This window comes from Zophobas morio, unplaced genomic scaffold, assembly GCF_036711695.1.
Source record: "Zophobas morio isolate AGI-343-1 ecotype UQ-CSIRO unplaced genomic scaffold, CSIRO_AGI_Zmor_V1 ptg000005l, whole genome shotgun sequence".
In the NCBI taxonomy this organism is placed as follows: Eukaryota; Metazoa; Arthropoda; class Insecta; order Coleoptera; family Tenebrionidae; genus Zophobas; species Zophobas morio.
Window position 1 is genome coordinate 2940434 of NW_026972110.1, and position 72089 is coordinate 3012522.

Genomic DNA, 72089 nt, shown 5'->3' on the forward strand with positions numbered 1-72089 from the left:
TTCCGTAGACAAAATTGCCTCCACATATTTAAATCAATGTAATTTGTTTTTAAAAACCTTTCTGCTGGATGCGTCCACGATTTCTTCTGATAGTTTTTTCCAGTATTAATAAATTCGACACGTTTTTACCTCTAAACTTTTTCTAAAATCTCCTTGTTACGAATCCTGGTACTTATTTATCTAGAAATTGATTGTTTGTTTCAGAAAACGAAAACTGGCAACTCATCTGACCAAAACAATGAAGAAATATAACTTATTTCGTTATTAAAGTGCAAGTACGTATTCATAAAAGACTTGTAAACTCGTAGACTTCTCCCCAAAGTAGGTACTACATACCTATATTCAAATACTCTTAGTTCATACATACGTTATAAAGTAAATTGAAATCTGATAAAATGACAAAGCCTGTTTTTTTAACGATACCTGATAATCAAAACTGAACATGTTAACGAACTAGGACGAGAAGTTTTGTTGTTCTGATGTCAAGATAAAGATCAAGAGGAGAAAACTGTACCGGTTTTGACTTTGATCAGAATATGTAGGAAAGTCATCGAATCTATCAGCTGCTGCCATATAAAAATTATTATATTTATTATGAATTAGTCATAATGGAGGTGCATGTTAATTTTAAATGATTTAGAAATATATTATATCGACTTTAACGAATTTATGATTATACGTGTACACATGCCATGAACATTTTAGTTCGTTTGTAAATAACGTTATTTTGTGCCATGTTTATAGGTATTATTGGATAAGTAGGTTAATTCTTTCTTTTTCCACGTTTATACAGAGATATGAAACTTGTCTTAGGTAAATGCATTTTATTAATTCCAACCCATAACATGCAGTGAATGTGCGATGCCACTCACATCGATGCATATACATCGTCTTGTTGTAAACTGCTTTGAACTTATTTCGGTAACGGTGTGTGATGGAATCGTGAAGATTTCACCAACAATTTTCCTTTTTTAGATGCAGACCTAAATTTTAAACATTCGAAACATAGGATATGAGAAAGTATATTTTTCTTAAAATAAATCGGATACGAATAACTGCTAACTGCTCTGACGCGATAAATAAATGATGTAAGCTAAGCATCGAATAGAATACCCACATAATCGCAAGTGTGCGAGCTGTATGTCCAGCAGCGCTTATAGTTTTATTTTCGTGTAGGAAAGTACCGCTTTTTCATGGTGTTTGTTGCAACATTCATCTTATGAAAGTTGCACGGCATGTACACGCTACTTTTCCGAAAAAACAAGTTGGTTTTTTTTCATTGTGCTGTAGTTTTTGTAGCACTTTCAAAAGTCTGTTCATGCGATTTATACTTAGTATCGTTTACAGTTACGCAGTTTTCAAAAATTTCACGAACTTTAAAGTTTTTTATTTTTACCATAGTACGTGGGCGTAGATAGGTCTACCTAAAAATGAAAATAAAGCATTTAATTTTTCTTTTCATATCATTATCGAGTCGAAATAAAATAAGTAAAATTTTCAAGTATTCGATATTGTTTTAAACCGCAAAATAGGTGGTAGATTATAGTACAGTGGTACTGCTGCACACGGAGTCCAAAAGTTGATATAAAAGTTAATTTTAATATACTTCAAAATCACTTTCAAATATTTAGATTTACTTATTTATTTATTTTTTTTGTACATATTTGGAGTATGTATTTAACTTTTACTTTGCAAGTGATGGTCAAGTACTATATGTACTAGTCATTTTGACGAATGTTTAATTTTTTTTCATAGCATTTCACCGGTTGTAGAACCCGAATATGCAGTGTCTGCATATGCGTCTACTGATGATCTATTACTTTATTAAACAGGTAAAACTAGTGAATCCACAGAACTAGTAACTTTTTTCTATTTTTAATTGTCCAGTCCCTTCATGTGAAATGTGTAGCATAAGTTTTTTACCTATAACTTAATAATTCACTCCCCTTCTGTGTCTTCTACATTTGAGCCTAAGTAGTTTTAAACCAATTTTTTTACATTAATAAAACATTATTATAAGACACTAGACTGTATCTATTTAGATATATGTATATTTTTATGTGCAAATTTTAAAATCACATTGACATGTGGCGGTATTCGTACACTGGTATCGTGAATTGTTTGAAATCCAATATCTTCTAATCTTAACTACATGTAAATAAATTCACGAGTAGCACCTAATAACCAAACCACTCTTGTGCTATCTTTTACAGTACTCGTTTTAATGTATCAAGAAATCAAAGAAAATTAAGAAAATTTTCCTGGGAGTTGCTGCTGTTACAACTGCTTGTTTGCCTTTCTATTTTATAAGGCTCAAATGAAATAATGGGAGATCCTATTTATTTGCGGTTGTTTTCTCCATAAATATGATTAAAGTTTGTTAACTATGCATGTCCATTAAGGATGAAATAGGAATATTTCTACTTTTGTATTTTAATTGATTCTGACGTATGTTATTCATATTTTGGTTCATACTTGATGTAACAATAATACTCCTTATGGCGTATTACTGCATTATTTAAAAGCTGCTTTAATTAAGAAAATATTTCACGTGTTCTAAAATCGGTGTATATCCATTAAACAGCATTAAAATAATTAATTTATTGCCAATATTTACCTAACATTTAGAGGTCTACCTAGCAGTGTTCCATTAATATAAAATTTGAAACTCGTAAAATGATTACTTTTCCTAATTTACTTAGTTATATCGCTTTAGCCCCAATACAAAAAAAAAAAAAAACAAGCAAATATTTTCAGCAATGAATCATAAAATACTGCGCTATCGTTTCAGTGGTCTTAAATTAATACAATTTTAAGGGAGTTATTTGCAACAACGCTTTCTTTTGAAAAATTGGTTTATTTTATTCAAAACTTTTACAAAATATCCAAATTAACGGTACATTAATGATAAAAAATTTACTGCTATTTGTTAACGAAGTTCTACAGATATTGTGTTGTATTTTATACGTTTTTGGTTAATATTGTTGGTACTATATTCATTGTTACTATAGTCAGGTAAAACCACAACTGCGTGAATATAATTTAACCATCACAATGAGTGAGAGTTTTTCGTATTAAAATTTGCAGTATCTAAAAATAATTACGCTCAGAACTTAAAAAAAATTAGGTCATTGGTACAAGCTAAACAGTTGTTGTGCAAACATTCGTGTTATACTAATTTTTTTTTAGAAAATGAAGAGATTGGTTTATTGTGCGTCCCGGTTCGACTTGGCAGCGTACAAAACTGGTAAGCAATGCATTTTAAATGGGAGAATTCGGGCGGTGTTGTCAATTATCCAAAAACTTACAATTTCTGAAGAAGTTGATACATGAATCTAACACAAATAATCATAAAGTTTTTGTCATTCCTCTTCTGTGCATAATAGTTCGTATTAAAATTTGATTTTACATATTAAAATTTCATAGTAAATTCAATTATTATTTCCTGAATTTTCATAGTTTTAAAATTGCGTTTTTTGTCATGTCATTTTTCAAAAACTATTCAAAATTTTGTCTTAGTTTTTTAATTGTAATTTAACCAAACACTACTAATTCTATCAGTGTAACTCTCATTATACTAGTTTTTTAATTTCTATAAAAAAATTAAGATGCGAGTTTTTTTTATTATTGAAGATTTTAAAGTCGGTCGGTGGCAAAATGATAGAGTGTGGTTTCAAATAATTTGTGTAATGAAGAAGTATTTGATAACTGTCTTTGTCTTCGAGTTAAAAATTTTTAAACTCGATCAATGACTCGGATGCGGCACATTAACTGACACATGTACATTTACGCATTATTTGCGGAACGACTTGATTTCAAACATACCTAACTGAAAGAAAAGATGTTTGATTGATTACCTTCATTTTTTTTAATAATTTCTACTTCTAAAATAATTCCACTACCGCTTCATCGCAGATCAAATGAAAAATTCTCAGCAATAAAAAATCTCTTCTACTGAAAATTTCGAAACACGCTTCGTATAAGTAACAAATAAAGCTTTTTGTTTAATTTGAAGACATGAACGCAATTACATTACAGTTCCGTTGTTAGAATCAGTGCTAAGTATTTATGGAGATTACTTAAATTTTAAAACTGAATATTCAAGACAAAATCGACATACCTACAACGAAATTGTGGCACTTAAATAAAAATCACATTTTAACGACACTCAAGAGTCGGAATTTGAATTTGGAAAATCTCTTATCATTCCGCACCCATTAGTGTTAAAATGCGATTTTTATTATTTTTAATTTCGTTTTTAGTCGATTTTTTTTCTGAATTTTCATATTTCTAAATTTTTCTGCTATTTATTGCATATATTCAAGTTTTGCCTTAGTTTTTTAACGGTACTGTTATTAGCAATGTAACTGTGATTGTATTCGTGTCTTTACATTTGTTTAAAAAAATCTTTCGCTACTTATACGGAACGCATTTCGAAAATATAATTAAACCAGGTTTTTTCATTACTGAAAATATTGAAATTGATAAGTGGCAAAGTAATAGTTATTACACTGAAATTATTTTTGAATAATGAACATAATCGATAACAAGTTTTTTTCTAATTAAGTATGTTTGAAAGCAACTCGTACATTACTTCAGTTAATGTGCCGCATCCGAGACATCGCTCGAGTTTAAAAATTATTACTTCAAATACAAAGCTCGCTGTCAAATATTTCTTTATTACAAAAATTATTTTAGACCAAAATATACAACTTTGCCGCTGATTGAGTTTAAAATTTTCAATAATAAAAAAAACTCGAATGTTGAAAATTTCAGTAGGTACACCTTTTGTGCAAGCAACAAAGAAAGATTTTTTTTTGGTAGAAATTTAAAAACACTAGTACAGTAAAAATGTCTTTGCTAAAGTCAGTACTGTTTGGTTATATTATAGTTAAAAAAATTGTGTATAGTTTTTGAAATATGATGTGATAAACAATCAAAATCTGCAATTTTAAAATTACCTATAAAAATCTAGAAATAATTCGGTTTACTGTGAAATTTTAGTAAGTATATTAAAATCAAATTTTAACACGAATAAAAACGGAATAACAAAAACTTTATTATAATGTGTGTAAGATTTTTTATCAACTCTTTCAGAAATTGATAGGTTTTTGGATAACTGACAACACCGCCCCGAATTCTCCCATATAAAATGCATTGCTTACGGGTTTTTTACGCTATCAAGTCAAATCGGAACGGACTTCAGATACGAATATTTTAATAATGTAAATGGAGTATATCACCACCGCCACTTATTATGTCATAATTTTCTCGTTACAGAACTTCAGTTAATCACGGTATTATTTGCTGCAGCCAGTGCACTCTGAAATATGACTTTTATGTCAACAACATGATGATTATATTATGAATGTAACCTATCCCACCAATTTATACGAATTGGGAATAACATGTGAATCACGCAGACATATTCAACATGATTTTTAAGCCATCTGTTATAAGAGACTGATATAAAAGTACACGAAAACTTTGTACCGAACGTGCGCTTTTGACCCAACGAAAAGTTTTACGACCAATGGACTTCGTAAGATCAGGCTAAAATATCCCGTAAACAGTGCAAATAAATTACAGAAGATCGATTTTTTATTTACTGTCTCATCTTTCAATGCGTACAATTTTTTTAAGGCTCCTTTTGATGTCTTGTATAAATCAATCTTTAAACTAAGTATAATAATAAACAACAGGTTGAAGGTTGTGAGTAAATTATTTTTATTTTATGAGAAATTTCCTCTTTTAATATACGTTCATGAACTATTACACGGTATTTCAAAACTGTTAAGGAGCAGTACTGCACGGAAATATTTTTCAGTTTTCATTAGACGTTCGTGTTGTAACGCACCATTGGAATCTCCTGAATTCTCACGCAATGCGTGTGATACTATGAATGAACGTGAACACTCTTTCGTAACCACAGATTTATAGCCGCTGATTGGTCACTTAAGAACTCATCAACATCCCTGTATGTTTACGCTACGGAAAAAGTGAAACAAAGAGAGGAAACCGTCTTAGACCACCACTAAGCTGGCCGTAACCAAAGTCAGTCTCATCGTGACCTGTGTTCGCATGGGATAGGAGGCCCGGTCTTGCATGTTTTATTCCTGCTGCCTTCTTTTTAAGATGTGTTTCATTAATAATTTGACAAAATGATTAAATTTTTGCGCTTATTGGAACAAAATTTCAGTGAGTGGTGACCTTCAACAAAGCATGTTTTAGGGGTTTTTCATTATTTCCAGAATCATATTTACTGTGGTAAGTCTTATCATAATATATTTACACTAGTAGTTCTTCTTTTTTTTTTCTACTATGTAAACTAATTTTTATCATTTTTTTCTGTTGCGTACTTGAGCAGAGACTTTTACTCAGTGAATTGATTCAATTTCGACGATGTGGTGTAGGAATGTCTGAGAGCATAGCCTAAATAGTGAAATTCCGGTTAATAAAAAATTAGCGAAAGTTTCAAACGATTTAACTGTTCCAAAATGTTTATGGAGTGTGTCCGTCCGCAGTCGAGATTTTGTTGTTTCGTTGGATTTGATTGATGTTTTGTTTGAAAATGACGACAATTACTTCGTAAGTGCATCCTGAATGATTGATGGCAGAGCCATCAGTACTGACAATATAGCTTTAACCTTTTAACCTTAGGTAAGTTAGGCAAAACGGAATATGCGTCCAAATGTTCATGCACGGGTTGTCGCGGTCTAGAAACTAGAAGCGGCGAACGCCCACTGCTCCCGCGGCTATTGTGTCCGAAATCAACAATTGCTATTGTTCTAGTATTAAAGTCGTAATAAAACGGTTAACACACATTCTTTGTGAATTATGGTGACTTGCTATACGATACGGCATTACACGTGCGTGAGTTGGAATCGTAATTATCGTTTATAAAGAAAAATTCCTGCATACATGACGATGACCGCTATAAAAGAGAAAGAAGAGTATTTTTACAAAACCAGGCGTTTCTCTATTGCGCTGAGTGATGTAAAAATCTTTTTTTTTTAACAACAAGATCAATTTCACTAATAATAACGTAAAACAAGTCACGTTTAACTCAGTTTTATGCATTGAAAACACTGAATGTGACTGTTTATTCCTTGTTAACGATTCATCAAATGTGCGCACCTACATTACAACGCACGATTTTTTTATCCTACTTAATTTCCACTGGGATGTGTATAGATCTGGTAATTTTACTTTGCAATCAGAAACATGCATTAATACATTCGGATAAATATCTTGAAGAGTCTATTAACACTTAATATCTGCATCGTGACAGCAATAAAGTAGTAATTGTATGTTTGTGTTGTGTTCTACACCCTCACAGTTATTACGTGCAGCAGTTACGGACTAATGTGGCTATGAGTGATGCAAATAAACTAATGACAATTATCTTTTTATTTATGTATATTATCGTTTTAATACAATACCTACATATCAAGTACAAATATTTTATGTTGGATGTATTAAACTAGCTTCTATCCAAAATAAAGAGAAACTCAAATTATCTAACCATTTTTAATATTTACGAAACCAACTCAAGGAAATACTATTAATGGCATAACTGTCGTAAGGAAAAACTGATTCGTTGAGAACAGCAAAGACAATGGTATTTTTGTTGTCGTTGGCGCTTCTAGAAATGTTTTTATATGTTGGCTTAATTTTGCATTCAGATCTTGAAAACGCGCGATCGTTACACTTATATTTTTTTCTAATAGGTATGTACTTACATCTAGTTATTAGTTACCGTCATTTCCACGATTATATTTGTCTCGGGCTAAAATCTGCTGATCTCACCACTTTATGATTAAAAAGCTTCTGTAATATTGACATGTTTTAATACAATTCGCAAAATCTTAGATTAAAAGTTAGTTCTTATTAGATTTTTATAGTGCAATAAACTATAGGTTTTTTGTCATTTTCAATAAAGTAATAACAATATTAACAATAATAATACTGTTATTTTATCAGTAATCTCATCACTGCATACCATCACTTGGACTTAATAGAGGCAACGATAGAAATCTTGTCGGCTGTTTCCGGAATATGACGTTTAAATAAGGTTTACACCTCAGTTTTGCTAGAACTGCGTCATCCGCGAATGGAAAATGTTTATCAAAACAAGGGAGCAAATCTTATTTAAATATTGCCAAAACAATTGTAATCCGGCAGAATCCTTAATCCATTACAAAGTTAAAAGTTCCAAACATATACCTAAAGTTCGCGCTATCTCAGTTTATCGACTTCATCTGGTGTTTCTTGAGAGCGTATTGTTAAAATTATGTTTTCATGTATGGCATTTTCGTTATTGTACGATATAGATACGTTAAGAACTAGAGGTCGGCCCAAAATAGTTAGTTAATAATTCACGTAAAAAGCAAAATTATGATCGTTTACCTGATAGTTTACTTCACGTGTTTTAAGTGATTTTGTTTCAATTTTTAACTGTTGCTTATTTTGTAAACAGTGCTCAAAAGTCTTCTTTTACTTTCATAACCAAGCAGTACATGACAAATTCTTCCCAATGCGATAAATTATTCTTAAGTACGTTGATTTTCATAACAATTTTTGTAGCTTAAATACAAAAAAAAACAATATACTAGTTTCTTCAATATAACAATTTCAGGTTTAAAATCTCCAACTTATTTATGCACAATTTGTGACATGAGTTGGAAATGTTGAATAAGATATCACAAAAATGTTTAAATCTTCCATGTTAAGTGCTAATTACGTTATAGTTTTAGCGTATAAGAATAATGTATTAATGTCAATTATTCGAACAGTGTACGAGCAAGTCGTTGTCAAAAAATATAGATTCTGAAATTTTATACTAAAATATAAAGATACATTTCAAGATTCGTTAATGATGTGCCCCAAAAAATGAGGACGTTTTGAATTTAACGTAGGTATATCTCTCAAACAAAAAAAAGTAACAATTCTGTATAAATATAGGTACACCTAGTTAATTTTTAAAAGAATTTGTAATGTAGTACCCATATTCATCTGAACCTCTGATATAAAACTATAAAATTTTTAACAGTTAAAAGAGCATATCACGCTACACATTTCAAGTGTTAATTTTTTAATAATATATTTTTATGTTACCATTAATATTATGTTTACCGGAATTTTAAAATACAGTTAAATTTTGAAAGCAATCGATTTGGTAGTTTCGGGAAGTATATATGTTTATACTACGTCGCCAATATACCTGCTTACCCAACCTTTGAAATGCCAAAAAATATATAATTAGTAATTTGTAAAAGAAAAAACCAAAAAATTTGTTGCCAAAATATAATCTGCGTAAAAATAACTTCATCTCTTCAAGTATTTAGTTAAATTTAATGTTGTTTAGCTCGTTTTCTGTTGCCTTTGTACAAACTGTTTTTTCTACAAGAAAACAATTTTTTAATGACAAAGTTTGTTTACTAAGATACATTTTTAATTATCACCTAAAGAGTATATTCGAATAGTTAATACTCTTCACAAACGTTATTCCAAATAAAAAATCCAAAATAAAAAATCTCTTTAAACAGTGCTATATTTAAAAAGGAAATTTTTTCATAGGAAGATTAGTTGTTCAGAAACTTTTGTGTCCTTCATCCGCGGAAACTTTTTGGTTCTTTCGAATTATTCAGTTCAGTTATCTTTGTGTGATAAATAGTACTAATTACAGAAATAACTATTTACCCATAGACTAACTAAAATTTCGGTAAATATAGGATTACAGAAAATAGTTAAACCAAACAGAGCATAGTCTCTTTTCAATTCAGCTCCTCTGTTAGTTGCAAATCATTTTTGCATTTCATATAGTGACGCATAAGTTACTCGTAGATGTAATTAATTTTTTTTTGAAACACTTATTTAATTGATTTGCACGCACCTATCATGGTGCATGATTGATCATCTTGTCAACGAGTGTTTCAGAATTAAAAAAACAATATATACATTTGAAGTAATATGAACAACTAAGATAGATGAATCTACCGCTTAATAAATTAGGTGTAGCTTTATTCAAATTACATAGAATTTATATTTTCATTAATGGTGCGTTGGGAAAAAAAAATATTGACACAGATCGATGAAGTAATTCTTCTGCACAGTTTTACAAGTGGAATATTTCCGACATCCAATACCAGGAAATATTCTGTATCATGAAAAAACGTTTGATCTCGTAGCGTAATTGTAGATCAAATATTGATTAACGTTAATTTTAAATCACTTAGGTCTACCGTTTAAATTGGTCACTTAATAAATACACAAAGGTGTAAGTAATAGATATGTATACTAAACATGTAGGTATACAATAAACGTTTGTTCTAGAAATCAATTTTAGTTTTAGTAGTTTAAATGCAGACACTGTTAATAGCTCGCTATTCAATCCATAACGAACACAGCATGTAGTAATTTGCCTTACTACACAGGCCTACACTCATTTGGTTCTCTTTAACAAGAGAACAGCAAATTAACTTGTTAATTAATAATTTAATTGAATGGGCGCTTCTAACCAAGATTCTATTACTATGTGCACATGTAAAATACACAAACTATAAATAATTTTATTAACGTTATTTTGTAAATTACTTCATCAGGCATAAGTTATATGTAAGTATTATTTAAATCACAAATTTTACCGATCATAGGTGTATGAATTAAAACCGCGTTATAAGGGCAGTTATGGTAAAATATGTTTGCTAAATTTCTTTCAAGTTCGTTTAAAATATTCATGTCAATATAGAATGGAAATTTTTTAAATTATACCTAACCATATGTTACTATTAATAATTACAAAATGCTATCCATCCTTAGTCCAGTATAACGGACTGTCCGTGAAATTTAAAATTTATGGTTCTTCAAACGTGTTTTCTCTTCCGATAAGTTTATTGCACAATAGGATATTTATAACTATTTTAGCAGTTTCTTAAATATAATTTATTATTATCTTGGATAATGATATTTATTGAAGACATGACTGCATTTCATTTAAGATTATCGCGGTTACACATCGCCGACGTAGCTTGTGTAAAATTAAAACAGTTACAATTAATTCTAGAAACTTTTTGAAGATTAAGTTAATGATAACCACTGTCATCCGTGCTCGTTCCTTGCTCCAAGATTTCGTTTTTTTTTTCTTTGTATGAATAAAATAATAATAACAATAAAACAGATCATATATTAAATCAAGAATTGCATAATTGGGGTAATTAAATATTAAGAATAATTCAGCCGGTTTGAGATGTATACCTAATAGCCCCGTAAATTAGAAAGTGGTAACTACTGACATAATATTGCATCTGCAACTATATAACAGACGAAAAAAGCACATATTTTTTAATTTTATGTACTATGGTCCCAAAACGACTATCGTAATACCTAGTTTCATTTTCTAGAAAAAAAAAAACGGATTTTCAATAAATTTCACGTTTGCAGTATTACATGGTCCATGTTAGATCATGACATTTATCTAAATTTATTCATCCTGATTTGCCAAAGAAACCATAATACTCACGGATTGTTGTGTATCAAATGAACAAACATGCGAACTTCCATGTTCCAGTTGATACTTTTGGGATGACAACACTTTTTTAAAAAAGATGAATATCTTAGCTAGCATTTTATCATTTTCAATATTCACTTCAATAGTTTTGATGATTGTTTAATACAAATTGCCAGGAAACAGCTTACATACGTTTTTCGTATATAAAACCTCAAGAAGATATGATGAAAATAAATATTCCTTAAAAGTCATCATGATGTTAGCCTGTTAGAATGTTTTCGCTACTAAATATCTATACAGTTAGGTAGAATTAAATACTATTTTATCATTTTTAGTATTATGTTATTTTAGAGTTATTTCTTTAACCATATTTTTTGCAGCACGGAAATATATATGCCAGAAAAATTATGTGTTAATTAAATTGATCATAATTTGGCATGAAAGATAAGATAATCTATACAGATCCGAAAATTTTATAACAATAATAATAAGGGTAGTTAATTTACCCACAAATAATTTTTTTCACGGTTCTTTTTTCTTTGTTTAAAGTTGTTTAGGCAGAAGTCCCCTCGCCACTAAAGCACAATCACTCAAACAAGGTCGGTTTCTTAGATGAATTATACTTACACTATAATTCTGCAAATTTTATTTTTTGTTATGACAACTTCGGTAAATTACAATAAAAATACTACTCCATTTATTTACACGTCAATAAGCATAATATGCTTATGTTTCGTTTATCAAATTTTGATAGAGATAAATGTATCATTTTACCGTACAATAAACAGTAAAACTGTTTACAAAATTTCAAGAAATTAAAATAGGCCGCTGTTGATTTAATTAACAAAATGATTTGCTTCATTTATTAATTTTTCTAAACATCATGAAATGAATGATGAACTGAAATAATTCTAAAAAATATTGATAAATGTACACTCACCACCTTCAGTGAGATTACCTTTGTAAAATTTTGAAATGCCATAGTCAAATTTTTGGAACATATGAACAAATAAATTTTAATTAGCAGTTTACCTTGTATCTATTTGATAAACTTAAAGGATGTATTGAAACACTCGGATTCAGTAGTTTCTAAAACAAATTATAAAATTTTATTTTACCATTCAGAATTTATTTCTAAAACCTAAATGTGTAAAGATCAAAATAATAAGTACTTGGCTAATAAATAGATATAATGCCATATTATTTTGAACCTTTATGACATCATCATATTTTTGGACTGAATATCAAAATTGTACCATCTAGGCGACATTTTTCAAATATGTCTAAAATTTCACATCAATCTATGCAGAGAATTCGGTGATTTCAAAGACTTCTTCTATGATAAAATCGTCAGACAAGAGACGACAGACAGATGGAAACGGGACCTGCTTTTTCATACTCTAGAAGCTATGGAATATTATTCGTCAGTTACAATCCATCCCTACTTTAGACTCGATAAGTAAAAATTAATGGTGAAATTAGTTCAATACCTTTTTATCAAAGCCTAAAGATGATAAAACGTTAATCAAAACTTATTTACACATCCCTTCTAAAAATTGCTGACCTTAGGTCTCGCCCTAATTGGGAAAACAACGTCCCTTACTGCTTTCTTTATTTAAAATACACACATTATTAAGAACTTCACTGTTTCATTCGTGCTCACTGACTGAGAGGGATGTAACAAAGTAGAGTTATAAAAATAAAACCTCGATGGTCAGTTGGTTGCGTTCTATATTAAAAATACTACTAGAATGCTGACCACGTGCTAACGGGATGTCATAAAAGTAATAACTGAAGAAAATAAAAGTTAATGAAAATTTTAAAACATTGTCTACATTATTAAATATTTTTCTTCTTCTATTTGCACTTCCGTAAACATTGTTTTTCCACGGTAAAAAGGAAATTAGTCTGGGAAAAGTAGTTGACTTTAACGTAATGAACCGATGAAACTTCGGGAATATATTATTTTATTCACTTTTCGTTGAAACAAGCCACTAAGAAAATTTTAATTCAGTGCTATGCTTCCTCTTTCAATTTATACACACAAAAAAAAATATATGTACTTGTAAAAATAACTGTATGTAGACAATTACGTTAGAAGATCTGATGCTTCAATGTATCGCAGTTTTCAGAGCTCTAAAAGAGAAAACAGGTTCGGAATGCGTGACTCCTCTGAATTTATCAATTAGAGGAAACATATTAGACAACAGACAATATGATGACAGTAAAAGCAAACAGAAAAGGTAATTCTTCCTGGAAAATTAATGATACCCTTAACGGATTTCTGTGGAGAAACATTGTCGTGCTCTCGACTAGTCTTGTTACGAAGGCATGGTCAATTGCTGTCACTTAATTGAATCCAACGACACTAACGACTTCAGCTAACGACGATATTTACAGAAAATCGTATTTCAGAAGACAAAGGAAGTTCTAAATTTGCAAAATGCATTACTCTATATGCAACTGTAGAAATTTTGTACTTATCACACAAGAATAACTATTTTAAGGATGGTATTTTATATATTACGTGATTAGTGTTAGATCAGGATGAAAAATCAAACACAACACTGAAGTAACGTTTAAACAATACGTGATGTTTCATTTCAAATGGTTTGTTTAAATTAATTCAAAACTGCTGCTCATATCACAAAACAGTAAAATAAAATTATAGTAGGTTGCATCACAATTTCCCATTTTCTTATAATTTTTAGTTAATGCTGAAAAATATTTATTTCGATTCGAAACTTTCAGTTTGTATTCTAATCCAAATTTTTTCAATCAATGACATTTTCTTATTGATCTGAATTTCGTCTAGCTCTTTGACGAATTTTCCATGCAGTTGTTTTTGTTTCCGCACACTTATTATGTTGTCTAGTTTGTGGGGTGTGGGGATTTCTTCGGTATTGGATATATTTAAGGGTGTGTGGTTCAAGTCTGCCCTTGCTATGACATGAAAGAGTTCGTTTCTTTCTGCGCGTCTCATGGAATATTTCTTCAATTCTGAAACTCGCCTCTTGTATATTATTGTTATTAATATTATTATGTTTCGTAGTATTTAAATTATAAAGTAGTATTGACGGCATTAGTTTTTAATTTATGTATTATTTTAAAATGATTTTCTTCTTTATCAATGTACATCATAAAATTGAATTATGTATACTCCTATTAGTTTTTGCGTTACCAGCTTGTATTTTAGTAATAAGAGAAAAAAGAACAGTTATTTTCTAGTTTCAATCACAAGTTATCTTTAAATTTAAAAGTGAAATATTTATCATACCTTGTTACAGGTAACGTAAGTAGTTCTTTTAAAACCGGCATTTCAATTAAAGATTTAAATATCAGATTATCTCATGATTGAAAATGACGTAAAATGTGCTGTAAGCTTGATCGTCTTATGAATAATTCTTGCATAAAAAGCCAGGTCTGTTTAAGATAAATTCCAATCGTAGATTTTACTGTCAATTTTGAAATTCATTATTCCAGAAGAAGCTTTGTTAAATTAAAACCTGAAAGCCATACTCTGTATTGTAATCAGTTAGTTAGTTACAAAAAAATGACAAGCGTTATTCACCGATAATATCTCAATAGTTCGCATTGGTTCGAGTTCAGCAAGTAGCTTAGTCATCATTGGCTTCTCAACATTGGCACCTCACCTGAGCCTTACTTGCAAGAACTGATTATTAGATATAGATTATTATAAGTACAACCAATATCTGTTTAAAAGTACCCATCATAATAATGAACTTTTTTTTTGTTTATATGAAGACTGTAGTATGTGTAGATAATACTAATAATACAGTTTCCACCAGTCAACTCTATAAAAACAAAAATGTAATTATAGTTTACAAAACTAAAAGTCAGCGTAGTAACATTATTCAGCTTGATTTTAATTTCAGAAGCTTTTTTATTACTGATGAGAGTTTAATTGTCTTTATTTAGAACGGAAAGTTGGTCACATGTCATCTAATTTTTGTCTACATCATCTTGATAGCAATATTAACTCCATGTGAAATAATACTGATCAAAACATTACCGGTACTTAAATGGTATGAAACTTAGTAGCTAAAATTTATTGACAAAAAAAGAATTCTAGCAAGTTTGTTATATTTTCTAATCAGAACTGTTTCACTTAGAGCGATTGCTAAAATTGCTGATCTGGTAAGTTAATTATTTTTTGACAAAGCATGTGCTTCACTGACTCATTTAGATAATAAACCAAATGTTGTCATATATTTTGAGAACAGTCAACTACTGTCTGAATATTGTATTACACATATAGGACTTAATTTCAAATTTTAACTTAAGAAAACTAAATAGTATATTAAGTATTAAGCACGGTAAGGGTCGTTTACTGGCCGAAGACAAAAGTTTGGAAACGGAGCGAAGCGACGACTCCAGTTTGTCTTAAACTAGTAAACCCCTTAAAGTGCGTGATGCGTTTGCACTGTTTTGTGTACGACCCACGTTTTTTTATCTAATTTGTGATGTTGAAAGCCTGTTTTTAGTTTTCAAAATTTATTGTTAGTTTAACCCACGTAGAAACCACATAATCTTGAATACACGATTCCTTACCGTTGGTTGTTTTCAACGGTACATAAGTCACTTACCATCGTGTTAGCCGGAACAACCAGTAATTAATAACACTTATGAACTACCGCTGAAACATACCCAGTAATTGATAAAAAATGTAATGGTCGTACATAAAATAATACAACAAAACTTTGTTCATTTATCAAACACATTCATACTTATTTAATTTTCTTGAACGAATTGAAACGTCACATCTGTTTACTCAAATAAAACATAATTTTTGTGACTACTGTATGAATTAAATTTTATAGGTTTGCTTTGATTATTATTTTCGTCCACATTGGTGGTTGTTCTGATGGAAATAACCTTTTTTTGCATAGAGAAGATGACAGAAGTTGTTTTATATTAGTTCAGAAACAAACCGTTTTTACTAGGTATGAGCAAGATAATACAATCATTCGTAGATCATATTTATCATCTGATCAATTGCTGCTATTAAATATACTGGATGAGTCACAAAGCGCGTAGTGCTCGATATCTCACTAATTTTATTAGAGACTAGCGCAACCCGGCAGACGTTGTCCTGCTTGTGTATATATTTACTTTGTATATACATATGTGGATATAAATGTATGGTCTGGAGCGCATAATTGTGTCGTATGCTTAGATCATATAATAAATAGATACCACCATGCCGTGTTCTTTCCCTAGGACAGCCTGTGACGACATCCTCCTGTCACACATCTCTCTCGTGCATGGAGGGATTACAATGAAGCTATCCTTGCCTGATCACTATTTGAATTTTGCGCGCCTAAATTTTAGGAAGTATGTCTGAACTAACTTCGGAAGAAAGATGTTGACAGCTTGATTTTATAAATAATTCACAGTAGATAACGAAAGGAATAGTAAATTATTGGGCAGCAATTGTGATCCTTTATGACTACATCACTTAAAATAGGATCTTTGTTCTAAATTCTAAGATTGTTTTTTGTACAACAACTCGAAAGAGAGGTTAGAAGAAACATCTGTCAAAAGCGATTTGTTGCGCTGGTGCGGTACAAGGATGGAAGTGAAATAGACATATACAGATGAAATGCATATAACAAAGATGAAGATGTGGTGATCACACAAGGATAGCATTATACTACTCCCCTTGACGTAGAAAACGACAACAGATAGCTTCATGTCTAGTCACAGCTTTCAGTTTGAGTATTGGTATCTATGTATTATATGATCTAAGGTCGTATGCAAGTCGTTGATCGTTTGTTAAGAGCCTTTTCTGAGTTTCAACATAAACTTGTAGCGCATCGACGTCGTATTGTTTTTCTTGCAATACGTCTCTATCGATAACATCGTTTCTGTCACGTTCCGGTGAAAACAGCCCAAGCTGATTGAGGATTTTGTTGTTAATCGACATACACACATCCTCAAGTGATATCACTAGAGAGCGGATTTCTGTCGGGCTAGACAAGGCCAAACTCGGTACGGCTCGTACGGGATGGGAATTCATTGCAATTACCGACTGCACTTCGTTTATTTGAGATTAGAATAACGCTGCTTCGTGGCACTCTGCTGTTAATTCCAGTTCTCATTTACTTAGCCGTTTGATTAATAAATCGTTAATTGTATTTATGGAATCAAGTGACAATTAAATTCAGTGATTACTATCACCCGCTACTGAGTCCCGGCGATGCAGCGCGTCCCCACCTATAATCGTGACGTAGCCCGACAGAAATCCGCTGTCTAGATATCACTGCTTCATTGAAAATGTCTTCCGAATACTGTACATCCAAGCCGGGATTATTTCTGCGTGCTCGGAGAAGTATGTCTTCACTCATACTCTCTTTGTGTTTTTCCCATAAACCTTTCGGATCAGAAGGTGCGCAGGTTGTCAAAATTATGGCAAACAGAGTTCGTATTTGATGGGCATGACATGTCTCAGATGCTTCCGCTAATGTGTTGTCCCAATGTTGATCATTTTCAAGCAAACCAAGTTTAAAACATGCTTCTCTGTATGTCTCACACTCTTGACCATCGATTGTTTTGATTGCTTGAAACGATGTTGGTCCTTTGACCACGTGAAGCAGCATTCGCAAATAGTAGCATTCACCATTATTTAGATGAACAGTATATACTCTTCCCAGTGCACCAGTAGAAAATATGCCAGCTATAGAAGAATGCCTGGCGCCTCGTTTTCTTCTGCAAAATTTCTTCGTCGATTGATTCCAAGTGTAGTACTGCGGGACTTCGTGATACATTAATATTTTTGCGAATTCGTCAGTTGCACACAATTGGAAAAAAGCGGTCAACGTTGTATTTGGTGGATCTGCAACTCGTTGGGGTGCGTTGTCTACCGTGAAGTAGACTCGTTGACCGTTTTCCAAGTGAACACTGAGATGCATGACAGCAGGAAAGCGTTCATGAATGTCGAAACCAAGAATTCTCCATACAGCTTCATTACTGCTAATATAACGTCCCATTTGAAATTGCTCGATTTCATTGACGGGCGCATTGGGATTCGCAATTCCGAAAATTGCCATATCGCTGCCTTTATTCACATATTTACATATGTATTTTATTGACTTAACTGAATTACAGGACTCCACGTTGATATGTGCATTGAATGATTTCGAAAGGATAGGAGAGTAGGGCATAATCCATCGATTATCAACTTCGAAATCAACGTTATTGATTTTGATAGTTGTGGTGTATCCTCCATCATCTGGTTTTTGTCGTCTGTACAACGGATAACCGTCGCCACCAGTTTGTGTTTCTTGCAGCAGCTGGCGTGGATACTTTTTGGCGCATTTTCCGTCTTTCATGAATGGCGAGTGTGGGTTGTGTCCCCCACATGGTCCGTGAATCATATTTTTTTTTCACAATTTCAAATAATTCTGGATCTTCTTCTGCGTTGGGCAGCTCAGCAGTAATGATATCGTCAATTTGAGTTGGAACAATTTTTTCAATCAACCAAATTAAGATATGAGCATGTGGTAGACCTCTTTTCTGCCATTCGATGGAATACATCCAACAGCGAGTTTCTCCATATATATGGTTCTTAGTGATGAGATCCATAAAACGTATCAATTTTTGTTTGAAAACTCTCGCTGTGAGGTCATGCCGATCAGATGGTTGTTGGCCAGGCAAAAGTAAATATTTGATTTCACACCAAGATGGATTGCATGTGAATGTAATGAAAAGATCTGGACGTCCATATCTGCGAACATATGTCAGAGAATCCTGAGCATATTCTTGCATATGTCTTGGACTTCCAGTATACGAAGCTGGAAGTATAATCGTTTGTCCAATGTTACCAATTGTTCCATCATTCGCGATTGCATCTCGCAAATGAATATAATCTTCGACTCGAAGCTTCGATTGATTGTAACGAATGTAATTGAGTCGTTCGCTTTCGACTTTGGCGTACATATCAACGATGAATTGTTGAAAAACATGACGACACTTTAAGATATGGTTGGATTGTTCGACTCGAATCATGATGCGATATCCATAAAAATCCATACAACTGACTTTTTTGGTTGTCGCAGCACCTGTGACGGGATGAGTTTGATACAATTCGAGATGATAACCGTCTTCTCCTCGCGGAAATAGAATTGGATATTGAAGTGCGTCGTAAGATCGATGTGTTTCAGCAATACGTTGCTTGGTTTGATTTCGCCTGCTGATAACAATATTTCGCCGAGTAATTTCTGTACCGACAATTACAGCTGCTACTTCAGGGGCTATTGGAGCATTGAAGCGTCTTTCATGCTCATTCGATGGGGTTTTGTCTGCTCTAGTAATGAGTTTGAAGTCATCGTTCTTACATTCTCCAATGCGGATTTGAAATTTCGGACCAAACAGTTGTGCTCGTGGAATAATGCTCGTAATTCAGCAATAATCTTTCGATGTTGCTACACTAAATGCGCATCGTCGATCAATCTCCTTCTCCACATTGTCCATGAAATAAATTTGCAAAAATTGCGGATCTTCTTTGGATACTGAAAGGAGTGTACCAATCTGATGATACACTTGTCCTTGCACTTTAAATGTGGGCATAAAATTATTATATCTCACAATATTCGTCGCTCCAAACGATGTCATCTGAAAGCATGAGTTGTATTTCCGAATATGCTGTAGAAAGTGTTTGGACTCCCGAGTAACTCCAGCAACGTAAGTGAGCAGTGGTTCTGGTGGTTCAGTCAGTGGTGGCAAACTGATTTTGCCGTTGGAGCAACACATGCCAGGCGCTTCTTTTTGAAACTTCAAAGCGCGACAGTGTAGACACAATTTAGTCATCGGACCAATGACAACATCGCGATGCATTTTGTAATCATATCGTAATTGAACGCTGCTTTCTTGAGATCGATTCTTGTTCTTGATCGAGTCTGCCGTGAGCGTTCTGCTTCACGTCGTGTGTCTCGCTCTTCTGGTGTTGCAGAAGCTCTTGACGCAGACGCTCTTGCTCGAAGATCTTAAACACGTACGTCATGCTGTTGTGATGTTTCGGCAGCTCTTGACGTAGAAGCTCGCACTCGCAAGTTTTCAACTCGTGCATCTCGCTCTTCAGATGTTTCGGTAGTGTGTTTTTTTTTGTTTCTCTGACTACCTTAAAAAATTGTTTATTTTAATAAAAGGAATAACTAAAGTTCCTTTGTTTTCCAAAAAATGTGTTCAATTTGTTTGGATAATTCTAACATTTAATTTTTTTAGTAACTCAGTACAAAAATAAAGAATAACACAATTTAGGGCCAGTTTAAACAATATTTTAACTAAGATTAAGTTGATCGCGCATTTAACAAGGCCATTAGCGACGTCTGATTGGCGTAGAGTCGGTCACATGGTACTTTAACGCGGGGTTAAAAATTAAATCGCAATTAAATATTTAATTGAGGTTCTGTAAACCGGGTTTAATTGTTTTATATACTATTTTAATTTTAATAAAAAAAGCCGACCGATCGGCTGTTTAGCCGACCAGTCGCCGACTGCAGCCGACGATGAAAATCGGCCGAATAGTCGGCTTATCCGACCGGTCGGCCACTAGTCGGTACATCCCTAATAAGTACTGAAGGCTACAATGTAGGAAATGATGGTATTTAATTTAAAATGAAAATTTCCGTGACAGAACACTATTAGTGGACCTCTTACCTCTATTTTTGTTTGTGTGACCAAAATCACCAACATGAAGTATCAAAAATTACTACTAGTATAACTCAACTAATAACTACTGAAAAAAAAGTGAAATAAAGAAATGTATCTGTATCTGCGCCATTAATTTTGTATCTAGATACAGATACGAGATACCCAAAAATGTATCTAGATACTTTTTTTAGATACAAGTATCTAGATACTGCCCAACACTGGTTCCGTTTATATTAATATAAAAGATTATTATACAACCTTGATTTTTTTGCAAAAATCTGGATGCCTAGGGAAAAAACTCACGGCGGATTCATAAAGTACAAAGTACAGAAACACGTTATTTTATAAAATGTCTACGCGATATTTCTAACATATAATGTAGTATAAAAAATTTGACAACAATCGATTCTGACGTTATAAATAATAATAAATATCGACATAGTCGACAGACGTAAAAGGGAGATCTATTTTTTTCATCTTCTACGGACCATGAAACGTCGAGAAAACATGAAAGTAGCCATTCGCCGGATGGATCCTGTTACAATATTTCCTTAACTTACAGTCGGGAAGTAAAATCTCTTAACAAAGCCTTCCCAATCATTTTATTTAACTGACGAAAAAAAATACAATTTCGACACCTCTAATACTGAAAAATAGGAGAACTTTCAAATAACATTTTGCTGATGTACCAAAGTAAATAATACCGACACAAGTGTATACAGCTACATGATACAACAATATTAAAAACGATAAAAAAGGTTGTTAATGACATTAATATAAAAATATTGAAGTACCTATACAAGAATTTTATCATTCTCGTTAATTCCATTTAATTAAACAGCATTTCATGTCAAATTTTATTAAAATTCAGAAAATGAAAAAAAAATCGGTTTGAAACAAAATTCTGAAAATCATCAAACAATTTTTGAATTTAAACAAAGTAAAATGGCAAAAATGTTACAAAAAAGTGTTGAATAACTGAAGTAAAAAAATACATAATATGTATATTTATTAATTTTTAAATTAAATTAAATATCAAATTTTCTGTATTATAACTGTCGTCAAAACAGTAATTACTTAATGTTGATTCACGAAACTGGCTTCCAAACCGCTGCATATTAGTTTTTATTCAGGTTACTGCTTTTTTGTAGAAAAGAATATAACTGTAGATGCCAATTGGCACGTGAGCCTAATTTAATTATCTCTTAGATATACGCGTCATATTTTCATTAATCTTGTTATCCAGACTGACATTATACAAGTTGCTTTGCAGTCCTACAATCCTAGATAGTGATAATTATATATTTGAGTTTTTTATTTGTGTGTGCTGGCATTCATGCGTGCACTGAATGCTGAAAAACTTTAATTTGCGGACGCGTTTTATTAAACGAACTACGTGAAAAGTCGCTAAAAAGAAATTATTAGTTTTAGCCTATATATTAAAAACTTTGGGGGATAATACATAAATAGTTCAAGTACCTAAATTGAGGGTGTTTTGTGTTTTAATCGATTGATTAAATTACTTAGAATTGATTAGAAATTGTGCAATGAAGAATTTACAAGGCAAATTATATTCACCGGAAGTGAACACCACTTATATTTTTCATTTTTTAAGTAGTTTTTAAATAATTTAATTAGTTAGTAAGAGCAGGACATTCTGTAGATTATAACTAGAGAGCGGAAAATATGCAGCAAAATTTTGAGAAATATGATCATATGATATGCACCAAATTTATGCAAATATGCAGTAACTTTCATAATATATGCAGAGATATGCAGTTGCATATGCTCCAAAAATTAAAAAAAAGCTTAACAAGCGAACTAAATTTATTTATAAATTACAAAAACAGGTTTCCCGAACTTACGTTTTATTACAAAAAAATACATAAATCAGATTGCAAAGTGTTTAATTGCATCTCACTAACACATAAATCACGTTTTTAAAGATAATATTCTTATCCTAAAAAATAAATATAAACTGAGCAAATTAAAAAATAGTAGTAATCCACTATTTAGTTACTAATTTGGTAACAATTTATTTTTAAATATTTTTCGAAATATTCTAACAAAAAAATTTTTCGATGATTCTAAAGTATATGTATTTGTAAATAGGAAAACTGCGTACTACGTCCACAGATGTAAAAATACTTACCGGTTTAGAGCAGGCGCACACACAGTTCGTTCTTGAAGAATAAGTTCAAGAAAAGGTTTAATCCATAAATTAATTTGAGTTATCTTCGACATATTGATACACCTGTATCCCTTTAAATGCTTTCAATACAAACTCACGATGAAAAATAATAGTATAACGTTCCTTCCACCACCACTAAACATACCATTAATACACTTAACTAATGAACAAAAATATTGGGAACGAACGGTATTTCGACAAGTAATTAGGGCACGAATTTACCTGGAAGCATGGCTTAACACCCAGTGGTGTCTCCAAACAACCATAAAACTCAAACCTTTCCTAGTCATTTGAAGCTCAGGACAATATTTGCATGATTCATAAAATTTCGTCTTTCTAGATAAATGCCGATAGAATGACAAACATTTTTTTTTTTTTCAATTTAGCACAAAAATTGATAAAAATGCAAAATATGCACCCGTTACGTGAAATATGTAGCAGAAGACAAATATATGCAAATATGCAATTTTTTTATAGCTGTATTCATTTTTAATTAGCATGATTCGTTCACATGTTAAATATCAAGACTTATATGCAAAAAATAACGGATATGCAAATTTCATAAAATCCGCTCTCTAATTATAACAGTTTTGTTACATTATTTTTACGTATTTGGAAACAAAAAATGCATACGGTAATCACACAAATTTCATTTTCTTCAATTATATTAACCTATATACCTAGTTATATTAAACGAAGTAAATTGTAAATTATCGGAAAAATTTCGGAATATTGTAACTGATATCACTAGTCGAAAAAAATACTGAAAAATTTACACAGACCACTTATTTTTTGGCAGTTGACATTCATATTGATGTAAATCGCAAACAAAACTTAGTAACAAATAAATGTCAATTGTGTAGGAATTTTCAGGAGATTAATATATATTTATAATATAATAAGCTATAATATTTCAGAGACGTGGGCTTTGCCATAATTCATTGTGGCTAAAATAACAAAGCTAAAGCTTTAAAATTTTGGCAAATTATGTACGGTATTGCAGTTGTGAATCCAGTTTGCCACTGCATTTTGTCTGCGACTTTCAGAATTAAAACTGAATTATTAGATGTAACATCTGCCAGTGGTTTCTTGTGCAAAACTTCTCTTTTTATTATTGATGATCTGGTTATTTCTCTGAAACAAGCAGGAACATTTCCTGGCAATGCTTTTTAGTCATTAGCTGTGACAAAGTAAGCGATTTTTATGGTAGTTAAGTCACTTATTGTTCACTTGATTTAAACATTAAGAAACAAACATATCATTTTTTATAATATACATAAAGTCGCCTCACAATGAAAAAACAACCGAGGGAACAGAATACCATTAATTTCACCTATCTTAGGTTGCCAGCCTCGTAATTGCCATCAGAGTTGACATTTGAATTTTAAAACTCCACGGACAAGAATTATTCATCAACAGTTTGGGTTAATGTAACTTAAGATTGAGCAGTGAGTGAGCTTGTACGTAATCTTTTCTTTTGCGTTCTTGAAAACAATCTTATCAAAGCTAAGCTCAACGTGATTTGATACGTAAGAATAACAAGTGATAGAATAGTTACTAAAATAAATTACTAAAATCCACCTTTACAATTCAAAATCCATAGTTACATTGTGGACATTTACAAAGGTTAACTGCTAAGTCATTGTGTGTCGGCTATAAGATTATGTATCGTTATTCGTCAATAAAATGTTTATTGCGCTCATAAACACCAAACTAGATACAGAGTTCATAATTGCAAGATGTGAAATAAAATTTTATAGAAGGTGGTAACAAGCAAAAATATTTTATTGAAGAAACGTTGTAACGCGACTTTCAGTGGCAGTACACATAGTACATACCAAGGAGACTTGGTAAATCCAAAACACAAAAATGCTTATGCGACGGAAGTACGGACTATATGGTTCACATAGGTACTTGTAATTTTCTTGCTACCTATGTCAATTTTAAAATTCTAAATAACTTGGTATTATTGCTATTACTTAGTTACAAAGTTATCTAACAAAAATATAAACAATACGTCTTTCCTACATTATCCAACCTTTACTTCCATTTTTTTATGTTAGTGTCGAAAACATCAAATGTTACACGTTACAGAATTTGTGGAAAAACTAATATTGCTATTTCTAGATAAAACTCTGGATAATTTTATCTACAATTTATCTTAAAAGTTACAAATGTTGCTGAACAAAATTTCATATACCAAACGTTTGAAACTAAACGAATCTAAACAAAATACATTTGAATTGAATATGTTAAAAAAAAAATAATCAAAAAATCAAGTTCAGTTGAACCAAGCTACAGATACTTATATTAGAAGCGGTGACTAATGTTAAGACACGAGTAATTATCATTACATGCACGTTATTATGATAACAATGTTATTTGAGCAGTGGGTAGAAGAAAATGTTAATTGTAAAAAACTACAAAAATATGTGTAGACCAGTAATATTTCTTATTTATTAATACTGATCCGATAATAATTCTACTGGTGATCAACGCTTTCACGTTGAACAACTTTAACTATATCCGTTTATAGAAAATCGTATCATTTACTTTAAATTAGTTATCGTAATCAAATAACCTGGCTAATGGGGCAATCACTTAATAAATCTTAATGGGAACGAAAAGAGCTTTAAAGTACTCCGTAAGAATAGGACATGCCTCCTACTAGGTTCTTTAAAATTGATTTTAAACAAGCTGAATTGCTCGTAAACACGACTGATAAGTCATGCGGAACATTTAAGCTTGTACTAATAGTTGTTTCAGGCTTCGAGTATCACATCGGCAGGTCAAGGAGGTCGCAAATTATGATATCATAAATGACAAAATATCTTGCTAGTATTAATTAACAGAACAGAATTATGTAACATTTAAATACACTTACATATCCGAATAAGGCTAGGTACACGGTAAGACTGTTTACACGTAAGGCACATATTCCATCTACCTACAAGGAACGGCAGAATATACCAAAATCAAAATTTTCCTTTTTATTTTTAGCTTAATTTGAATAATCATTATTTAAGTTTGGGCTTCCTCGCCTTACAAACTGCTTCCTGTATAACATGTGTCAATAGACCGCAAAATGTGAAAATGCATAGAATTAAAATTTTGAAATTTTTTTTTTGAGAAATAGATTGACAGTCTTAAGCGGCAAAATATCTGTTACCAGTTTTTAGATTTAAGTCCTTTAAGAACAAAACTTGGCATTTAGTTATATAGAATCAAATAACGAAACGACGTCTACATTGTATATTTACTAATAATATTAAGTTGTTAAAGTAAGTTAAACAAAAAGCGTCTATCTAAAATAAATCTCAGAAAAATCTTCCATTTATCAGCATTGAAGTTTACTACGTCGAAATAATAACAACTTTTAAAATTTACTAAATTAGCTAAATTTCATTTTTTCCAGTACAAATGCAATACATACAAAAATATATTAAAATTTTAATATTTTTTTAACACAACCGAGTGATATTTCTGAGAAAAGATTACAGTTTGCAAGATTACAATATTAAACTGTGGACAAATTATCACCGTGTCTAGGGTTTGCAGTAATAAAGTTCCCTCTCCACTAAATTAGCAAGATAATGTGATTCTGCATCGTCACTTAATAAGAACTGGAAATCCGAACACTTTCTTTTTAGTATCATTAACAAAAAATAAATTACTTCACTAATCATAATTTAATAACATCTTGCTATTAAAGATTTGACTACTTTCGTTGATGATTTAAATTTTCCAGAATAAATAATTAGGAAGTAACCGAATCATCGCGATGGTCGATCTTGGCTGACCTGCATTATAAAAGTGTTTTTTGACGTACTGAGCTGTCAATAAATGGAAGTGCTATTGGTGGCTTTCGAACTATCCCACCATCGTTATCTCGATGTTCCGAATTCAATTCCACATATACTTTCAATTTATCATTTACCTGATCCTTGAGTGAATATTATTTTTAAGCTTCAACCACAGTTTAGATACGGTTTTCAAACCACTGACTGATAAAGAAACATTAAAAGACTTGAATTAAGAAAAGCAAACTGAATTAATAAGCTCATCTTTTTTTGTTTTCTTGTTTGAACCCACCGTTGTTAAACAATCGGTGAAGAGAAATAACACAGGTTCAAAAGGTGAAGATCATTGACAATATAATATCCAGATAATAAGCAAACTCAACCAGTGGCAAAAACACCGCACGAGCTATCATCTATCGTTACCAGATGTACCTATTATGCGTCGAACGTTGCTAACTAATACCTACTTGCAGTTATTACCTACGGAAATTTACAACACGAGAACAAACTAATATACACAATAAATAAAACTTTGTATCAAATTACTTATATGGCGTCTTCAAATATCTTATTAGTTAAATCAAACACGATTTATTTAACTTTTCCAAATTTTAGGAACGCAGTATCATTGGCACTAGTAAGTATTACACTCTACGTGTACCTACGTGTCCGTATGAAAACTGGTGATATAGTTCATCTCTAGTTAATAATAATAATAACACAAGCCTGCGAAGAAAAACCTGTCTTAAAATAATAGATGAATCTGATAGATTTTCGGATGTTAATAAGTATCGTAAAAATAGATAAAAATTCCATCATGCGCAGTTAAAAAACATAAGACAAAAAATACAATAGTAGGTCTGAAATTGAATAATATATTTTGTTAATATATAAAAAATCCATATATAAAAAAAAGTCTAATTTTCCTTTAATATTGTGCATTTGTTAAATTTTAGTTTTTCGTATTTTTTTCCAAATAAACATTATTCTTATTCATAATTAACTAATTACGAATACAACAAACATGCAAAACAGTTGTTAAAGCTTAAACTGGCTTTTAAGGTTTAAATTTTGCGGGCCTGTGTAATTTACTCCGGTTTTTGTTATGTTATAACATACACATGGGCGTTATGACAACAAATAAAATTTGCACAATCAAATTGCTGTTTTAAAATACAAAATTGTATCTTAATCTTACATTAAATAACTGACTTAAAAAATTTCCGCATTTGTATCAAACAAACTTCTTGTGTTTTAACTGTTTGTCTGTCTGAAATGTAAATGTGAAGTATGAATGGAAAATTTTCGTTCTTTTACCCGCTTTCTACCGTTATGATGCTTCTACAATGTTTTGAGATAAAAACTATTTAGGTCGATTTATGAACTATGCATAGACATTAATACAATTCTTAATCCAAATAATTCTTGACTAAAGTTAAGAAACAAAAAAGGTAAGTACATAACAGCTTAATGCAATCTTGTTTTTAACATTGTACAGAAAAAAGTAGGAAACGTGTTGTTACAATATTTTCGTACTTATTATTACCTACACACTCTATAATAACCTACTTACAAAGTGAAATGAATTGGTTGCGGCTTGTGCATCATTTTACTTCATTTCTTGCACAAGGATCGTTTTTTCAAACGTAGTGACATTGACACTGACTCTCATTATTCATTAATAAACTCGTTACGATCAATCTTAACACATGAAACGAAAACACAGTTAATTTTAATGAACGAACAGATTTCTCCGTCATAAGAAATTTTTATATTACGAGTGCTTCCGGAGCGTAAGCTAAGGAAATATAATCGAGTAGATCGGGCGATTGGCTACTTTTATATTACTTACTCCCGTTTCCGTCTGTCTGTCTGTCTGTCTGTGTCTCTGTGTGTGTCTGCCGTCTGTCCAGACTTTTATTAGACAGACAGTCTCCGAAACTCCCGCACCGATTGGTGTCAAATTTTATATGTATGTTAGGGATATCGTGTAGATGGTAACACGCTAACCAAAATTTGCCTCATTCCTACCACCAATGTGATGACATCTCCTCAAAATTATGCATACTTTGATGCCGATGCTGTAACTTTGATGTCGGCGCCGATACGATACGTGGTAATGGTTGAATTCTTTCTAAGTATAAACATAAACAGTCGAAGTTAAACAAGTACTAGAAATTAAGAGTACATTGTTTTCCGTTGGTTATCTGTTTTAAATATATTTCATATTGTCCACATCCATACATCATTGGAGTATTAAACAGTTTCTTGACAAAGAAATAATAAAAATCTAAAATCGTTGTTGAGCACCATGGTTTGAATCCCACAGCAGGCGAATTAACTTTTTTTCTTTGCATGTTCTGCGCCCAGACCAGAGAGATACATTCTACAGACTTCTAGTTTGTTGATTTAAGGTGCTTACATATGTGTTTTTTAATCAACTGAATACATCTTATTAGAGATGCTATTTGCACATCCCGTTCAGCATTTCAGATATGACGTAAATTCCGCGAGTTAATAAATCTTTACACTTTACCAATAATTAGTTGTCAGATATTAATATTAAATATGTATATTGTATATCCAACAATTATAATCGGAGACAGCCCGTTATTCATGCGTAGCATATAAGCAGGTACAATTAAAATAGTTTATGAAACGCTGGAACAACATCATTTATTCATGCTGATCGGAAATAAAAGATTATTTTTTTCTTTTACAGAAACATGGAGGCAGTAATTCGCGAGGGAACACTTCGTTTGTTAACTTCTGAATCATCCTGCGACGTTATATTAAGCTGCAATGGTCATCGCTTAATGGCCCATAAGCTGGTACTTTCTATCGCTAGTCCTATATTACGTGTAAGTATCATTATGATATAGATAACAATTCTTTTATTTGTAACACTGTATCGGTTACCCTGAAATTAATTGACAAAGGGTATGGCAAAAATGAAAAAAATATGGTACACGGGATCTTTTCCTACATGGAAAGTATATTAAAGACTGTGAGTATTCCACCTATTTTGGGAAGTGTAAATTCAGAATTGTGCTAAATGTGTCATTTAGGCATAAAAGTTACAAAAACATCATTTACAGTCATTGTTAAATGCGGTAAGTGGATTAGTTAGACCTAAGTGGAAAATGAATAAAACTCAGTTTGAACTGAGAAAGTACAGAGGAAATTAGAAAGTTCAATTTAAAATAACAGTGTTTTAAAAAAGTATTGTTTATAAAGCTTTTATTTGAAATAATTATGGTAATTTAAATAGTACACTTTAAATACATGTATTTGTACATATATCTCATTTATATGCGTACTCTTAACTCATCGAATGTTAAAAAAGCACAAAAGTTCTATTGTTGCATAAACAACTTTAAAAAATATTTGTTTTCAATTTTCGTTCAAATTACGAAGACTTTAAGTTTGTAAAAAAGAGGGTTAACAGTTTTTTAAGATAAATACATATTTTGAATTTATTTTAAATAACTACATTTAGTAATTGTGGTTATAACCTATAGAGGCTCGTAGGTATACAGGGTTTTTATAAACGATTCTCAGAGCGTAGTTAGCCATAGATTTCAAATATCCTGTCGCTGAAATTATGCATTGTGGCAGTTCTCACTGGTCATTAATGTCATTTGTAACCTGTCATTTAAAGTCATCATTTTTATTGTTCTAACGTTTTTCAAGTGTGAATTACAGTAATTCTCGTTGGTCCAAGCTCAAAACAACAGAAAACATTTTCAACACTATTGGTGCTTGCGTACGAAAATTTTGTCTTTGTGCAAGGAAACGAAGATCGTGAAAATGGCTATTCTGTTGAACAGGACACTTTTTTTGTTATGTTTTTTATTATCCCAATAGGACAACGGAGAGTACGTGTATACTGTAACCCCTTGTAAGCAAGAATATCTAGCTAAATACCCTGATTTGCAAATTCGAGAAACATCGTTAGGGAAGGGAAATCTCCTAGAAGATTTTCAGTATCTGAGGAAGTTGAACATTTGAGACGAGTAGAGCAGAATCCTCAAACATCTTTGACAAGATTGTCTCGCCAGTCAAGATTTTCTGTTCCAACATGAAATTGAACATTGGATCCAAAGTGTTGACGAAAGGATGTTAAAGAACATATTTGAAATTAAAAAGACAGTGAACATGTGCCTTGAACAAAATGGTGAACATTTTCAACATTTAATGTGACGTTCAACGACAATACATTCGTTTCTTTTTAATGTAATAAATTAGTTTCATTGAAGATATGAAGCATTTAAGCAACCAGTTATACAGATGCGTGTGGTATTTATCGTGAGTCCTTGGACATTTAGTAAAGTCCATATAAAGTGATAGGCGGCACGCTTCCATGACTTACTTCGACCCTATAAACATTTATTGAAACCCTGTATTAAGAAAGGGGGCATAATTAAAATGAATCACCAGTGATACTTCTTCTAACAAGATTTTTTTTTTCACACAAATGCATTTTGTTTTTTTATGTCAATAGGGTTTAAATTTAACTTTTAAATAAGACAAACGAGAAACAACAAAATATTTTTTTATCGCAACCACGTAACGGAACCAGTTACAATTTTCGTACAACTCGTAAAGTGAAGTATTTATTGGTTGTACAATCTTTATGGCAATTTATATGCTATTTGTAATTTTGTGTCCGTTACAAACCGACTGAAACAATGCTGTGCACAAAAACAGTACATACTGCAAAATTAGTTATTTACAGACCAAACTCTGCACTGCATGCTGTAGGCATAGGCACTGCAGCACTTCATAAGCTTTGTTGTAGAGCAATTGGCAAGTGAGCACAACCACGGTACAATTTTTAATTTATATCAATTTAGACATAGTAATTTTTTATTTTAAACTTATTTTCGATTATATCCGTAAAAATGTAATAGATCAGAGAAAAAGAATTACGTCCAAAATTTTTAAATCGGCAAGTGCATCATTGTTAGAATCAGTTTGTTTATGAGTACTACCGTTAAAAAAACTATGGCAGAATTTTAAATACATTTTAAAATATGTTGTGATAAATATACAGAAAAATAAAATTTTAAAAATATGAATATTGAAGATAAAATCGACATACTGCGAAATTGTAATAAATAAAATTCATATTTTAACGATAAAACAAAATTATTTTAGACCATAATCTACAACTTTGCCGCTGGTTGACTTTAAAATCTTCAATAATAAAAATATGTTGAAAATTTCAATACACCTTTTGTGGAAGTAACAAAGAAAGATTTTTTTTTTAGAAATTTAAAAATACTAGAACAGTAAAAGTTACATTGTTAGAATCAGTAGTGTTTGGTTACATTATCCTTAAAAAACTAAGACAAAATTTTGAATAGTTTTTGAAATATGATAAAAACCAAAAAAAGCAATTTTAAAATTATGAAAATTCAAGAAATAATTCGATTTACAATGAAATTTTAATATATAAAAATCAAATTTTAACACGAATAAAAACGGAATAAAGGGTACAGTGGTCGAGATTAAAGCTACAGGAGAATATGGTTTGGAACGACATACCTACTGTTTTCAGATCAGTCGAGATTTTGTCTAAATGACGATAGTCGTCGTCAGGGGGTATATCGCAATGCAGGACATCACACATTACCACAATTTACCTAGCCAGTCACCCCTTCCGGCGTTAGTGGTATTATGGTTTGGGGAGGAACTTCTTTTAGGTGTGGCAGCGACTACCATGTTGTTCACGGAAACCTAACAAATGAAAGATATGTTCAAGACCACCGTGTTCAAGACATTACTCTGAATGACATTTTAAATCTAGCTGATACTATTGGCGAGACACTTTGATTTTTCTTGATGACAACGCTAAGCCACATCGTGGTCGCATTCTTCACGATACAATTAAAGAGGAAATAATATCAGTTAGCCCTTCCTGTAATGTTGCGTGATCTAAATCTAGTGTTTGGGATATGCTCTGTGACGAATGGACGATCAACACCATCAACCAGCAAACACGTTCCACACTAGCATATTGATAATTCCATTCCAAGCATACCGCGTATATGCAACCAGTTAACACCATCATAGATATATAACGTTTCAATTCTTCAAATTTTTGTTATTATATTTGCTTCTACTGACTATTGTTATTTTTAATTATTCCAGTTTCAAATTATTCAAATATTACCATCAGAATCTCCACAAATCTTTTCTTGTCAAGAAAAAATGTTTTCCCTTTTCCCTAAATAAAATCATTTAAATTATATGGTTTCAGGGTTAGACACATAATATACAACCACTTTTAGATGTCGTTTTTAATCATTTCCAAAGAGCGAATTCGTACCCACAATTTTTTAAAATGTCTACTTTTTCTTCAAAATCATTGTTAATATTTCATATTTGCAAATTTATTTTAACGTAGGTTTAGGTAAGAAAAAAATCTACGATTTCTCATACCCATATTTGCACCAATTAAATGATAAGTCTCTGGTTTTCAACATTACACTAAACTACTTACAAAAGGAATCACTCTAACTTCATCCCATTTTATTATAAAGAAAATGTATTCGAAATAGTTTCTTTTCTTCACAAATGGATATTTAATTGTCGCTGTAAATACTGTTGAAAACTGCTCAAAAAATTTTGAAAAACGTTGATTGTATGGAATTTCAAAAAAGTTACAACTATAAGTGAACAGTGCAATATTGGGATACTGTGTAAAAGTAGATACACCAAGGTATATTATATTGTTTTGCACTAACTCTCACTTAAATTCTCCGATATTTTATAAACAATACTAATTAACTGTTTCAGTAAGCAATGTAGCAAAAAAAATTACTGCAAAAAATGCTGAATAAATTGACAGAAATCTGAAAATACATTGGTTTATATACCGGAAGAAATAGAGACAAACCATATAAAATAAATTTTTGCTATTTTTGTGTGATTACTACTGATTTCTAAATCAATTTCCGTTTTGATCATGAAATAACGAGCGTTCAAATAAAAATGACGTCAAGCTAGCTTTGGATATCTGAACGTAGGGCTTAGTAAATATTAGGTTATGTTAAAAGTCATTAAAACAATGCTATTACACAGTGCAGTTTTAGTGCGAATGGAACATTTATTTTTCTATAGAAGATGTTGGAAATAACAAATAACCACCGGTTTGCTTGTGACAATTTCGACACCTTCCGTTAACAGAATTGAAAACAGTTTGTAACATAACGGGATTGTTATTGATTTCGTTGACTTTCTCTATAATTCGTGCTTGAAGGTGATCGACATCATTTATTGGAACATGAAAAATTGAATTTTTGATGAAAGGCCATAGAAAGAAGTCGCAATGATATCACCGGATCTTGGAGGGAATTCGTGCTCAGCCCCAAGGCTAATTAGACGATCTTGAAATATGGGTTGTACCACATTCATTGTTTCAGCCGCTATATGGACTCTAGCTCCACCCAGCTGAAAATATCCAAAATCCCAGTGAACGTCCCATGAAAAAAAATCGAACCAATAATTCTCCTCCTACTAACAGCACACCACACACCCACTTTCTGGGGATGGAGAGGGACTTCAACATAAAAATCTTGTGGTTCTTAAGCACACCACATTCGCATATTCTGCCTAATAAAGTACCCGCTGAAGTAAAACCAAGCCTCATCGCTGAAGAAGGTTTTATTGAACATCATCATCAAAATTAGTCAACAACCACTCACAAAACTCCACTCGACGTGGATAATCAAGTTCAAGAAGTTTTTGGACGGCAGTTATGCAATAAGGAAATAAATATAAATCTTTTTTAGGATAGTGTGGCTTATTCCAATCGACACTCCTGTCTGCTGAGCCAGAACACGTAAGTTCTGGGAGAATTATTCATTATTTGTTGCGCATTTTGAACTAACTCATGTACTACGCTTTTTTTGTCCGACCACTTCCTTCTTTTCGCGTCAAGCTGCCGGTTTTTCGAAACAGTTTCAAAGAACGATCTGGCGAACATGTAACGGTGTTGTGATCAAGAACGCCGGGAAACTCATTTTGAAATTCGTCCTAGCAATCGGCTAAAAGGTACTGCCATTGACCTTCAGTTTTTTGAGAAAATAAAATTCTATCATGAAAATCCTCTATTCGGAAGTAAAAACCATTGTGTGTTAATTGCAATGATACTAATGAAATAAGTTATTGTCAGTTAAAATAATGTAATAAAACTACGCCACACGTTCACACTTCCAAAGCTAACTTGACGTCGTTTTTATTTGAACGCTCGTTATGGTTCTATATTTTATCGTTTTCGAAACCTAAAAGGACAAAAACTATGAGTAAACGAAAACAAAGAGCCTTCCTTTAAAGGAACTGCTAAAAGTAACAATAATTTTGTCTTGTATTTAGTGTGTAAAATTATATCTGTTGTGATAGCAGTACCTCGATCAGTATACTGCTATACTACTCTCAATACTTACTAATGGTCTAAAAAAGCCAAGCAAAAATTTTAAAAATATTTATTTGTACGACCCTGCACACACGTGTACCGTCTCTAGGCAGAAGAATATATGTTTACCGAAACACGTATTCTACAAACAAATATTTTAAACCCTTAACAAGTTTTTTTTTTCTAATAAAGTTAAAATGGAGTTAACCAAGAAATGCTACTGAAACATGTGAAACTACTAATGAAAATATCACCTCATCAATATAAACTTTTTAAAGTTTTGTGAAAAACATGCCGTGTTTAAACTTTCCAAAAGTTTTAACCATATTAAAAAATTAATTAATTAACTAATTTATGAGTATATTTTACAACTTACAACAAATAATAATGGTTTGAACGTAAATTTCTGTATTCGTAACTGCTGAAGGCTTAGATTAGAGCATTGTTAACCTCGGGGAATTTGTGTAATTAAGTAATTAATTACCGTATATAATTCAATTACGAATTATTGAAACGTCATCTCATAAAAAAAACGAATTCCACATTTTTTAAAACGACCGCAAAATAATTTAAAGTGCAGAAGCTAAACGAATACAGCACAGTCGATGACATCTTACAACAATCGCAAATAAAACATTAATCAACATATGCTGCCGCCAGTCGTGTATTTGACAAGAACCCAACAATAGTTTGGTTGAAATGTGATAAGATTAATGATGATTTGATTTAACAAGAGGTACCTTTTGGTTGTAGAGTTATCTGACGCAGCATTTATGTATTTAAGCACCTAGAGAATTTAAATTTATAAAATAACACTAGGACACCAATTAAATCTCTTTTTTTGCAACATCATTGTTGGATTCACGCATATTAGATTCTTATTCTGTCTTGGGTTCTTAACAAACTGCCATTACCTCATTGGAATCTCTCTAGTCGCGACTGAAGCATCAAATTAGGCATCACTAACAGGCTATTTTCTACGGTTGTATGCTTTGTGCTTTTATAATCAAAATATAATCAAAAGTAAAATATGGTTACTGTGTTAATCATTATTGTAGGTATACAATCGCGACCAAAAACTCTAGAGATATTAATATTTATTTAGTACTATTTTTTCTCGAAATTGTGACGCAAAAACGAGCACTAGATTTAAATCTGTGTTTCGAATTTTGAGCTATGTATTTATCTAGAGGTAAAACTTAACGAAAAGGAAACAACTGAAACTTACAACTTTGCAATAGCAGTGCTGTACCAAAAAGACTTAAAAATGCAAATTTTTGCTCAGTTTCTCTAATAGAACTTTTAGGAAAATTTAAACTCATCATAATGTTTTATTTCTGTTTCTTTATTTTTTATGATTATTGTAAAATTTTAGTTATACTTTAAGGTTTTTTGTGTAGATGGTCTAACGCTAACTGTAATTTGAAAGTTCATCCTCACCAAAAATTTGGTAATTGGATGACGCCATAAAAAATTTTGGGAAGTAACTTCCGGCTGAATTTTATATTGTTATATGCACCTTTATTACGTATCAGATTATTGTAAAAAATACAATTTGTAAAACGTACCGCAAAAACAACAACATTTTCTAATTCAGCTACACAACAAACTCATTTGATATTTTGGTAACAGATCAGAACTAATTTAATGCTTACAAACATTGTTTACGGTTATTTTACATGTTCTTCGTAAACACTATCATTTTTCATCTGCGATAAGTTGGCGTTGCAATCAACTAACGCTGCGATTAATAAGTTGTTTGCGATCAATTAACGCGTAACCAGTTGTTTACGATGAACTGTCAGAACAAGCGTGAAATCTCTTATATAAAATACGTTACATTGCCCAATATTGACTGGCCTGTAATATAAACTAAAAGATACAAATAAACCATATCTCCTCGTCACGTCCTTTTGTAAATTGAATGTAAAATGATGTTTACTATTTTTGTCAATTTTTGCTTTAGTGAAACTAAAACCGTTTCTTAAGAAGCAGGAAAAAAATTCTGTTATTAAAGAAAGGAAGAGAAATTGGTGTTTATTTCATATTAATACAAGAAGAGACTGCATGATATTCACCTTCTCAGGAAATTCATCGGGTTTAAATTTTATAGCACCATCAGCATAACATTGTTGAAGATATTGTCTGAAATTTAGTACGGCACCCTTCACCAAACTTGCATTAATGACCTACCTAATTTAATTAATAATGAGAGGCTACTATTTGCAAATGATTTTAAATTAATTAATTCGATCTTATGTTGTGAAAGTTTACAGAAAGATGTGTTCTTTAGTTAAATGGTGTTTATTAAAATAATGAACAACAGCGTGATCAACAAGTGCTGTTTGAGTTGGCAATAGACACAACCAATTCTGAGAGTTTTCTTGCGCTGGCGCTGCTATTGCCAAACCTGATTCAAATACTTGGCGCTATGGTACCTTTAAGCCCTCAAGAAAGGTTGGTTAAGACATTTTAGTAATAACGTAAAAAAGATTATTCTATGGTTTAACATAATAGTGAGTTAGACTTATAACTCACTAGTGAGTTAAAATTTATAACCCATTAGTGACTTATACACCACTTTAATTATTAGAAATCACCATAGTTATATCGCTTTTATATTTATGTGTTGGATAAATAAATTGTTTTTTACTCTTTATACTTTATGCTTTTACCTGCATCTTTTCGCTTGTGGATTATATTCAGTGAGAGGGTTTGTAAGTAGATTTGAGGATAAGATTTTTCAGAAATTTATCTGTGCCGAATTTCGCATAGCAAATTACTGCAATTCTTTGATTTTGAATAAATATAGGTACCTGTACATACTCAAATCGGACTAACATAGTAATTATGTATGACTTAACGAATCTGTTGAAACATAATGCACATTTTATTTCAAAATTACGCAAATTAAAAAAATATATACATATTTACACTATATACAATTTTACTTCGTACAGATAACTCAATTTTGTTTTCTAAATTCAACTTTAGTTCTTTATCTATACTCGTAGGATATCAATTATTATTACTTTTCTTCTGGGTTTATTAAATAGATAACACTGTTGTAGGTTATCATCTAAATTAAAAATGCTTGTTTCAAGAATGAACTCATGGCTGAAGTACTCTTTTTATTACGATTCAAACAAAACTAACACACTAGCAAAGTCACCGATCACTATCACATAATTATAACAGAAGATCGAATGAATTTGATATTTATTTTAATCTTTTAAAAATGTCTTAAAAAATGGTACTAGTGTGTTCGGTCTGTAGTAGTAGAGATTTTAATTTAGTTATAATTTAGTAGTCACATACAGAAAATAAATTATTTGTACTTTCATACTTTATTTTGTTTAGCAATTTTCTACTAAGGACCTTATTTCTACTGTACTAATTTTGATGTATATGTTAGCTGTAAGTAACGATTTAATGAATTTAGAGATATTACGCTGAATTCTTCTGTCATACATAATCATATTTGAACTAGAAGTGTCAATAATTACACATAAGTACTAAAAATTTCAGTAATAAAATTCGTTAAACAGAAACTACTTAATAATAACAAGAAATGTATTTAGCTACTTGCGTAAGCAATGCTAATTAAACAAAAGGTATGAAGAGTTGTGAAGAAATAGATGTAACATTCAGTTTTCTAATTCAGGAAATTTATAGTTTTTTAATATTTCATCTAGGCTGTAAAATTAAGTTATCTTGCATGTACTGTATTGTTTTAATTGTATTTTAAAGTATTCCTTGTTTACATTATTCCAAAAATCGGATAACTTTCGTCTTTCTGTGTTTTAATTGTTAATTGTTGAACCAAATTTACCGGAGTTTGACTTTTCGTTCCCAAATGTTCACTATTCCTACGTGTTATGAATATAAGTAAATCACGTTTGTTACTTATACATATAAATTATAGATAATTAAAAAGATAGTTGCTTATAATATTGCCACCCAAAAAAATGTTCACTCTCAACTATTATACATTTTTCTTTTCTAGGAATTACTTCTGCAAGATTCAACTGAACCCACGGTTCTCATTTTTCCCGACATTAATAGCAGCACTATGTCCCTAATCCTGGATTATATTTACACAGGAAGTGTCGTAATTTATTCAAACACCATCAGCGAGTTTATCAGCGTTGCTACTCTTTTAAAACTCCCTCTGGACATAGAATTCTTAAAAAACTGGGCCTCGGAAGAACACAAGTTATTTGAGAAAAAAGAAGAAAAAATGTGTAATAGTTCTAACACTTACAGCAAAGGAAACCAAAGGAAATTGCCCAATTTAGTACCTATTTCCGATTTTGTACCAACAAAGTTTAAAATGCATCGGAACTTAATAAGTTGTGTGATACCTAGTCCATGGTCGCCACGAGAAAAGCCTGTTCTTTCCGATCCGAGGACTTACTACTCAGCAATAACTGAACACATGGTAAATATTAGGATTATATCTTTATACTAATATTAGCTTAAATAATTTTGATCTAAAGAGAGAATATAATCGCTTTCATATAACGCCTTTCAGTACACACAAGTGTAGTACATAGGTACATATTTATAAAATTAGCCATCTACGCCATGAAGTGCAAATATTTATAGTCAATATTGATTATAAGCTTTACTGACTGAAAATCTATTAGAAAGCAATTGTTTAACGGTCTAAAAAAATAGGACGTTTTTCTTTGCATTAACTTGAATGTGGGGGTGGATTTTTTAAACTATTTTTATACAGAGCGAGCCACACCGATCGTGTGGTTGCCATAATTAATAGTACTTGAATTAAAACTAAATTAAACAAGAGAATACCGCTTCCTTTTCAGGGGTACACAAAAATCTACAAAAAGAAAACTACAAGTTATTGGCATCAATTTGAATTTGATTGCACTGCTAAATGGAAAGGCTAGGGAACTCAATAAAAGACTACAGTATTGACCTCTTGTGGTCTCAACAGTAAGCAAATTTCAAGGTTATCTAAGATTTGGCAGTATTTATTACCTTTTAAGTTATAAGTTTAAAGGCAACAAATTAACATTATTAAGATGTATAAGGGGCCGTTAATAACGTTAGGTTGCATTTTTGTCTCAAATATTACGCATGTCTTCACTAAACCAACCCAGTAGGAGGAAACATCTACTTCCCGGGTATTAAGAGCGCCTGAATTACGCCTGCCACCACTGGCCACCATCTTAAATATATATCTCACTAATGTTATATCGATGAAGGGAGTATTTCCGTAGAGAAGAGTTGTATTAATACAACGTTTTTGTATGAGATGTCAGCATAAACCAGCGTACGGCGGGGCTCTTGTAAGGGAAATCACTGTTTCCGGCCACTGACAGTGGTTTTTAATAAGTAACAAATCTATCAAGTCATTACTGGTGTCTTATATATCCCACTACGGTTTATGTGCAATTAATATGCTAATTAAGTTTATTTTAATAGCCCCTCTAAATTCTCTAAAATACAAGAAATACAGTGTGAATAATGTTACACTTTAAATTTTAAAGTCAGTTTATTTAATTTTAGCGGCAAAAATATTAACTAATATCAAAAAGTTAAAAAAGAAATCTTTTCGCAATGCACTCTAACACACATGCGGTATTTTTAGTATACAACAGAAAAACAACCAATTTACAGATTGTTTAATAATAGTAACTCATACCTAAATTTACATTTATAAATTTAGGAATACGTACCTATTTACGGAGAAGCATAATATTTAATATAAACGATATTTTAATTATTTAAGTTTAATGGACCGCTTTGTATGTCGGGGAATTTTTTTGTTGATAAAATCAGAGAGGTTTAATGTACCTGACTGTCAGATTCGACGACTTAATCAATCTCTACCTTTCATTCAGAGATGAGTTTCGATTCTCCAGCTTCAGTTCATTTATTGTGAAATACTTACCGACTGTAACCTGTTCTATTACTAATGGCTGCTTAAATAAACGGGCTAATAAGTAGCATAGCATTTCTAAAAAGTCATAATAAGTAAAAAAGATGGTGGGATAATTAAGTACAAGTCTCTAACCGAAATTATCGTCCATCGAAAACCGGATCTTAGATCCGTCAATCTTCACTACCTGTCCTAAAGATAATATATACGACTTTACAAAAACATAATCCAAATAATAATAAGCTGAATCACCCTGTATAAAAATAACTATTTTAAGTATTAAACACATCAAAAAACTTACCAACTTTTTGAATCTGATGGTGCATCTTTTATCTGTTTAGTGAACGAACACTAACTTCTAAATTAATTGCAATTCACTATATAATTTTCGATAACAGTGCAGTAAATAGGACTTTATAAGCACTGTTCAAAACCAAACAAAAAACTCACTACACAATCATGATTTTTTTTAGGATATCATGTATTAAACAATATAAATAATTAGATGCTGTTGTTGCTACAAGTTTTTTAATGGATTTGTATTCAATAAATATTATAACATTATAAGTATAATAACGTTCGGGTTAATTACAAAATATATATATTTTATGGTTAAAACGACGTATTTACTCATTAGTCATTACTGCAGCTATGGTATAATAGGTATAAATACAAACACCAAAAACAGTTTATAACAGTCACTGAGAATCTAGGATACAAAGGTTATCGCTGTGAAAATTCCTGTCCTGTCGCAGAACTAGCAACCAAATTTTTACAATAAATTCCTCATGAAAATATGAAACGAAAATTCTTTGACCAAAATTGCATACTTACTATACGCATTGAGATATAATCTATTACATTTAAAACAATCACACGGCCCTTTTTACTTGTTTTCTCAGGTTTACTGTTAAAACTATAAATGTTGTTACAGACAATGTACATAACATTTGCAATGATTATTTGGTTGACTTTTGGTGAGTGTGACCTGCGACGTAGCGCCATTACAGTCAAAGAATACGTACGTCGCTTTCCATTAATGCCAAATTGACTTTTTGAAATTATAGGAAACAAATCCAGGAAGCTTGATGAAATATATTTTGTACATTTTAGACAAATTGATTCGACAAAATTTTGAGATGACGTCATCAATCAAGTATATTTTGATTAAAAATTTACCATGCTTACGATACCATTAAAACGTCCGCAAGATTTCAAAACATTCGGGTTTGCAGATTCAAAATGCAACTGGAATATGCAGTTATACAATTTTGGTTTTTCTTTTTTTTAAATCTGGTTGTTTCGGATTTATAAACTACGTGTATGACTATGTTACTTTATACAATTTAAAACCCATTTATTACATCCAGTTTTGAAGTGACGTCATTACATTGCCACATTGTTGGTGAGGAGGATAAGAGATAAGACAAGCTTTGATTACCGTTTTACCATGTACATGATATCATAATACACATTAAAATTTGACGACAATCGGTCCGGTAGTTTCGGTGATTATCTGTCTAACAAAAATCGACACAGATTACGAACAGACAGACAGTCAAACAGACAAACGGATGCGGAAGACCTATTTTTTCGTATTCTAGGAGGATATATTGAGAAAATATGAAAGTAGCCAGTCGCCCAATGGACTCGATTATAATATTCCTTAGTATGCTTAGGAAGTAGAAATGGAAAAATAATAATACTTTATGCATAGATGGAAGGAAGTTTTTTTATATTTTAACGCAGCACATCCTTATATCAAATAATTTAAAAACATATAGACAGATAAATTACTAAGTTACAAAAAAAAGTTTTCTCCGCAAGAATATTTTCACGTTCGATCGGATAACACGTGAAAATAGGAACCGGTGTCTGTTGCCCACGCACGTGTAAGTATAGCGAAGCATAGCAATTCTCTACAATTGTCAGTAGTTAAGTACGTCCACTTCACTGCGGCATGCAAACTATACTAAAACTAGCGAAACAAATTTTTGCTTCGACTAACTGGAAGTACACATACATCATGGAAGTTTAGTTTAGGTATACCTAATAGTTACCACAAGCACGTGAACATAATAGTAGTGATGACAAACAGTTAATAGGTATGTCCCACCTATGAGTTGCAATACCGTTTTTTTAGTATTTAAATAAATAGTTATTTATGCAATTAGTGAGTAAAGTGTATCTTTTTTTTTACGAGAAGGAAAATTTTCCCCACGAGCCGAAGGCGAGTGCGCAAATCCGCCGAGTAAAAAAAAGCCACTTTACTCACGAGTCGCATACAAAATTTTTTTCGTGTTCGTAACAAAACTCATCACCAACTTCAAAAACTTTTTATTTTGGAACATAAATGTAGCCGTATTTGCCGTCTTGACAATTTTTTCAGGGGTGCACGAGAAGTGTTCATCGCTGTCCGATTCCATTGTCCGAGCACACAAATTATCACAACACACCGAGAAAATTAATACAAATCGCTTGTGTTTATGAATTATTAATTATTATCATAGCAACGGTAAGCTTCTATGTTTTATTCCGTTAAAAAATCACACGCTACGGCACTTTTTTTCACTCAAATGCGTGAAAAAATGAAACGCTATCACACTTTTTTTCACGCTTCTAGTGCGATGAAATAAACATATCCTTTATAAACAAAAATTAATAAAAAATGTTACGCTTTTTTAACGAACGTTAAAAAATAACAATTATCTACCTGCTTCGTAACAAATAAGTTACAGCTTTTGAAGCTTTTTAAATTAATGCTAGTGATTGCTGGGTCATGTTGCGGACACGAGCAAAATTAATAATTGAACTATTAAAAACTGTCTGATAATAAAAAGCAATTCAGAGGTTTTAAAATTAAAAATAACCGGCTGCATTAATTATAGACAACTAACGATATGGTACGCCTTTTAGCTACTAATGGACTATAATGGTGATGGACAACTATGAACCACTTCACAATTTTCATTTTTATTATATTGTGTTTAGAATATTAGCTATTAATTCTGAAGTATTCACTTCAATAACAAATTGACTATAATTAAAAAAGCGAGACACACTTGTTTCGTGTTTAAAATATCTAGGTCGTTAACTAAAAATGAATTAGGTATATGAAGTAGATTTCCAGTCAAATGTACATAATACACAGGAAAATCAATTATGCCCGATTGTGTGTCAAACAATAAAATATTTGGATTGTATAAGTAATAAACTTTCGTATAAAATATTTATATTCACGCATTACCGTTATTATTAATACAGAGCGCACACGGAAAGCCACATCCGGGTATTTATACATTTCTACTTCGGTGTATGACTTAACTGAGACTTTATTTGATATTATATCGTTATCTGTGCATATATATAGGGTGTTATGGAAATTGAATGCAAAAAATGTAACCAATAATAGAACCCATTATTATTAGCGTAAACCTTTCTGTACAACATTTTGTTCGAAACTCTATTCAAGTATTAAAATTGAAAATACATGGACTATGAAAATCGCTACCCACCTAGATGTAATTAATACCTACCTTCTTGGATAGAACAAAAACCATCCTGGCTTTACAAAAACGCCCCCTTGTATCAGGTAATGTGAACGCCGCTCATGTTCATGAACAAAAAATTGGTCGAGGTTTATATCGACAGCACTTCCCTCGCGCCCGAATTATAACTCCTACAAATCCCGCTTCTTTGAAACATTATAAAATTAGATTTTACTATGTTTATTTTGTGATAACCTCTGTAAAGTAACAATCAGCGGCATAAATAATGGATGTAGATCAAATAATCTCCGAAACTACTGGACCGATTGTTGTCAAATTCCATGTGCATATTCTTATACATATACTTCAAAAAAAAAAACAAGAAAAATGTAATACAAATTGTTAAAAGTAATAAAATTGTAACATGAAAATGTTACAGTGTTGAACAGGGGTGAATATTTGGGTTTGGATCGCATTTAAATTTGGGAGTTATCGGGCGCTAATGTTTCGGCGTAGCGAATAGTGGTTGAAAATCAAGTCAGCTAGTTCTTCTCGCCGTGACCATCGACAAGAGCGGAGCATACCAACGACCCTCGGTACCTTCTGGTGAATTTCCCGTGGAGGTTGTGTAACTCCTCATCTATTTCGATAAATGTGCAGAGCACGTACCGAGACGTTACCGTAGTTACCGAATTAAGGATCCAAAAAGGGGACTTTTTTATTTTTTTTCCATACTTATTCCCGTTCCTGTATCACCCAAGTGGATGTATATCGCAAGAAATTTATCGTACCGTTGTCCATAAAAGAAATTTTCACTTATTAGTATCGCCAGCATGAAGAATCGCGTTGCTAGCAGAGTTTTTTTGATTGGTCGTGTACGTCTACTTTTCTTTAACATTCTAGTGGAATTCGGAGCTTTTTATTATCGATAAGTACCGCTTGAAATTACTGTTATTTATCGAATATCTAAATTTTACCTCGAACCGTCGAATGTAAACCAAAGAATATAGCTATATTCGAGTGGGTGATCGCATTTGTATATTTGGTGGAAAGAAAATTCCAATTGGTATCTGAGATTGCTTATCGTCAGATTCTGATATGTTCCAAAGTTTTTTTGTAAGCTGGTCGTTATTTTTGCCACGATAATTAAAATATTAGCGTTTGATTTTGATTCTGTTTAGTTGGCATTTAGCATATCCTGTATAGATTTTGAAATTGAATTATATTTAGTTTTGTTTTTAATAAAAGTGTCATCATCAGGCACATAAAACTCCAGTAGTGAGTTTGCGTGGTCTCAGCCCCACCAACCCTCTTATCACTTTTACGACTGAGTGGCGCCCTAATTTTCTGATAGATAGTTGAGCTTTGACAAGATAGTGTTGAGTAAGTCGAAATTGAAACTACCACAAAGTAAATGAGCACAATAGTAAGAACCCGCTTGCCGCATACTAAGCACCGGTGCAGGCGACAACCCTAAGTTGTTAATAATAAGCCTCCCCGTAAGGTTACAAAATAACTTCAACAAGTTCGAAATTTTAACCTTGTTCGTCTATGCACGCAACTGCTCTTTCTAACATCTGAAGGGTCACAGAAACCTTACCTATCGATATTCTGCCCATTAGAATTGCCCTATTTGGTGGTGAGTTGTGGTAGTATTTTTCATATGCCTCCATAAAAATAAATCCAGGGGAGTTAAATTTAGAGACTTGGCTGTCTTCCTGGACCCATCCGTCTTTCAGGATAATTTCCCTCGATCCAACCTCTGACCAAGCAAGCAAAATATATTTATTGGCGCATCGTTTAATTGTAACCACATATTCTGGTGGACCTCAAACAGCAGATTATCGAACACATTTTGCACTTGATTCTGAAACAAGTTCAAAATTGCATTATAGTTTAGCCGGTTTGGTAGCTCAGTAGATTCAATTAAATATTGATCTATTATGCCACACTATCCATTAACTGAAAATTGTTATTATCTTCGGATCGCAAGGGGATTTTCAGTCGCCCAATTTCTGGAATTGAAAATGCTGTTCCGGGTTTACTCGTCCGTCCACAGTACATTTTCGTAAAGTACTGTTCCTGCTCAATTCTGCCCAGCAACCATTGGTAGGTATCTACTTTTCTTTAATTATTTCGTATGTGGTAGTTAGATGAATTCCAACTATTTGGGCAGTGCCTATAACTAATGCTTACCTGAGGAGATTCTTCCATGAAGTCAATAAATTCCTAAATTTCCGCCGTTCTTGTGCTTCTCGGCCTACCTCGATCTTCAAACGCATTTTTTTGTTCAAGGTATCCCGTTTCCTTTAACCTCTAGTCTAATCTCTGAAAGACATTTTTGTTCAGATGCACAACAATTTACATAAGTGTCAAGATATTCACTTACCGCCTTTCGGAAGTAGCGATTACGTCTACCCAGCACCAAGTAAATGTCGCAGTATTCTACAAACGAACACGTTTTTTTTAAATACTTATTATATATTTATCGGGATAGAGAACTAACAAAATTGTCTTGATGTTAAAAATCTTTGTTGTCAAATTCAACGCACAGAATAAAAGTCTGATACGTTAATTGTAACTAAAATACCTACCTTACTAAGGGATTATTAATCCAACTGTTGAGTAAAGAAATCTTGCCGTCGTTTGATTCTCGTGAAGTCTTAATTTTTTTGTTGTTATTGCATTATAACTAGTTAATACATTGCGACACTATACGCATTTTTTTGCAGAATTCTGTTTTATTTTGAATCGAATCCTTCGACAACAGCCAAGAATTTCCATCCTCCATGGCGTGTTAGTTCCAAAACATCCAATCCAGCATTTAACGTTTATTCTTTAAATTACGGATACGGAAAATTGTGGACTACAGAAAAAGATAAAGTTATTATTTAAGCCTATTCTCACGTTGGCAACAGATTGATGGACAATAGCAATATTTATCTTCTGCCGCCAAAAAACTGTATTTTTAGAAAGCGACATTTTTTTGTCATAACCCTCTAGCTGTAAATCATTTATTAACACCCTGTATATGTCATAACCACAAAATTAGTTAAATAAAACTTGAATAAAAATTGTACTTTTAAAATTATATCACTCAATTACTCCAATAAGTGTGAAAACAATTAAATCAGTCTTAATTAAAAATATTAATATTATTACGTATTAGTTATTCTCAAAAATTTATGTGTCTCTTTTGTTTTATACATTATTTTTTTAGCTCGACAATGTTACAAAGTATAACATACGTGATAAACTTTGCACTAACCGAGCACATAACATCTTATTATATTGCTTATTATAGTGGATGTCTTTTTTATACCTGTTAACTAATGCCATAAATTTTCTTCTTACTTTCTCGCTATAGGTCATGACTTTGCGTGATAGTGTAGGAGGAAACAGGCACACAAAATTTATGTTCGCTGTCAAAATACGCGGATGCTAAAATTTCTAAAACTTAAAATGTCCTTTAAAGGAATAGCACTATCAAACGTGGGAGAAAACAACGAAAATTCTTGTGCCAATTGGCCTACTACTTTAGCTATGATTTTCTCGTATAGATATTTTTATTTAAATATCTTGTCTGCGCTTTAATAGAAGTTGTCTACATTAAAGTATTCCTTTTTTGACAAAACAATAATATGTACTTTTTCAAAATGTATGTTACTACCTACATACTAGAATATCGATCTAGTTAGCACCATTTAATTGTTGTTAACCAAACTATTTGAATATTTTATTATGGCCTAATTCTCACTGGTTTAGTTAAATTATTCGTGTTAGTCTCGAAGACAATTCTATATTGAACGTGTGAGCTAATTAAGATGACAACTTTCAAAAATAGTAACCTGTGACACAGACGGGCGAAATTTTGACATTTAAGTCGCTACCCTAAAAAATATAGATCTTTAGTTTTCAACATATCCTCTAAATTATTGAGGTAAATGTGTAAACAAACGGTTCCATCTAAATTCTCTTTTTATTATTTTTTGTCTAATTTTCGGGTAAATTAAAGAATGGAAGCATTGTTGCAAAAAATATACTGTTTAATTTCTTCAAACGGTAAAATATCATGACTCAATGACGGTTTTACGCTGCTACAAATGTAATGGTTTCCATCACGGTAAAAATAGTTGCAAAAATGACATTAGCTGTCCCTTGTGTAGCGATAAACACTCTGTGAAACAGTGCAAAGCTAACGAAAGTGATCGTAAATATCGTAATTGTGTAGGACTTCGTAAATATCGTAATTGTGTAGGACTTCGTAAAAATCAAAAGTGGGATATTAAATCAATCACGCTGCGTGGAATGTACATAAGTGATTTGCGTACAAATATGCTGTGGTTAAAGTCAAAAGCGATCTTTTTGGCATTCTAATAAGTTTAACATCTGGTAAAATTGTTCAATACTCAAAATCAGTACACTGATCCTGCTGGTAAAACAGTTTCATGGCAATTAAATACAAGCACTTCAATTGATGCTTTATCCATTGATTTAAATTCTCATTCCGATGATTCAAATTTTTATTACCAAAATGTTCTTAGCATTAGAGGGAACCGATCTACATTTTATCTAAATGTCTTGGACAAGTTTTATGATGTAGTTCTTCTTAACGAAACATGGCTCCGAATTATAAAATATTTTGCTCTGATAGAAAATTTGACATCTTAAAGGGAAGGAAGCGTGTTAGTCGTCATCAATTTATCCATACGGGCTGTTCGCTTAAATCTTCACCATGTTAATTCTAAATTTAATTCTGATTTACATACCTCCTTCTTTGAGCACTGAATAATATGGTACTTTATTTGAGACATTCTGTGAATTTAATTTTCTGCCGTTAAATCATTTTTAGATTTTTTAGATTATCTCTTCTTCTTTCAATGCAATAATGTGTACAATTATTTAAACCGAACCCTCCATCTTGTTATTGCCAATAAAGAAATTGATATTTCTAGAGCAATGGATGTTTTGCATTTACCTCTCCAAAAATGTTGACCTCTCATTTTAACTTTCGTAAAACCAACTTTCCAAGTTTATGTAATGAGTTTTTACACACCAACTGGGATTTTTTGTTGCAATATAATGACATTAATATTGCATGTGAAGCATTTTATAATCGCATTTTGTTCCCAAATATCAAATTGATCAAAAAGAAATTTTTAGCTTGGAAAAAAGCTAAAAAATCATATTTACCCAATGATCAAGAAGAATTCATAAGATTAAGGAGTATTCTTGAACGTGAAATAGAATTTTAGTATAAACAATTTGTGACCACAGCCGAGTCAAATATTGCATATGATCCAAAACAGTTCTGGAATTTTATTAAATTGAAAAAAACAGCACAGCTATACGTGCTAACATCACATCTAGGAAGGAACACATTTCTGGCGGGGAGAATATTATAAATTCTTTTGCAAACTATTTTTTGTCATCAAATATCTGAGAATAATTATCGTGTGGGACACATTCTTATTGATGAAGTATTTAAAAAACTACAAACGTTTAAACCTAAATATACAGCTGGTCCCAATTCAGTTCCCGCATTTTTAATCAAAGACTGCGCGGGTGTATTTTCTGAACATTTAGCTTTTCTTATTAATTTGGTCATTGATAATAAAACATTTTCTGACTGCTGCAAGATGTCCAAAATTATCTCATTGTTTAAGAAAGACGATCCCTCAAACGGAAAATTGTCGTCCTATTTCCATTTTAAACAATTTTGCCAAAGTATTTGAAATGGTGATATTTCCTGTCCTATCCTATATTATCAAGTTAAAAATCAAATACTTAGTAGCTAATCAACATGGTTTTGTTCAAGGCCCTTCAACTGTGACAAATTTAATGAATATCACACAATATATTTCCGGTAATATTGACAAATATTATCAAACTGAGGTCATATATCTAGATTTTTCTAAAGCTTTTGACCAGCTAGATCACAGTCTACTGCTGCAGAAACTTAGTGTGTTTGGTTTTTCAGACAATTTGTGTTCCATTGTTGAAAACTAGCTAGTAAATAGAGTTAACTTTGTGCAATATAACAGTTTCCGGTCGTTTCAATTTTCAGGCACTTCTGGTGTGCCTCAAGGTTCCGTTCTTGGACCACTATTGTTTAATATTTTTATTAATGACATCGTTAAAGGCTTGGAGTCTCCAACGTTGCTATATGCTGATGATGTAAAAATATTTAGATGTATTAATAATAATATCAGTGATTGTTGCAGCAATCTGCACCAAACAAGATATGCGATTGGTGTATTAATGTGCTATGTGCTCCCTTTAAATTTCAATAAGTGTTACATAGGGTATAACAAAGATGGAATCAATGCATCTCCAAATTTAGTAACGTGATTTAAGCAGAATAAACCATAGGCAACGTATTAAAAGCAATGCCTCTTCTTCGAGAGCACCTGTATTCTCGTCGCCACTTTAGCAATTAAAAATATCTAAGCATAAGATCTCACGGCGTATTTTCCAATAACAATTTATTTATTTATTTTTTTAATTAACTGATTTTGGAATAAATAGATGAATAAATTTTGGTAAACTTGTTTGAAATAAATTACAAACCTTAGTAATCCCAAATTTTTCCAGGACACTCATACGATTCAAATATCTTTTATTAACCCACCTTACATGATCACCATAGTTTAAAACGACAAAAACATTATTTTATTTTGTGCAAAGATTGAAAGAACAAATGTTGCTTGGCGTGTTGCCACATTTGAAATAATTTAGAAATAATAATAAATCAACGTAGTAAGTCGGTGCAGCCAAAGATTATGTGCCGAATAAAATCTTCATCCCACAAGAAGCAGCTAGATCTAATTTATCTCTTAATTAATAAGTTTAATAAGACAATAACACACACATGCACTATAGAATTATTTTTGTTTCAGAGTGTTTACAACGAAAATGCCAACGAGGAAAGCGACCCCAATAATAATTCTCATCAAAAAAACATTACTCCAAAAAATTTGTCATCTAAAACAAACTCAGTTGCTGAACTTACATTAGAATCAAATTTACCTACCTCATTAAATAAATTAATTTGTGAAAAACGAACCCTACCTCAAAGTTTACACAGTTTAAGTTTAAAAAATGAGCAGCCTCTAAAAGCTGAAGATAGAAAGCGTACAAAAAAAACATGGTTAAGAAAAAAAGAAGTAACGCATGAAGAGAAAATTTTACATGATGAAAACAAACAACATAAAAATTTCAAATGTGAAGAGTGTGGAAAGACATTTAGTCAACTCCGGAATTACAAATACCACAGGTAAGTGTAAGTTTGGTGGCACCATAAATTTTTATTAGTTTTTAACGAGTAAGTGACAATGAATTACGGTATAATAATTCTTGATGTTGTAATAGTGTATCTGCAAAAAAGTTTGAATGAAGACAATAAAGTACGATATGATGTTAAAATAAAATATTTGTATGACATTAAAAATGAGTAGCTATACCGTGTAGGTTTAATTTTTAATCGATATTTATACGTTGTACTGTCATATGTTTATACATCTTAGACATTACGTTTCATATAAGTACTTAATTATTATTAGTCTTAGTTAAAAAAAACTGGAACTCTTTATTGGACAGATTCATCTCTACGGAAAAGCTTAAAGTTAAACTTCCGTAACAAACATTGGATAAAACTAAATTGTTATTTAGGTCTCAAAAATAAATTAACAAAAATACAGTTTCAAATCCAAAGTGACATGTTTTAGAAGACCTTATATTATATTACTAGCTGACCCCGTGAACTTCGTTTCACCTACAATTTAATTTTGAATCTGCAAAATCGAATGCTTTGAAATCTTGCAGATATTTTAAACATATGATAAGCATAATAAATTTTTATTCAAAATATATTTACTTATCCCCTCCAAAAAATTTATGACGTCAGCCCAAAATTTTGCCAAATGAATCCTATCTAAAATGTCCAAAATAGGATGAGACTATACTTGTGATTTATCATTCCATTCATATTTTTTAGTTTTGCTTATAGGGGGTGTCTCAAAAAAATTAATCACTGAGTCAATTTATTTTATTGATTGAATCAAGAATTGCAAAACTGAATTTTGAAATATTGCAGAGGTTTTGAAGTTACTGTTTGACATGGTAGGTTTTCAATCAAAATATATCTGTTTATCAAGCCCAAAAACTTGAAGACGTCATCTCAAGATTTTGCCGAATAGATCCTATCTAAAATGTGGAAAATATCATCAGTATATTTTCGTAATTTATCATTGCATTCATATTTTTTAGATTTGCTTTTACAGTGACTCAAAAAAATATATGGATCAGTCAATTTATTTTAGTGAATAACTCAAGAGTTGCAAAAATGAATACTTTGAGATCTTGCAGACGTTTTAAAGTTATTGTAAGCACGGTAAATTGTTAAGAATATTTATTTATTGCCCCCAAAAAATTGATGGAATGGCTCACTCGATTTTCGCAGATAATTTTGGGAATACAATACAGTTATTTTTAGTATTACACTGCACCAATCCAAGGTGGTATACGTGTTGATCGTAAATGTTGATTAGGTCATCACAAAATTGTGTGAAGAAAATACTCAACTCGAAAATGCTGAATATGTTTCATTATACTTTTGGTGCGAAGGAAGTTCTGTCAAAACAACGTTCGATCAATTTTTTGACAATGGTTGATATAAATAAAACTCAATAGATGCTCATACTCGAAATACGAAGTATCTTCTCGAATATCAAATCAAAATATTTCTAGTTTTTCTAGATGATATTAATACTTCAGTAGGTAACAGTTGATGCTCAAATAGCATCTCGATACAACAAAAAAGGACAACAGTGACAGTGTTCAACCATCAAGGCAAAAATCGAGTCACCAAAATATAAGTTAGTATGGGGTAGACACCTTGAGATGGGAATCTCTATGGCTAGTGTTAAAAAAAACGCACTACACAATTTATGCATAAATAAAAGTTAATTGCCTGAAAAGTTTTTGATATTCCACGTTCATGAAAGTCGCCATGTTTAGTTAAAATTCACTCTTACAACGATCCTACTCGTTTTCTAAGCTGCTTTACAGACAGCTCAGTTATTTGCCACGCCGATCCTCATTTTTAGATTAAATGCTCACAAAACGCGTAGATGTTCAATTTGTCTCCGGGGAGATACAATGTTTCCAAGTAGGTACTCAGTACATAGAGTAGATGTTCAGGTATATCAGAGTAATAATGAAGTAGGTACTTCGTACTTCGAATATTAGTTTCTACTCAGTTTTATTCATTTATTCATGTTGATTATGAGCACAACGCTGATCAACTTCCATATCCGAATTACCCATGAAATAAATCATTGCGGTTTGCACCTGAGGTAGTTTGTTGCACATTTGATTGACTTCGTGGACCTATGTGAGGCTGTCGTCTTCTCGGCTTTTTAATGAACTTCATAAAACGACACAGAATTATTTTCACAGTCAATCAAATCTGTAAATTTTGTCTTGAGAATTTTAAAATATTGAAAACTTCAAATTAAATCCTCGAATAACGGTAAAGTTTGAGGTTTTGTCGAAACCAACAAAATGAATATTATAGGTAAATAGAATGGCAGATCAAAATTAATAAGAAACTTTCGCAATGTGTAATTAAATTCACTTTAACCAAGACTTTTCTTAAAGTAAACGACGTTTTTTTTAGGAAAAACAAAGAACGATTTGAAATGCAATATACTTTTCACAATTGCACGGAAGAATTAGTTTTGTATGACACGTCAGTTAGACGACAGGTCCGTCAGAAACGCCAACTATTAAATTAATTCGAAGTGGCGATTCCCATACAAAATTTTTAGATTTTTTTTATTTTTTAACTGTTCTTTTAAGTTTTCCTTATTTTTTTTATTTATAAACCATCCCTGTAATATAAAAAAATTCTTCAAATCCGTCAAGCCGTTTTTGAGTCTTAGCGAGACTAACAGGAACAGCAATTGATTTTTATTATATAGACGATTAAAAAATGGGGGTTGGTGGTAGAAAGGTGAAAATTTAGGGTTATGTGTATTTTTTGATGCCAATTCTTAAAAAAATAAAAATAAAAAATTTTGTCCAAAAAATAGACAAAAATTTTTTAGGGTGGGCCACCCTTATCACCTAGGGGTTTAAAAAACAGTTTACAACCTATTCTCAGACCTACCGAATATACGTAAAAAATTTCATACAAATCGGTCAACCCATTTCGGAGAAGTTCGGTTACAAACACTGTGACGCGAGAATATTACACATAATGCATTATTATTTTAGAACAAATTTCATTACCATAAAAAAGGTTATACTGAGTCGACCTTAAAAGATAGATATATGCTGTCGCGGACTTTTCTTTAGAACTTTTAGAGGGGAACAATTTCGTCATACATGATTTTTACGTAACTTTAACCGTTTAAGCAGCGTACGCAACGGAAGCTCTCAAAGGAGGAATAATTTTCCCGTTTTTCCGAATTTTTCATTGCTACTTCGCTCCTAATGATCGTAGCGTGATGTTATATAGCCTATATGTAGATATGATACATTGACTATCCAACACAAAAAGATTTTTTGAATTTGAACCAGTAGTTTCTGAGATAAACGTGTTCAAATAAACAAAAGCTTCAGCTTTATTATATAAGTATAGATTAGACATTAATAAAGCGTTTAATTTAACTGTGGTCTTGGTATTTTCCATTTTATTAAGATGTGCGGGGCAAGTTTATAACAATGATTTAACTTCCCGAGCATGAACTAGGGTTGAAGTATTTCAACTCGCTAATTTCACGACCAATAATAATCTCTGAGAACACTGGACTAATTGTTAAATTTGGAGTGGATTTTAGGAGTATCGTGTAGAAACATAGTAGAACTCTAACGAAATGTCTTCTAATAATCCCAAAATTTAGCAACATAAATTCTGTTTTATACTTGTGCTCTACTAATCTGCCCTTACTTTAAAAGTTAAAGAATTATTTAGTTGTCTAAGTAACGGTTCCCCTGATAACGTCATCAAATTTTTGCAAGGAATAAATATAGACATGCATATAAGATAACCTTAAAGCATGTCCAAAATTTCAGCACAGTTGGTAATTTTGGAAATAAATTGCAACATTTTGTTGTACGATTTTTAAGAGAGACATAAAATTGTTGTACAAACTTACTTATTTTAGAATTCAAAGTCTAAACTTAAAACAAGTTGTTAGTAAATGAAGTCCTTTAAGTACTCGTATTTTTATATTCTGTACCATTGCATATTTAATTTTAACACAATCGATTTGGCCTTCCCTACAGACCACAAGCAAATATTCCTGAGACTCCTTGTTATTCGTGTTTTACTTTGTAAATAAACCTTATCGCACAAAAATTGATGAAATAATTTTAACTCTGTTTCGAATTTTCGTCACTATTTTTTTTTTCGTTCTATACCTCCGATATTTTAAATACATTTTTTTTAGGTCAGTACATGAAGGAACTAAGGAGTTTGCTGCCAAATGTCCAGAGTGTGGCAAAAATTTTAATGATAGAGGTTATTTAAGTAGTCACATGAAAATCCATCGGGACAGAAAAGAATACGCTTGCCCACATTGTCCTAAAAGGTTTAACCAAAGGGTGGCATACAACATGCACCTTCGAATCCACACAGGTAAATAAAAACAAATAATTAATAGATATATTAAAGAATGTACCGGTGAAAATATTTTTGTTATTCATATCTTGTGCTTACGTTTTCAAGGATAATCAAATCTTACATGAAGAATTAAGTAAGTATTGTATCAAGAAATTTACTGTGCATTTTCATAATGAAAGTCAGTAAAAATCCAGAAAGGAAGTAAAATTACACAATTATTTTTCTTCTCATGTGCCCATTTCGTTAGATTTTAATTAACTCAATCAACATGATTTTTTTAATTAATGTCATTCTTTTGAATAAAAAATCTGAACAGTATTCTTGAAACGTTAAGATTACATAAATTTTAGCACGGCATTATTACAAATTTTTGTAGAAGTTTATATACATAGTATTTATGATTTCCAAAAAGTTATTATGCCATTAATCAATAGTAATAATGATCGCATTTGAATAAGTATGAACACGCGAACGTGTTATTATTTTGCTGATAATTTATCTGTTTTTTTTTTAGGAATAAAACCTCATGAGTGCCCTACATGTGGTAAAAGTTTTTCCAGAAAAATGCTCTTAAAGCAACATCAACGTGTTCACACTGGAGAAAGACCTTATTCGTGTCCAGAATGCGGAAAAACCTTTGCAGACCGCTCGAATATGAGCTTACATGCAAGACTTCATACAGGTGTGTAAACGATTATAAATTGTTATGAGTATTTTCCTTGTACAGACTGGTGATAAACGAATGGACATTAATGCGAGAAAATAGGTGCCTACAATAATTTACACTTATAACATTGTATCATGTGATAAGTATATTATTGTATATTATTGCAAAAACTTTACTACTGTAATTTTCATCTGGGCAACGTAAAACTACTTTTTCTGATATTTAAGTAATCGTAGGCAAGTGTACGAAAAAAAGATCGTAAATTACCTAAAAAAAAAAAAAAATAGCGCACGCAATTATTTGCTTTTATTCCACACTTGCTGTTATTTTCAATTTTACTATAGTGATTTTAAATAAGGAAGGAAATTGTTAACAAATTATTGTAAACAAAAGCCACTTTGCCAAAGGCGTAGACGGTATAAAGGATAATACAAATGGAATTAGCCATTATTTATTCTTGTTTTCAAAATACACATTAATTTTGACATTAATTTTAAAAATTCTACATATTGTTTTCAGTGTAAGCAGTGACTTACGTACTTCTGTGGGCATGTGCGCTGCACACTGCACTGTTATGTTAGCGTAAACAAAATTACTGTTACTACTAATAATATTACTAACATTTTGAAATAGCTATATGTTCTCTGGTTTCATGACATAAATTTCAAATAATATAATTACAATAAAATGTGCAACACCACTAGAACAAAATTCATGATAAAGTTACTCACGTACTTGAGCTTCGCTTTCTTCTCCTTCCAGATCTATCTTAATCGAACTTTTGGCTATTTGTGAAACTAAAATGTGTTTTAAAATCTAGATATGTTATGACACATGATAAAATTCGAGGAGTAGTAACGTAGTGAGTCAAATAATGATATCTTTTTGAGTAACACTTTTGGGACTGGTAACCACTGTAATCAGTAATTGCTTAATCAGTCACTGAAAATTCACCCTCTGAGAAATCTGTAGATACGAGTACATGCTCTTCTATTATATGATAAGATTAATAACCAAAATATCGTATACGAATATCAAAAATGGTATTCGTGGATTAATTTTTACATCATATTTACTAAAATAGTTAATATAAAATAAAACTTAAAATGAATTCGAAAATAATGACCATACTTTTCCCAGGATACGACGAATTTATCTTACTGTACCTTTTATTTCTTTTTCCAGGGGTAATGTCATATTTTTCATTTCACTCTTATATTTATCTACTATCACACTTTTCACAACTGCTACGAAATAGTTTCTGGAGTATTAATGCTTTTTGCAAAAAAAAGATTATAAATTTTTTACTCTCCTTATTTATATTATTATATTTTAATCGTTAATCAGTATGATAAGTAGTAAGAAGTATTTTATTTTTAAATTTAAAGTTGGTAGTCAATGTTCTTTTACCTGTTGTTTTATTTTTAGGTATCAAACCATACTCCTGTGCATTGTGTACGAAAAGCTTCACAAAAAAACATCACTTGAAGACACATATGAATTTCCACACTGGACTAAAACCATACACTTGTGAAAAGTGTGGACTAGCATTTTCACAAAGCAGTAATATGAGAACTCATTATAAAAAATGTGTGCTTAAAGACGACAGTCTGTGTTCTGTTCCAGAAAATATTGATGTCGATAGTAACTAATATTTCGTAGTGCAAGGCCAAAAACTATTGTCTGTTAGGAAAATGGTATTAAAAGTATTTACGTGCAGAAAATTTTGAACAATTTGCATATTTTTGTTCTTTTCTGCAGCACCTAGATATTGGATATAATTTACCTGTTAATATACAAATGTTACACTGTGATAATTAGTACAATGGTGTAATTTCTATACACAAGTACATACTGTTTTTTAAATAGTGTTTAAAATTTATTTATTTATTGTTTTATTTATTTCTTAATAATAATTATTATTATAAATGTACTTTTTCCATTATTTATGCCTGTCTTGTTTATTAATTTTTTCAGAACGACTACGAAATGTCCGCTCATAACTTAAGTTTGTAGTAAAAAACAAATTTTTAGAGCATAGTATTAATAAATCAATTATTATACTGTTACGAAATAAACACAACGCCAACTCAGTATGGGTTTTCTAGTATGAACGGTGGTGACTCATCATTACTAACGGCGGCGCTCGGCTAAAGAAAAGCCTGGAAGCGGAAGTCGGTATGGACACTCCAGAAGAACCTCTATCGCCAAATATCTCTAACGGTGGCTGTTTAAATAGAGACCACCGCCGGAAACGGCCAGTGGAGTCCAGTCAATAAGAGAATATAATATAATATATATTCAAATCCATTCCAGTCGAGTAGGAATTATTCTGTACATAATCGCTGCATAATTAGTCGTGTAAATTAGTATTACTGAGAAATAAATTGTGTTTTACCCACGCTGTTCACATTAATTAAGAGAGGCAATACGTAAGAATGGAGAAAATGAAGACGAAATAAACTACAGGTTAAAAAAAGGGGATGTGCATGTGGGAGTGACTAGTAATGAAGATGCTAACATCTAAAACAGTTTCTAAAAAAGCAAAATTGAGGGTTTACAAAAAGATAACACGACCGAATGTCACGTTCGCATGGGAGACTTTGACTGTTACAAGAAAGATGGAAGAGGAACTGGGTATATAGGAAAGAAAAATGCAAAGAAGAATATTCGAAAGAAAAAACGTACAAAGAATGTGCGAAAGAAGGAACAACCAAGAAGTTATGAACAGTATAGGGAGCCTAAATTATCCAGTGTATCAAAAGCTTAAGGAGTTAGATGGAAGGAAACAAACAAAAACAAAGAGATGGTAAGTAGTAGCGGACACTAGTAAAAAAAAATTGCTCCAAATCTTAATCAACAAAATACACCCAACTTTGAAAAGAATAGCTACCTACGCAGTACGTTCAGAGCAAAAACTGTAACCACAACAACCCTGGTCAGCGAGGAACTTAAGTAGTTTTATAGGCGTTCGAGCGCCAGGGCGTTGTACCGCCATCCTTCATATTTATTTCACAGAAAGTGGTGCTGCTAGGTGGTAGATGTGAGGTACGAAACAAGGAAACAACGGTTCACTCTTTAGTCGATACCAAAAGTAATCAGCATCCTACCCATTTAATGCCACCATTAAACTCCAAACTTCTTACGATAGCCTAGCCCAGTAATATCGTTACACAAGAAAATACACTGCGGGAGCTTTGGGGATTACAACGTTCTAAATACATTTGCGATTTCCGACAGATACCCCATATCAACCATACAGGATTTCAGTCAAAACCTGTATGGTAAAAAACATATGCACATCTCGGTTTAGTGAAGACGTACCACACGAGATCATTCAAAAACAGAAGTAATGACACTATTAACTTCTTTAAATTTATTAGAATACCATTTGGGCTGAGATATGCCACCCCAACTTTTCAAAGGTTCTTAACCAAACGCTGTAAGAACTCAATTTTGTAAGGTATTGCTGCATGGAATAGATCTTGTGGCATTTGCTAATAACGCAGAACATCTACGCCCAATAGAGGTGGTTTTCCAAACATTAAGCCAGCATGGTATCATCATCAAAGCAATAAAACATTTTTCAGTACCAAAAACTCATAAATAAAAAAGCTGCCTTGATAACACTTGCCAGTAACGCAGTTGAACCCAATATTTGCAAAGGTGATTCCAACAGATTAACAGTTCGTAGATATCTGTTACTTTTTTTTACAAAGGCTGAGTTTGGCTGGAAGAAAATATTTAGCTAATGATTGGTAGCGAATTGATGGCTATTACAAACCTATACTCAGTTTTCAACACTTTTTTTTAAGGAAAATTATTCACTATCCACACAGACCAGAAGTTCTTACGTTCAGATACTTTTTCCTAAGAAGAGATGATCAGACAGTAAGGGGGTCGTTTGCTGACCTGCAGGGGCTTCATGGGGTTAGCGAGAGCGGATGGGCAGCAGTCGGGTTGTAAAGAGGCCGAGATAAAAAAGTGAGTTGTAACATGTTTCCCACAGGAAGAATGTAAGTAGATAGATACATGCATCTGTCTGCGAATTCGGATCTTGGGTATTCAAATTTTATAGCACGAATTGGACTTTGAACCACGCTCTACCAACCCCCAAACACCCCATTCGTGATAATATTGTACAAAATTTAGCATACGTCAATACCACTCAATACAAGCAGTACAAATGTTAATACAGACAAGTCAGAAAGAAAAATTTACAGAAGTTGTACAAAATACAAATACAAACAGGTGAAATAGAAAAATTTACACAAGTTGTAGAAAATTGTAATTAAAATAATCCACTAGATTTCAAAAACAATTTTCACTTAAAAATGTTTTCAAACGCTTAGAAAAAATTATTTTTATCAAGTTCCTAAAGCTATCAAGCACTATAGTTATTATAGTATTTTATACCAAAACAGCGCGTACTACTCTGGACTCTAGTCAACTAAACCTTATTTGTGCAAAGATTATGTTTGTTTCTGGTATAATGCTGATGATAATCGCTATGGTATCTAAATTTGTCCATATTATTTTTAACGTATACTAAGTAGTAGTAAACAAATAAGCTGTAGAAAGTCAATATTCCCAGGTAACAGAATGCGTCTCTGCAATCGTCATTATATTTAAGATTCGTATCGCACGCCTTTGTAATTTAAATATTCGATGTCGAATAGAAGAATGCCTCCATACAATTACACCATAAGTTGTCGCACACGGAAAAACGGCATAATAAGTGGTCAGAATAGTGTTAGGAAGTAAACCCATACGTCGCCCCGATACGTCGCGACGTATGTATAGTCAGTCAGAAACTACAGGGTTATAGGGCCCCACTAAACTTAAGAATGGGATCTTATAATTCCCTTTGTGCGGCTGGTTACCGGCTCAATCCTAGCGTCATAAATCAAGGATTTGTCTCAATATCTTGCCACCTCAATATCTACTGCTGGGTAATCCGCTTAAACATTTTTGGTACATTAAATCAACACAAACACAATTTGCAACTGTGGTTTTGCCTTATTAACTGCTCCATTGTCTTTTTCACAATACCGTCATTTTACGACAGCCATATAACCTTTTATAATCTCCTAGTTCTAATTCGGTTTTTTGATAGTATCCCATTGTGTAAAAGTTAACTTTCTTAACAATAGATTACTACTACCGGTGATGGGACAGTCATAAATAAGGATTTAACCATTATACAGTATAATGGTAACGCCATGGTTAAATCCTCATTTATGACTGTTCCATCACCGGCAGTAGTAATCTATCGTTAAGGAAATTAACTTTTGCACATCATAAAACCGAATTAGAACTGGGAAAACTATCATCGATGGCGAAGTTCCAATAAAGAAAAGCTTAGAAACGGTTTGCCCTTCGCCGGATGTGTCGAGGCGCGGTCCAGAACTACATGGAACCAACAACTCCAGAACATTCCAGAAGGAGCACGTGGAAAATGGGGATCACCGTCGTGAGCGAGCAGCCTAGTCTAATCCCATCCGAGTCGATTAATGAGTACAAGTCGAGTCGTATTTATTTTCGTATGTATAGTTGGTCGTGTAATTTTGTATTACTGAGAAATAAATTGTTGAGTTTTACCCCCGCCGATTTGATTACCAATCATCGTAACAATAATTTCCAAAGTTACACGTCTTGCTAGTTGACGTAAGACATAAATAGATTTATTTAATTTGGCAGCTAGCTTATCCCCATGTGAGCACCATAACAGCTTGCTGTCTGAACCAATCCCCAAAAATACTGTATCAAGTTCTGACGTCAGAACTTGCCAGCGTCATCGGCTACTTTTGAACCGGTTTTATTTTATTTTTATTCGCAATTTTCGATTTTATATACGGCTACGATATGCAAGCTTTTATACAAGGTTGTGTCATCGGCATTTATTTGCTGTATGTGGTATTATCAATGTACTATTACCAAATAAGACGTCATTTATAAAAATGAGAAACAACAGCGACCCCAATATAGAACCTTGAGGTACGCCTAAATCGATGAGAAGATAATAATCAGAGACGCAATTTTTTAGCTTAGCTCGTTGTAACCTGTTTAATATAAATAATATAAGTAGCTTGCAACATTTTGGAGGTAAGTTATAGATTTTTTTTTTAATAGGATACTATGTGACACCCAATCGAATACTTTCACGAGATCTAAAAACTTTGCTGTAGATAATTATCTTGATTGAAAGTATTTTCGATTCTGTCCACAAATTTCAAAAATAACATCAGTTGTGCTTCTTCCAGGTCTGAAACCAAAGATCGTCTGTAAGAAGTTCATTATGTTCAAAATAAGCCAAAAGTTGATTTGCAAGTATTTTTTCTAATATTTTCGAGAATATGGGAAGTAACGATATGGGTCTATAATTCCCAGGATCGGCTCTTTTTTTAATAAAGGGATGACAGAAGCTCCCTTTAAGTAAGCGGTCTGAGAAATTTAACGTTCTAAAGCCGGAATTCCACTGAGGCAACACTGAACGACATGTTGCTTGATACTTGTTGCCTAGTGTTGCCTGTTGTAGGCGTGCGACAATGTGCCATAAAATTTCAATTAATGTCGCTGTGTGTTGCTTCTATGGAAAGATTTTGTGTAGCATAAAATAAAATTATTTAATTAACTTTTATGCAACTTAGACATCGTGTGTTCAATATGTTTCTGGACTCTTTTTCACATTTTACAACATAATTAATTATAATAAAAATAAAAACTGGCCTAAAGTTATTTAAAGAGAATTTTCCCTCTTATCTCTTAGATAAACTGTAAAAATTGAGTCAGCTTTTTTTTTGTATGATAACGTCTGTACATTAAAGCAGAAAAAGGAACACACCAGTGGCGGCTCGTCAGATGAGGCAAGTGAGACGGCGCCTCACAGCATATATCTTAAGAACAGATTGACTTAATTTATAATTAAAAAAGAGCTTTCAATGCATTTTTAATTACAAAGATATGTTGAAATGGCAAATCTGTACATGATTTTTTATTTTTTACGCTTCCTGCTGACATTTTCCGTTGAATACCGTACGATTTATGCCCCTAGTTCTTTAACTGAAGCGGCCAGAACGTCGGTTCACTTGAACCAGCGAAGCCCAATCGCAGGCACGGATTTCCATGGCTCAGCTCCTATACTCCTATACATGCGTTCGCTCGGAACTGAGGCGATATCTTCGGTGCTTCTCGCCCAATTTCGGCGTACTCATTAAACCATTTTTCCATTTATTTTACAGAACGGTAGGGTTGCGGGATGCGTGGGTAATTAGCATCAACGTGAATAAAAACCCACGTGTTGGTGTTTTGTGTTATTGTATCTTTCATAGGTACAGGTGAATGAAAAATGAATCCCGAGTACTACATCGTCATGTTGCTTCTTGAAACGCCGTGTTCACGGCGAACCGGACTAGAACGTCGGCACAGATTACGGATACCAGATAGTTCACTCAGCTGTCGGCACTTTGAAGTCGGTGTCCCGAGATTTCAAGCGGTATTCACGCTACTACGCACGCTCTACCAAAATTGGTTCGCAAGCTTTGAATTTAAAAGCGCGGCGGTCAGAGAAAAATTACAGCGATGATGCAAGGGATGAGGTTCTAACTGAAGAAAAAACGAACAAAATACTTATTTGCCTTACACAAAATGATTTATGATTATTACAAATGCTTAACATTTCACAATTTCCTCTGAAAAGAATTGCGGACACCTGCATCGGCATTAAAAAATTTTAGAGCGTAAAAAACACGTATTCTCGAATATAGTGCTAACAAGAAAGTGGTGTTAAAATTTTTGCATGGTGAATAAACGTAACCTCTTTAACTATACGGCTTAAAGGGTTACCGAAAGTTAGACGAATTGGAGGGAATATTTAATGAAATTTGCTGCGCTTGCCTTTCTGAACTTTGTTGTTATAGTTTTCTGATCTACGATCTACTCGTCTTCATAGTGATCTTCGATTTTTGGTGGTTATTTAAGTCTGAAACGAGTTTAAAGGAAAAGAAGGGAAAATGTTTTATTCTCTTATTCATTTACAAAATCAGGCATTATAGACAAGATATATTTACTAAACGATACTATAATACAGTTTAATGCAGGTAGGTATTTATTTAACTAATTTTCTGATTATTTTAAAACTTTAAAAAAATCCCTTCGTAACCAAAAAACGTATAAATTAATCCTTGTAATGTTAGTTATTTCCTGAATTATTACCTAAACTTTTATTCTTAAATCTGCTTCATTGTAAATATTATACTGCGTGTTAATCTGTCGAATCAGTTTCAAAGAGATTTAAAAGTGCTGAACCAATTTTAGTGTCATGCGCACGGAAAATTTGCGGACAGTTACGCCCACAAGTGAACCATCTGGTATCCGTAATCTGTGACGTCGGCAAATTTTGCTAAGTATCGTGCAGTCAAAACCGTTAATTCATTTAACTTCCATTGATAAGCGACAGAATCGTCAGTACTCCAAATCTTTTAAATCAACATTGTACCTACGAAACATATAAATGGCTCTGCCGTAATATTTACACAACATCCCGGGATATAACGATTTAAAGAATTTCATTCGAAGTGCAAAGTTACATGAAAGTTCCAAAGTACACATTAAAAATTTCATGGGCTTAAAACGTTTAGAAAAGAACACAACAACTATTCCCGAATCCTTCCAAGAAAGTGCTACTTTCAACAAAATTTTGGCTTGTAAAAACAATGTTGATTCAATGTGTTATGGGTGTTAATGTTATTATTATTATTATTAGGACCTACCACTGACCCGGGAATGACCAGTATTCAGGCAAGATTTCTATCATTACTAATTAGTAAGACTATTATTGTCAAACTTCTATCATCGCCTCACCACATCAGACAGTCACGAGCCGCCACTGGGACACACTCCGTGTTCCCAGAATTTTGGGAAAATTAGATAAACCATTACTGATGTAATCAATAAAATTAACTAATTCGTTTATCATTTTTTTAAAGATCTCTATGATTATTATTCTAAAACGGTCAAAGTCTGCTACCACAAATTTTATTTTTTACGATAATACTAATACCTTATATTAGTAAAGATATGGACACTTAACTACATTAATACGGGAACTTATCACAAAAATTGTCAAACGGGGGCGTTAGCCCGAAGTTGATGACTCACGAAGTATTGTTACGATAGGAATATCATATCATACAAGGTTAACACCAGGAAAATAATTAAAAAAGTGCATTTGTTATTTCATTTAACTTCATAATTTATATGTATCAAAAATTGATGTAAAATTATTGAGACAGAACTTTCCAGATTCTTGGAAAAGCGATAAAATTAAATATTACGAATTTTATTTTTTCATAATAACCCTATATAAATTGAAATAAAATATGTACGGACTGTCAAAGTAGCAGTAAAAAAGCATAACGAAATTTTGCGATAACATCAACATTTTAGCAGGGACACGTATATACTCGTATTTGAATAAATGCAGTGTAATGCTAATAACGACAGTACTGTATACTCAAATTTTGGAAAAAATTGGGTGAGCCGTATTTGATTTGTTTAATAAAATAAAGTTCCTCTTTCAATAATTTTTTAGTCACCCTGTATAAGTCATTCTAAAAAATATTAATGCATTAGTAAAACACAAGTATAGATTCATAAAATTTTGTATATTTAACTAGGATTTATTCGACAAAATTTTGAGATGACGTCATCAACTTTTTGGGAGGAAATAAACGGATAAATTTTGTTTACGATAACATTAAAACGTTTCCAAGATTTCAGAGCTATCGATTTTGCAGTTTCAAAGTCAAATTGCAAAATGTTGTTATACAATTTTGATATTTTTTTCCAAAAATCTGAATGTCTAAGGTAAAAACTCAACACGGATTCATAAACCTCAAGTGCAGAAGTAGCTTATTGGCTAATCTAGGTTTTACCAACGAAACGGGAGACCTCTGGGGGTCATAAAACATCGAGAATCAACCAAGCAACCAGAGATGAGTCGGGTTGACTCTATTACAATACTTTCTTATAAGAGACGAAGTAAATTACTTAAAGAGTTTTACTTCTCGAGCGTAAGCAAAGGAAGTATTGTAATCGAGTCCGTCGGCCGACTCTCTACTTTTACATTTTCTCGATCTTTCATGATCCCTAGAAGACGAAGAAATAGGTCTCCCATTTCCGTCTGTCTGTCCGTCTGTCCGTCTGTCCGTCTATCTGCCGTCCCGGATTTTTATTAGACAGATAATCTCCGAAAGTACTGGACCGATTGTTGTGAAATTTTGCACTTATATTAGGAATATCATGTAGATGGTAAAAAGCTAACCAAAATTTGTCTAATCATCCCCACCACTAATGCGATGACGTCACTTCTAAATTGTACATAGTAAATGGCTCTTAAATAGTATAAAATAACATAGTCCTACACATGTAGTTTACGACTCCGAATTGAGTTTTTACCCGAAACGTCCAGATTTTTGGAAAAAAAATCAAAATTATAAAACAACATTTTGCAATTTAATTTTGAATCTGCTAACCCGAATGTTTTGAAATGTTGCAGATGTTTTAAGGCTCTAAAGAGCATCATAAATCTTTAGTCAAAATATATTTGGTTATCCCCTCCAAAAACTTGATGACGTCAGCTCAAAAGTTTGCTGAATAAATCCTATCTAAAATGCAAAAAATATGATGAGCTTGTACTTGTGATTTATCATTCCATTCATATTTTTTGATTTGCTTAAGAGGTGGCTCAAAAAAATTAATGAATAAGTCAATTTATTTTATTGATTAAATTAAAGGCAACACTTATTATTAGTATTACATTGGACCAACCCAATTTGGTAGACACAAAATTTTGTAAAGTAAAAACTCGGTTGAATCATAAGGGTAGCACGCTTATTTACATTTACTTTAACATTACAGACGTGCATTTGTTTTGTGCGTTGACTAGGTTCCCCGAATGTGGTATAGACATGTTTATAAATTTATAATCAACCAATTGTGAATTCCACCGTCAAAAATTAAAATAAATCCCAATGTTTTATATAATAAGCGGAAGTCGAAGCAATACAAATCTCTAGATGACTATCGGTTTCTCTGTTTGACTCTCACGTATACAGTCTCAGCAAGTGTTTTACGCTTGTCGTCTTAAATTAACAATGCTTTTACATAAACGATTTTCAGTTGCCTCTCCTAGTACACGCCGGCGCCGTATACGTGAGTAAATTGTTTCGTTATTTTATTGATTATTACAAATCAATATTCAAAACGACCCAATTCATTTTCCCGAAAATTTGGGAATACAATAATTTTATTCTTAGTATTACTTCTTATCCCAACTGATATACGTGTCCTTGCAAAAATGTTGATGACGTCATCGCAGTTTTTTTTTAAATTTCCACTACAAAAATGTAATTAGAAAAAAACACAATAGGCATGCAGTCGTCAAGTTTCCGACAGCGAGGGAAGTACTGTCTAAACTCTTTAGACCAATTTTTTTTATTTTAAATTGCATGCTTGTTCGACTTCGATATTTTCGTTTTCAGAATCACTCATGATTGATATTTTAGGCAAATAAATCACTCACTAATAGTCGCGGAAAAAAATTAACTCCAAATAGAGCCAGATCAAATCTAAATCGACAGCGGTCAAAATGGGAACTGATTGGAAACTGATTTTAAAATTGTTGTTTATATTAAACGAAACCATAGTAACAAATTTTAAATTAAAGGAAGACCTTGTTGATGTTTAATATAAATTCTTTCAATTTATGGATTTGATAAAAAGACATAAATCTTTTGATGGTCGTACAAAAAATAATATAAGCATCACCAACGTTAAGGGGGTTTACTGGTCTCAGACAAATTGGAGACGTTGGTTCGCTCCGTCTCCAAACTTTTGTCTTCGACCAGTAAACACCCCTTACCGTTCTTAATACTTAATATACCTACTATTGTTATAAGTTAAAACACCGCTTGTTCTGTCATTGTTGCAATCATTTTTCGTCTCCTAGAGCAAAATTCTGGTTTAAATTTGAACCACCCTTACTTAGCAAAACAAGTTTGCATGTACTCGTAGACGGCGTGGGGACAGGTTATTTCGAATGGAAAAATGTAATTGCTCAAACCAAATTTTAATCAATAAAACTCTGTAAATACAATCAAACGTGGATCACATCTTAAGATTACGGCAAATAAGAATTTTCTGAAGTTAGAATCTTTTGACACTCTTCATAGTCTACACATCTGCCACTAAACGTATCTCTGTAAAGTCCATCTCTGCAGAAACAACCCTGCTCACATTCCAACGTACAGGCTTGTACATTGGGTTTTATGCAAGTTAGGGGACAGGCCGTACCACATTGTTTGTATTCTTCGCCTTCTTGCAAACAGGTATACTGAATTTCATACGACAGTACTAAAATATTTAATATATAAAATATTTATACAAAAACGTACATTTAATTTAACAAATATTTGTATTACGTTCAAATTGATTAGGTATTGTTTCATATGATACGAAAATCGAAAATTTCCTTTAAAAATAATAATAACTACCCCTTAAAGACAAATAATCACACACTCGTCAAAATAAAGAGTACATTAAAAAAAATAATTATTGTAGACAACAAAATTCTAGAACAAACACAAATGCCCTAATAACATAACAGTCTTAAAAAAAATATATTATGTTATCTCCAATCCACATAGGTTAAATTTTTACATTTTATCCTTTAATTTAAGTAATTTATCAGAAAGTTTGTTATAAAAGGTAGGACCCTAATAAAAAGATTAATCGTTTAAAACAAAATAAACTGCACTGATTCAAAACCGCCAATGAAAATTTTCATTGCGCTCAGATTGAACATTTGACACGAGGAAAATTTACTTACTATTCTTTTTTTTGACTTACCTGTCTTAATTAAAAATAATGTCACTAGTATAAAACTGAATCCAGCACTCATAATGTTTTAACTGAAGTTTCAGTTAGCAGATTTAAATACACAGAGATGTGTGACTTCCAGTGTTGAAGTAAAGAATTTATAGCAGTTAGTTATCGAAGCGACTTTGCACAAAACCGAATAATTTATTTTTTATAAGATATGCAAATAATTTAACTGCGATCATCATTAATATGAATCCATAATGTCCTGTAGGTACAATAATTATTAGATATAATAATTAGGCCGTTGATAATATGTAAATACATATCAAAATGAAAGCTACAAGGTATTTTTATGCAAAGTACTAGTATACATTTCGTCATGAGCTGATTTTTGTGCACACTCTACCTCATATGTTCGGAAATATTTTCACAGTATCAGAAAAAAAAAAACAAAAAACCGAGTCAACAGACCCGCCTAGATTTTTGTATTCTATAAACTGTAAAACACCAAGAAAACATAAAACTGGACATTCGCGCGGACAGCAAAAAGGACACATCATTTTTTCGGACCATTCTTAACAGAATTATGTTCATCCAGTTCACAGTTCCAGGTAAATACTTATTATTCTTTGATTCATAAAAATGTAAACATTTATACTGATTTCCATAAAAATCCGAACACCTCCAAGGAGTTGAGCCATTTTGTTCATATTATCGGATCCGATATGGGGACAATCATGGAAGAATTGATTAAAATTTCAACAAAGACCATTAACGTTATCTTACCCTTTTTCCTTTTGAAACCAACGTTTCGTCTAGCAGAATTTTGATTTGTTAATTGATTTGCGTTACTTGCGTAGAAAATTTTAGAGCTATCGCGTAGAAAACAAAGTGAAAAATGCCAAGACGTCGTGAGCCGGTTTATTTTCATCAATTGAGTGAGTTTGAAAAAGGCCGCATTGTTATGTTAGATGGACCCCTATTTCAGCAAGACAATGCACGCCAACATACGGCAAGAGTCACAACGGAGTATCTTCAACAACAAGATAATGTTGAAGTTCTCCCCTGGCCAGCTCGTTCACCAAATTTGTCACCAATCGAATATGTGTGGGATATCATGGGCACACATCTAGGTAACTTGCAGTATCCCCCGAATAATTGAAATAACCTTCGTATGCGGCTTCAAGAAGCTTGGGATACCATAAACCACCTTCTTTCAAGCATGCCTCGCCGAGTAAATGAGTGCATTAGAAATCACGGTGGACCCACACATCATTGAATAAATTTTTTATTTCACAAGTTTTAGGCCTGTTATTTTTAATCATTTATTTGGTTCGATTTAATGCACATTTGGTAAAACTTTCAGTTTTATCAGTCAACTAATTCAAGGTGTTCGAATTTTTATGGAAATCATTATATTTTAAACTATTTTTTAGTACCTACTAACAACAAACAACGTCAATCGACCAGCTTTCAACAAGTTTCATAGGACGTAATATCACCATTTGGCATTGTTATATAGATTGGAACAATTTGGCCCCGGCCAGGCGCGGATCCAGGGGGGGGGGCAATGGGTGCAATTGCCCCCCCCCCTGACACACGACGGAGGTACTTTATTTTGACCAATTTCAAAATTTTGAAATCGCGTTTCATTTTGTAAATACAGTACAACCTCTATAATCCGAATTCACCATTATCCGAACATCCAGTAATCCGAACAGAGGCTATTTGAAGTCGATGCTTCTTTAATCCGAACAAAAACTCTGCAATCCGAACTGAACTTGGAAACACGCACCTACTTGCAAAAATGACGCAAAATCTTTCTGCATGTGTTGTATGGAATATTTTGAAATTTTTAAAAATTGCGATATTTCAGTTCACTGAATTAATTAACTAGGTAATTCTGGAAAAAAGGTTCAAG

At 32.1% G+C, this 72089-nt stretch overlaps 2 protein-coding genes across 2 annotated transcripts; one reads left to right on the top strand and one right to left on the bottom strand.

Annotated features, from left to right (window-relative positions):
* The first annotated feature begins 6076 nt into the window (after positions 1–6076).
* Positions 6077–59086, top strand: LOC135146254 (zinc finger protein 569-like). Its single transcript, XM_064078415.1, has 7 exons — positions 6077–6267; positions 29895–30033; positions 39601–40035; positions 51890–52266; positions 56447–56634; positions 57134–57301; positions 58715–59086. The coding sequence occupies exons 2-7, from the start codon at positions 29899–29901 to the stop codon at positions 58936–58938; spliced, it is 1527 nt and encodes a 508-aa protein (XP_063934485.1). The 5' UTR covers positions 6077–6267; positions 29895–29898; the 3' UTR covers positions 58939–59086.
* On the bottom strand, positions 17714–20365 carry LOC135120859 (uncharacterized). Its single transcript, XM_064045179.1, has 4 exons — positions 20056–20365; positions 18920–19908; positions 17794–18822; positions 17714–17746 (listed from the first exon to the last, which is right to left on the bottom strand). The coding sequence occupies exons 1-4, from the start codon at positions 20363–20365 to the stop codon at positions 17714–17716; spliced, it is 2361 nt and encodes a 786-aa protein (XP_063901249.1).
* Positions 59087–72089: the final 13003 nt, after the last annotated feature.

Bases quoted from the DNA above. Each gene is read 5' to 3' on its own strand.
- LOC135120859 (XM_064045179.1), bottom strand. From the start codon at position 20,365: ATGCATCGCGATGTTGTCATTGGTCCGATGACTAAATTGTGTCTACAC. The intron at 18,823-18,919 runs GTGAAAAAAAAA...TATCCACGCCAG, and splicing joins ATCCAGAATTATTTGAAATT to CTGCTGCAAGAAACACAAAC. The intron at 17,747-17,793 runs GTGATATCTAGA...TCACGATTATAG, and splicing joins AAGACATTTTCAATGAAGCA to GTGGGGACGCGCTGCATCGC.
- LOC135146254 (XM_064078415.1), top strand. From the start codon at position 29,899: ATGGAGGCAGTAATTCGCGAGGGAACACTTCGTTTGTTAACTTCTGAA. The intron at 40,036-51,889 runs GTAAATATTAGG...TTTTTGTTTCAG, and splicing joins CAGCAATAACTGAACACATG to AGTGTTTACAACGAAAATGC. The intron at 56,635-57,133 runs GTAAATAAAAAC...TTTTTTTTTTAG, and splicing joins GCACCTTCGAATCCACACAG to GAATAAAACCTCATGAGTGC.